At 42.2% G+C, this 72,089-nt stretch overlaps 3 protein-coding genes, 3 long non-coding RNA genes and 1 pseudogene across 6 annotated transcripts; 3 read left to right on the forward strand and 4 right to left on the reverse strand.

Moving 5' to 3' along the window:
- Positions 1 to 5,215: 5,215 nt before the first annotated feature.
- LOC139811531 (uncharacterized) lies at positions 5,216 to 6,040 on the reverse strand. Its single transcript, XM_071775794.1, has one exon. The coding sequence runs from the start codon at positions 6,038 to 6,040 to the stop codon at positions 5,216 to 5,218; it is 825 nt and encodes a 274-aa protein (XP_071631895.1).
- Positions 6,041 to 7,515: 1,475 nt separating this feature from the next.
- LOC139811532 (uncharacterized) lies at positions 7,516 to 8,376 on the reverse strand. The gene has a single exon (XM_071775795.1). It carries the CDS (start codon positions 8,374 to 8,376, stop codon positions 7,516 to 7,518), a length of 861 nt encoding a protein of 286 aa, XP_071631896.1.
- An 8,657-nt stretch (positions 8,377 to 17,033) lies between these two features.
- Positions 17,034 to 17,436, forward strand: LOC139812055 (histone H3-like; annotated as a pseudogene).
- Positions 17,437 to 19,433: 1,997 nt separating this feature from the next.
- Positions 19,434 to 22,626, forward strand: LOC139811681 (uncharacterized). Its single transcript, XM_071776024.1, has 6 exons — positions 19,434 to 19,710; positions 19,803 to 19,904; positions 20,169 to 20,421; positions 20,542 to 20,682; positions 21,371 to 21,638; positions 22,089 to 22,626. The coding sequence occupies exons 3-6, from the start codon at positions 20,213 to 20,215 to the stop codon at positions 22,620 to 22,622; spliced, it is 1,152 nt and encodes a 383-aa protein (XP_071632125.1). The 5' UTR covers positions 19,434 to 19,710; positions 19,803 to 19,904; positions 20,169 to 20,212; the 3' UTR covers positions 22,623 to 22,626.
- A 330-nt stretch (positions 22,627 to 22,956) lies between these two features.
- On the reverse strand, positions 22,957 to 24,223 carry LOC139811682 (uncharacterized). The gene is made up of 3 exons (XR_011731705.1): positions 23,952 to 24,223; positions 23,212 to 23,377; positions 22,957 to 23,094 (listed from the first exon to the last, which is right to left on the reverse strand). It is a non-coding gene; the product is annotated as an uncharacterized lncRNA (long non-coding RNA).
- A 7,020-nt stretch (positions 24,224 to 31,243) lies between these two features.
- Positions 31,244 to 32,296, reverse strand: LOC139811869 (uncharacterized). The gene is made up of 4 exons (XR_011731761.1): positions 32,124 to 32,296; positions 31,894 to 32,037; positions 31,444 to 31,816; positions 31,244 to 31,352 (listed from the first exon to the last, which is right to left on the reverse strand). It is a non-coding gene; the product is annotated as an uncharacterized lncRNA (long non-coding RNA).
- Positions 32,297 to 51,621: 19,325 nt separating this feature from the next.
- Positions 51,622 to 52,585, forward strand: LOC139811201 (uncharacterized). The gene is made up of 2 exons (XR_011731575.1): positions 51,622 to 51,912; positions 52,035 to 52,585. It is a non-coding gene; the product is annotated as an uncharacterized lncRNA (long non-coding RNA).
- Positions 52,586 to 72,089: the final 19,504 nt, after the last annotated feature.

A 72,089-nucleotide genomic window follows, 5' to 3' on the forward strand; every position in this document is an offset into this window, starting at 1 on the left:
ATGTACTTTGTAACCTATTTTTTCTACATCCTCAATTATTTCTAAAATTAATTTACACATGTCTTCTTCATCTGATGATTTTATTGTAAGATGCCACGCGATGTTTTGTTTCCAATTTTCATTTAATCCTTTCAGCATAAAAACAACAACACTTAAACTTAGTGTATATTTATCTTTACATGTTGTTTGACCGATGAAAGACCCTAAAGCCGTAAATAAAACACAAAGAGAAGAAACACTAAATATAGGTATAATTTATTATTACATACGTAAAAAACATCAAAATTTGTGAAAATTAGAAAAAATGCAAATTAAGTAGAAAAATTTAAACTAATAATTTAAAGTTGTAAAATAAAGTAAAGAATTTTTTGGATTTGGATTGGAAAAAATTGTTGGAGAGCATATATAAGTGTGAAGTGGGTGCTTGATTTATACAAAATGAAATAAATATACAATGTTAACAAGTTATTTCTTATTCACAATAATAGAATGCACTTACTTATTTCATTGTGTTACTTTAATTAAGATACCAATATCAAAAAACCATTTTGTAATTTTAATAAATATATACTATCTTACTACTAATACTACTTTCTACTTTTAATAAATACAAAAATATTAATTGCTCTATTTATTCTCTAAATAACAGTTGTTTCCAGGAATTGCATACTCGTCTATCATGTTGTGATGTTGTTCATTCTCCAAAAATTAAGTTGACTGTACAAAAACAGTCAAATCACCATGATCATGTTACAGATGGGGTGGGACCCGATTGCCCACGTCACTGATTTAATGTAAAATATCAGAATTAGCTGATCCAGTGGAAAAACTCCAAGCAACGGTCGCTGTAATCAATCGCAACGTGGTCAAACGGGGCGCTCCCTACGGACGACCAGTAGATTGATGGTGCTGTGAGTAGGTAAGCTAGGCCGGTTATAGGCCGAGGATCTGAGGGGGGGGTGAGGGGCGGGGGAAACCGCGGGCGGGGGGGATTGCGGGCGGGGGGTATACCGCGGGGGGGGGAACCACGTTTTCAGGCGTCGCGGGGGAGAGGAAGGGGGGAACCGCGTTTTCGGGCTTCGCGGGGGAGGAGGAGGGGGGAACCGCGTTTTCGGGCGCTGCAAGGGAGGAGGGAACCGCGTTTTCGGACGCCGCGGGGGAGGAGGAAACCGCGTTTTCGGGCGCCGCGGGGGAGGGGACCCGCGTTTTCGCCGTGCCGCGGAGTCCGCGTGACGTCACACGGCACGCTCCCGTTCGCGGTCTCTTTCCCTCGTTCGCGCGCGGTCCCTCTCGCTCCAACTCGGGTGATCTCGTTCATTCTCCATTATATTTAAACTTATTTAATGTATAAATAATATTATATTTTAAGCTTTTTTAAACTTATTTAAATTATAATGTTTTATTATAATATGAATCATATATAATCTTTTTTTACTATTTTTATAAAATTATTTGCCCTATTTAAGCATCACTATTACTAGCTTATTTAAAGGTAATGGAATCAGCGAAATAACGGAAAACAGATACAGATTTTAAAAATTATTTTATATTTTATATTTTAAATTTTTAAAGTTATACATTTTTTCAAATAATGTATTCGAAGCATTTTTAAAATAATTTTACCAAATTTCCGGCTCGTAGATACGTATTCCGAACAAAATTTGTAAGTCGAATATGTCTTCCTCGCCGCTCTGCTCCCATATTAGATCGTTGGCTTCACGATCAATGTCAATCGATCTGAAATAGCGAGTCCACCTTTGATGCTCCAAATTCAAGAAACTATCGATTCTCATCTCATCACGATATATCAGTCGCTGAAATCAGATTACATAAAATTAAAAAAATGTTAAAAATATAAAGATATGAAGTATACATACCCGGCCGCGAAGAATTCGAATTCCCACCACGCCCACGTCTGTAACGCGCACCTCAACGATGAATATGTTATCAACCCATACTATCTGTAAAAGTTATATACCAGTTAATATTTACAAATTTACACTTTAATCGCGAATTGTTATACACACCCCAGTCGCCGGATAAGATATTCGAATCACATCTTCAATATTAGCCATTATATAGCAGTTATGTAATAAAATGTATGTAATAAGCCGTATGTTTGCAAAGAGAGACTGTGCTCTGACTCGAGGCAGAGCTCAATTTATAGGGCATCTAAAAATGAAGAGAGAGGGTTGTACGTGATTTATCTGTGACATATTATATTATCAAAAACTAGCTATCATAAAACAATGATCTTCTACTTACCGTTGCATCTTGCAATCGCAAGTGGATACTCTGAACCGCTATCGAATAAAATGGGAAGCGAGGATGCGCGCGATTTATCTGCGGCGTATTATGTTACGCGAAAAAAATCTTCGCGAGAAAAAAAGACAGCTATTGAACCGCTATCAAACAGCTAAAAACAGCTATCAAATAGCTCTTGAACAGCTATCAAACAACTAAAACAGCTATCTGTATAACTGCGATCTGTATAACTGCTATTGAACCGCTATCAAACTTTTTTTAAACAACTAAAAACAGCTTTAAAACATTTTTTAAACAACTAAAACAGCTTTTGAACAGCTCTTGAACAACTAAAACATCTATATTATACTACAAACTATGTAGAAAAAGGAAAATAAAACATTTATATATACATATATAGTTTATTTAAAAAAACATCATAATTTTTTCTGGTGTTGCGACCACCAGCTAAATATTTTTAATACATTTTGTAATGCGCAATCCTTAACATGTTTTCCGCATCTTACAGTATTAGTAACGTCTAGATTATTTAAAGATTCGATATCTTCGTAATCTGCATCCAATGTCTTAATTTTTAAATTTTTTTCTCGCTTTATTCTCAAGCACATCCACCAGCCATTCTCGTTTCTGGCATCCCTTGACGTTCACAAGAGTCGATGTCTCGTCGCCCTCTCCAAATACAGCCGATGTAATTAGATGTTTCGCCATGCTGTAGGACACGTTTCCATCCTCCCATCGTAGTCCATGGTGATTCGCAATCAACCAGAAAGCGCATGACTTGTCGGATTTCATGAGAAGACTCCATGGCATGGGACATGTAAAAATGTAATGCGCCAAAACGGTCCCGTTTCTCAGAACCGCAACCTCTTTCACGACAAATTTCATCCCGACGGTAAATCCTTGCAGATCGACAAACGTCGGTACGATCATGACGAAACGATGGAGCAATCTGTATCTTATCGCAGTACATCAGTGTCTCTTATATTGTAATATCTGCTTATCTTGCAATATCTGCTGATATTGCAATTTGCATGAGTTTGCGCACTACATTAGACAGCGGGGAGTATTCGATTACGCGATCATGCAAGATGAGACAATAGGCGGTAGTATTTGCAGGTACATTTTCTTTACAATCAAATTCTATTTGCACATCCACGGTGGCGCTCTTGACAGATTCGTTTTGTCGCGAGCAATCAATGACAACAAAAGGTCCTTCCATCAGAAATGTATACAAGCTGCAAAGCGTATCGAAGGAATCGTATCCGTAATAAGTTTTACGAAAACGCGCATACATATCGAAAAGGACGGCGTATCGATTTTTGCCAAAATCCAGATTCATGTCATCGTACGGATAAAATTCGGAATTTTAGAAAAAATTTGACATTGGTCAAATTACAGGCATCGAATACGCTAACATTTTGAGACATGATATTCTTGCGGGCGGTCTGCAGCGCAAAGATAACGTACCGCGGCTTCTCTAGCTGAGTCGCCGTTTTGACGGCCCACGAATGCTTATAGCGTTTTTCACTGGGAGAACTAGTGCGCACTAAGTGCGCACTCGCCGCAGGCAACGTGTTTCACTGGGCGTTTCGATGCGCGCGAAAATGGTGCGCGCTGTTTCACTGGGAAGTCTAGTGCCGAGTTTTTGCACTATAGTGCGAGAATTCGGCACGAGCTCCGAGAGACGGTGTCAGTTCAGTGCAACATGGCTGCGTGGGATGGTGACAATGTTTCAAATTCACGAGATGCATGATTAGCATTTAGACTATTAAATTTGCTTTCTTCGTCATCATCCAGTAGTGATAAAGATGATTTATATTAAAAGAAAATCCGCGGAAAATTCCAAGATGGAAAACTTTGTTCAATAATGCATAATCTTATGGATAAGTATGTAAGTACATATATATATTGTTTCTGCGATTATTGTATTACGTGAAACAATACCCTTATAGAAATTTAATACTGTAAGTGATTATTTGGCTAGTAATTAATGACTATATTTGAGTATTAAAATCATTAAAAACAGTACTTTTAATACTCAAATAAGTAATCAATCACTAGCCAATAATCACTTACAGTATATTAAATTTCTGTAAAGGTAATATGTATTGTATAAATATATGTAGCATCAATGCTATATACAAATATTATATTTATTATTTTATGTTTATCTATTTCATAGGCTTTTCCGAAATAAAAATCAAATTCTAATATAAGCATGTAAGCCTGGCTGGACGTTGTCGTTATTATTTGAAGGTTTTCTTTTTTTTATAATTATAAATATTATTTATTATTCGCATATATTCGCATATATCAACAAACGTTTCGACTCTCCGTTTGGGACCTCTTCAGTATTCTTTCGATTTGTAAACAATAATGTCTTCAATCCTAGTATAAGGACTGATTAAAATAATAGGCAAGCGAGAAGAAAAGCAATAAAAATGTATTCATCTTAAAATATTTATTTATATTGTAAAAATATTAATTAAAATATGTTTACCTTAAAATTATTAATTATATGTATTGCATTAAACATATATAACGGATTGCGGATATTTTTTGTTTACAAAGGAACGTTAAAGAGGACCCGAACGAAAGGTCGAAACGTTTGTTGTAATGTATGCGAATAGTAAATAAATATTTTTAATTTAAAAAAAAAAAGATCCTTTTTTTATCTTTGTTATTCATTGATGACTATCAGAAATTAAAAGGAAAACAGCCATAGTTAACAGTTTCTAATATTACACCTATTACTATATTTGGTTTTTCTTTCTTCTTTGGCTAGTTTTCATTATTTTATTACTCTGTATTCGGTTTGGCGAACTTACGTATCAAGTTTAACTTTTCCCGATGTCGCTCTTTTGCGGCTTTCCTTTTTTCAAAGTCATCATACAAATCAAATACAGAGGCACAATGCGCCATAAAACCGCACTGAGAATAATGGACGTGTTTAGTTGGGAGTGCAAAAAACTTGCACTTTTGGTGCACTCCGGCAGTGTCGCCTGAACTCGACGAGTTTCCAGTGCGCACTCAGTTCTGCCCAGTGAAAAACGCTATTAGTTGTGCTCTGCAACATGGGGTACTCGTACAGATCCCACGAACGAAAACTGACACTAAGATATCGCCCGCTTTCCAAGGCCCGTAGCATGAATAGCTTATTAACCTCGTTTAACGTAACGTGAGGCATTCGCCACTGTATTTTAAACAATTCGATTTCCGGCTCCGTCGCCGGATCTCCTACAATGCAATTGTTATCGCTACGCGCTCGTATCAAAATTAATTCGTGATGAGCGTTAACAACCACGCGTTTGTAATTCTCGCAAAAGCCCAGCAACAACTTGAGCGGTACGCAAAAGTTGAAGTATCTTTCCGGTATGCTCGATGTAACGTCCCAGCCAGCATTCCGCATGAGTTGAGAATCATTATACGATAGCGATACGTAGTTTTTGATGGTACTGGTTATGCCAACGTTTCTGTTGCGATAAATCTCCACACCGTTGAGCTCGTATCGAATCTCATCGAACATGAACGCTGCACAATTATTTACAAGCGTTGCATGAGACTCATCATTCCTTCTCTTTATTACCAATCGTCCTTCAACGTAGAGAAAGCTTTCACACGGCAAGGTGTATAAATCCTGCTGTTGTATGGGTATTCTTATCTCATCGTTGTGTCCAAACGTCGTATTGGCGTACGGACTGTACGTGTGAGTTTCAATCTTGACGACGCTATCGTCAAAGATCGGTTCACCTCCAATGTTCAAGATATTAGCCATTTCGTACTACGAAACCCAATGATTTCAAAAATTCAACGTTCGACGCAGTGAGATTCTTCTTTGGCGATGGGATTGTCTCTCTAATTTTGTTTCTCGTCTGTCGCACCTTCTCCACTTCATTCAGTATGAGCATCTCACGGTTTACCACAGCACAGTCGTCGTCTTCGTACATGCAGTCTAACGGTGATCTCTTCTCCGCGAAAATCAATCAATCGGCCGTCCTGATCCACGACGCGAAGCGTCAAGTCCAAAATGCTCCGTACGATGATCGGAAGGTAAATGATCTGTGCCGGCGTTATATCTTATATCCTGGAGACACGCTCGGTGAAAACTCGTGTATCGTGTGCACATACTTGTTGTTGCTGTACGCACCCGCTGTCACGTTACACTCTATGCGAATGATGTTTACGTTGATGATATTTAGCGGAACATCCGATTCGTGCCATTGTCGCGGCTCCAGCACGCGATTCGCAGAAAATCCCAGCAGCGATCCAATGTTGTTCGGTTTGGTGAAATTTTTCCGATAAGCACATTTGATCTCGCTCTTCATCGTATTGTTGTTGGCTCGAATAATAATCAATGGGTGCGGTTCATCTTCGTTTGTCGAGACATTATTGGATTGGTCTCATAAAAGAGCGCGTTTCAGATACATGTCTATATCACGCAGTTCGTACGATCCTTCGGGAATGGTAATCTCCTTGTCGTCGTCGTCATAGTAGAATTTATTGTTCGACGAATTTACATTCGGTATTGTGTGATAGGTTTTGTTAGTGGACCGCTCGAGGTTTTCGCGCGCCGCGCCGAGGAGAGCACAGAAAATAGTCAGTATCTCGCTTAAAACAAGACAAGAGTCACTTTATTCAAAGCTGGTTACAATGTCAGACTATTCGTGTGGTAATATCGCACTCGCTATTTCGCACTTTCGTACTCGCTACGATTCGACTCCGTCTTCTCGATGTCGACAAACACAAGTGTCGCGTACGATTTGTGATGGCTCACTGAGCCTCCGGCTCCCGGCCGGAGCAATCGAAGCGATCGCGGCCGGAGCTCCGAACTTTTCCGCGAGGAATTTCGAGACGTGAGAAACGCTGATTGACTCCAAATCGTCGAGCGACCAGACTATTGGTCGCAGTACGTGCGATCACGCGATGTACACCTGTGGTCCGGGCGCGAGCGAAAACACCAAAAAAAACGGGGGGAAGGCAAATAAACGCGTTTTGGAGCAAATCGAGCGTTCTCGAATATTCCCAACGCTCGCTTTCACTTTTTGAGCGTTAGATTCTCAACATGCCGCCCGCCTCGTATTCAACGGAATGCGAAACAAACGGGGGAGAACGAGGTCGCATAAGTGCGCACGCAAATGAGCTGACGTCTTATGATACATTTATTTATATACACTATATACACTTGAGAGCTTAAACTATTTTGCACAATGTTCTTAAGTCTAATGAGGGACAAAATAGTCTGGTTTAACGTTATTCTACTGGTTCCGAGGGACAGATAGACGCAGGTAACCGACAGATCTGCGTTATTGGTCGCTTCAGCTCGAACTTGGCGGTGCGTAATGTAACGATGCAAACGCGACCGTCAAGTCCGGGATGGACCTGTTGAATCCTTGCAAGTTCCCACTTAGAAGAAGGGAGGCTATTTTTTAATAAAACTAACTCGTCAACCTTGATATTATCGTGAGATTCGGTCCATTTGACGCGTTGTTGCAATGAATGTAAGTAGTCCGACGACCAAGAACGCCAGATCTGTTCGACCATGAGTTGCACGTGTTGCCATCGCGACAATCGATTTGCATTGATTTCGAGTAATGATTCCTCCGGTACGCTGGTGAGCGGTCGACCGATGAGAAAATGACCAGGCGTCAACGCGGTAAAGTCGGACGGATCGTCGCTGAGAGGAGAAATCGGTCGAGAGTTGAGGCACGCCTCTATCTTACATAAAATAGTCACGAATTCCGAGCGAGATAAGGTACGAGCACCGATCACCCGCTTGAGATAGTGTTTAAAACTTTTAACGCCAGCCTCCCAAAGCCCGCCAAAATGTGGTGCAGCCGGGGGCACGAAATGCCACTTTACACCGTCATTCGCGAGGATTTCTTTGAGGGAAGGGTTGTTCATAAGCGAGCGAAAGCTGCATTGTAGCTCGCGGTCCGCACCCCGAAAGTTCGTGCCATTATCGCTGTACATGTCCGATGGCAGTCCGCGTCGACTGACAAACCGATGAAATGCGGCAAGGAATCCCTCGGAGGAGTAATCCTCGACACACTCGAGGTGGATCGCCTTAGTGGCGAGACAAACGAAGACCGCCACGTAATGTTTGCTCCCCATTTGACCACGGCCGACCACGGGGGTAATAATCATCGGTTCGACGTAATCTATGCCCGTGTGAGAGAAAAGAGGAGAGGGATTGACTCGGGGATTCGGGAGATCACCCATTAATTGCGTCGACGTTTTCGCGGAGTGTCGAAGGCATGTAACACATTTATGGATGTGAGATTTGATCATGCTTCGCGCCGAAATTATCCAATAAGTTTGACGGAGACATCTAAGCGTGTGTTGTGTCCCTCCATGGAGGGAGCGTCGGTGAGCTTGATCAAAAGTTCAGAAATATGATGTCGCGGGAGTATGACTGGGTGTCGCTTATTGTAACTCAGCGCTGAGTTTTCGAGCCGCCCGCCCAGCCGGATTAATAGATCCTTCCCGATAAATGGGTGGAGAGAGCGTAAGGGACTTGTTCGCGATACTGCGGCATCCGACCTCCGATCGACCTCCGATCGACCTCGCATTCGACCTCCGATCGACCTCCGACCTTGAGTGTGAGCTTTTAAGGCTTTCAAGTCATCAGGAAAACAGGTCGCTTGTACCGATCAAAGCCAAAAGACAGAAGCTTTGTGGATCTCTTCTGCGGTCAAAGGCAACTTGACGATCGCCGAAGAGGCGACTTTATTTTTTAAGTTTTGAACGAAACGGCGAATGTATGCGGTAATACGAAGAAGTCGGATCCAGCTCAAGCAAGAGTTGGGCAGATCCTCAGGAGTTGGATCGACGAGATGAACGGTAGCTTTGCGCGCTTCGAAAGATACCGTTTGTAAAATTTCCTTTTCGATAGGAGTAGGGAGGATCGGCCACGAGGCAGAGATGCCAATTTCGAGCTTCTGCCCGCTGCCAGCACGCGTGGAGGGGATAGCTCGGCCGGCTTCGGACGATTAGAAGAGCGCAGACATACATATCTGCCGTCTCTTTCTTCCCTGAGCGGCTCGAGCGCCGCTGTAGACCGTAGGCGCCGTAGCATTAGGTTACCGACTTATCTCGCGCGTTTATTGTGTCTCGCGTATCTCCACAGATGATAATAAAATACTGTAAGATATATATTAATGATGATAATACAGATGATAATAAAATATCCTTTCCCATTCTAGGCGCGGGATACTATCGTGTTTCTTAATTATTGTACAATTAAAGTTAATTAAAATAAAAAATTTATCAATTAAATAAATTAGTAAAATTATAATTTATTTTGTAGATAAAAGACCTAAATTAATTAAAGAATTAAAGAATAGAAAAAGTATAAATAATCGAAATGGTCTCTTGGCCAACACAGGTACGTTTTTTTCTTAAAAAAATGTTATTAATTTTGAAAAATGATATACATACCACACACACACACACACACACACACACACAATACATATTGTTGTAATAAAAAGATTAAATAATTAAATAATGACTTTAATTTTTTTATTATATTTAGTTTATTATAATAAATTAATAAAGAAAAATGGAAAGTTGTAAAATATTTATTTTTCTTAAAATTATTTGATATTTATTTATAAAATGTGTAACATTTCTGTTTTATGTCATCAAATCAATATGGTTATCATTTTTTGGTGACAATCAATATATAAAAGATGTTTTATGCTTATAATACTGCAATTTTTATTATCAAATTTATTAATATGTCATTAGCAATATTTATAATCTATAAATGTATATTTTGGCACAATATAAAAGATTTTCCCCGAGCAGTATTCATATTTTGTTTTTTATTTTAAAATTATTTTAAGTACAATCTTAAGGCATTAACATAGTCTTTTTATAATAATGTCTGAAAAAGAAATACTTTAGATTATCTTAAAAATAAAAACGGATTATAAATACCGGCCTAAATCACATTTATATAACTTAATTATATTTCATTATATGATGTATTAAATTGATCTCTTCAGTCGAATTATCATTTATTAAACCAAAAGTCACTATTTAAATGTGTAAAAGACTTTGTTTAAGTTTTTTTGTCGTTACTCATTTCGAATGGTATACATTAGAAAAAATACAAGTAATTGTAAAAATATAAACTAAAATTTGTAAAATTTAAAATTCATTTTTTTTATAAATATGAAAGTTACATTAATAAACACAAAAATATATTTTCAAAGACGGCGTTCGAAAGCTCACTCTTTGTCTCGTTCTAACTGTCCCCCTTAGAAAGAGATGAAGAGTGAGTTTCCGAAACGCATCCAATTTTGGGGACCAGGCATTAATGACACCGTTTGTACATCATAATAATTATTTTATAAACTAACATCGATATTATGCATCCTCACTATCAACACGGTTGCGTTACCGACAGAGGTACGGTCTGCGCGATCCGCGTTTTTTAACTGCAATCTATGCAATCTATGCGAAGTCGATTGGCATTTGTTTATAGCCACGTAGCATTGCAAAGGAACGCTTCGTTGTCTTGCTGATCGCCACGTTCTGTAGCTTTTTCCAGTCTCGCAAATCTTCTCACGGTATTTTTCAATATTTCCAATTCCTGTTTCTATTTTTTACTTCTTTTCTTAATTTTTCTTCTTTTTCGTTTATATTTCTGCACTTGTATTTTTCATTTTTCTCTGTTTTTCTTCCTTCTCACAATTCTTTTACTATTTTATTTCTATCTTTCCTATTCTACTTTTTCTATTATATTTCTTATTCAACATGGAAACATGTGATGAAGTGAAAAAAAGGCCGAAGCCAAAGTTTTCACAAGCTTGGCTTAGCGACGATCGCTATAAACTTGGGATACGCCAAGTGTCATCGGATAACACTCTTTTTTATTGCAATATATGCAATAAAAATTTTTCATGTTCATCACATGTTTCCAGGCATGCGGATTCTGCGTGTCATAAAAATAATATGAAAAAAAAATGTTTTGTGTACTAATAATGAAAATGTACAGGATAAAAAGACAGTACACAAGAACATTTAGACCACAATGGCTCGATATACCCGAGTTCAAATTATGGTTACGTGAAGCAAATGATCCCAAATCGTTCTTTTGCTTGATTTGTGATAGATCAATTTTTGACGGTCTATCACACATAAATCGACACACAGCATCCGAAATGCACAAAAAAAATAATGATATAGAAGCGAACAAATCGAACGAAGATTTAAATACACAAAATGATGAAGAGCATTTGACATACGACAAGAAAATAAAAGCAGCGGAGATCCGAGTATCCGCATACATTACCGAAAGTAATATTCCATTTCAAGCTGCAAAAGGACTTGTCGAGCTTTGTCAAATCATAGGAGATGATCCTATAGTTTTAAAAAACATGAATCTTGGTCGAACGAAATGCACAAATATTCTTTCGAATGTTTTGTGTCCGGTTGAGGAAAAACGTGTGACCAAAAATATTCAGAATACGAAATTTTCTATTTTTGTTGACGAAACATCTGATATAACTAATGACAAATGGATGACGTTTTTTGTACGATATGTTGATCCCGAAACGTTAGATATTCGGTCACAGTTAGTTAAGTTAATTAATATTGATGCCAAAGATTGTAGTGCAGAAAAGTTATTCAATGCATTTAAAAATGAAATGTATAAACTTGAGATACCATTTTTAAATATTATTGCACTAGCATGCGACAATGCGTTTGTTATGACAGGAAAACATTTATCTTTCAAAACCAAACTTGAATCAAAATGCAACAACTTATTAACATTTTCATGTCCTTGCCATTCCGCTGCACTGGCTGCACAAGCTGCATGCGCAAAAATGCCTGATTTCTGTGAAGAATTTCTCAGAAAAATTGCAAGTTATATCAACAGTCGTCCAAAGCGTTTTGCTATTTTTAATGAATTTTGCGAATGTTTTCAAGATACAAATCGCAAAATTTTGAAATTATGCGAAACTCGGTGGCTTTCGCGTTATTCGTGTATTGACAGAGTTCTTGAGTCATGGAATTCACTAAGAAATTTTCTTCATGAAATGGTCGTAATTGAGAAAGCAAAGTCTGGGAAATATTTATTATCTTTAATGGAAAATGTAGATACAAAAGCGTACTTTTTGTTTCTAAAATATGTTTTTTTCTTCAATTCATTTAATGCGTATTTTCAAGCTTATGAGACACGAATTCATTTATTGCAATCTAAATCCGTTAATTTTCTCATGCTTTGTCAAAACTTTTTAAAGCCGGATTTATTAAAACATTTGCTCACAAATATTTCATTTCGCGAAGCACAGAATCACAAATCTATTACTGATATAACTTTGGGATCAGAATGCAAAGAATATCTTTGCAATTTAGTGGAGGAAGGACATGCAGATGTTACAACTATTATTAGACAAAATTGTTTGCAGTTTTATATCACTGCTGCCGAGGAAATTAGAAAGAGATTACCTGTTAATAACGTATTTTTACATAAATTACAAGTTTTTCAACCGCACGTAGCTTTATTTGATATTAACAGAGAAATATCCTTTAACGATGTTATTTTTATTGCAAGAACGTTAAGTGGTTTCGATGAAAACGGTTTAAAAGAAGAATGGCTTACGCTGCACTCCGATTTTACTTTAGAAGAGAAAGAAAATCTTGCAAAACTCAATTTTGATAACATGTGGAAAGACATTTTAAAACGTCCATCCATTAATCACCCTAAGTATCCAAATTTAAAATCACTTTTAAATGCAGTAAGATCACTTCCGAATTCAAATGCAGATCCCGAAAGGGCATTTTCTATCTTAACCGGTCTTAAAACAAAGAAACGTAATAGGCTTTCGTCGACCGTAATAAATGCAAATTGTGTATTTAAATCAGCGTTGAAGACGAGGGGGGAAACAGCCTTAAATATGGTTATTAATGATGATCATCTGCAGCGTATGTCAACAAAAATTTTGTATGCTCTTGCAAAAAAGAAATTAAAAAGCAGTTTGACATTATACGCTGCAGATGATCCAAATATTGCAGGCCCCTTCTCGTCTAATGATACGCAATAATAATGTCCAAAAGATAATACACTGAGAAAAAAAGCTGTTGCTTCAATTAAAGTGCTATCACGGGGTGCCAAAAACATAAGTAGTTTATTAAATTGTATTATTATTAGACCCAATATCTGGATTATTAAACCAATGATTAAATTATTGGTTTAATAATCCAGATATTGGGTCTGATAATAATACAATTGAATAAACTATTTATGTTTTTGGCACCCCGTGATAGCACTTTAACTGAAGCAACAGCTTTTTTCTCTGTGTACATTATCTTTTGGACATTATTATACACATTATATTATATAAATAATAATGTTTAAAAAATAATTCTCTCTCTTTATTTTCTCTTTCTCTCTCTCTCTCTCTCTCTCTCTCTCTCTCTCTAAACATTATTATTCATATAATATAATATATAATGTATGGATATCGAAGTCCGAACACACAGACAGAGAAGGTTTGGAGTCGTAAAATACTGTGGGAGTGACGAACCACGGGGTCCTGATCTCTGCAGTGACACACACATACACACACACACAGACAGAGAAGGTTTGGAGTCGTAAAATACTGTGGGAGTGACGAACCACGGGGTCCTGATCTCTGCTGTGACACACACACACACACACACACACACACACCACACACACACACACACACACACACACACACACACACACACAGAATTATTGTTAAAGAATTATTTAATATTTTGGGAGTTGTGACATAAAATCGCAAATACATTTGAGTTCGGAAGTAATCTTACTGCATTTAAAAGTGATTTTAAATTTGGATACTTAGGATGATTAATGGATGGACGTTTTAAAATGTCTTTTTACATGTTATCAAAATTGAGTTTTGCAAGATTTTCTTTTTCTTCTGTAGTAAAATCGGAATGCAGCGTAAGCCATTTTTCTTTTAAACAATTTTCATCGAAGCCACTTAAAGTTTTTGCAATAAAAGTAACATCGTTAAAGGATATTTCTCTGTTAATATCAAATAAAGCTACGTGCGGTTGAAAAACTTGTAATGTATGTAAAAATACGTTATCTGCGGGTAATCTCTTTGTAATTTCCTCGGCAGCAGTGACGTAAAACTGCAAACAATTTTGTCTAATAGTAGTTGTGACATCTGCATGTCCTTCCTCCACTAAATTGCAAAGATATTCTTCGCATTCTCGATCCCAAAGTTATATCAGTAAGAGATTTGTTGATTCTGTTCTTCGCGAAATGAAATATTTGTGAGCAAATGTTTTAATAATTCCGGCTTTAAAAAGTTTTGACAAATTTGCATGAGAAAATTAACGGATTTAGATTGCAATAAATGAATTCGTGACTCATAAGCTTGAAAATACGCATTAAATGAATTGAAGAAATTTAAAACATATTTTAGAAATAAAAAGTACGCTTTTGTATCTACATTTTTCATTGAAGATAATAAATATTCCCCAGACTTTGCTTTCTCAATTACGACCATTTCATGAAAAAAATTTCTTAGTGAATTCCATGACTCAAAAACTCTGTCAATACATGAATAACGCGAAAGCCACCGAGTTTCGTATAATTTTAAAATTTTGTGATTTGTATCTTGAAAACATTCGCAAAATTCATTAAAAATAGCAAAACGCTTTGGACTACTGTTGATATAACTTGCAATTTTTCTGAGAAATTTTTCACAGAAATCAGACATTTCAGCGCATGCAGCGTGCGCAGTGGAAAGGCAAGGACATGGAAATGTTAATAAATGTTTGCATTTTTATATAAGTTTAGTTTTGAAAGATAAATGTTTTCCTGTCATGACAGACGCATTGTCGCATGACAGAACAATAATATTTAAAAATGGAATCTGAAGTTTACACATTTTAGTTTCAAATGCATTGAATAACTTTTCTGCACTACAATCTTTGGCATCTACAATATTAATTAACTGAACTAACTGTGATCGAATATCTAAAGTTTCGAGATCAACATATGTTACAAACAAGAAGCGTTATCCATTTTTCATTGGTTATATCAGATGTTTGTTTTGTCAATAAAAACTGAAAATTTCCTATATTTTGTATGTTATTAACTATACGATATTAAGTCTTAACTGGATCTAAACTTGATCTCTGTTATACACATATCCGCATTCACACATAATCACACACACATACACAGGTAAAGAAGGTTTGGAGTCGTTAAATACTGTGGGAGTGACGAACCACGGGGTCCTGATCTTTACCATTGACACTATCTGAACTTTGTATATCCATATTATTATTTTAAAAATATTAAATGTTCCATTTGTTCGCTCTTTCTCTCTAAATTTCTTGAGTCAAATTTTTACGAAATTTACTCAAAAAATAAAATAATATCTGAGTCACTCAAGGTAGAGTGACTTTTACTCTTATAGAGTGAAATTCTTTCGTTATTACAATATGTACTTATTTTAAGAGCGAATTTGTTCAGTCTAAATGATACATTCAACAATTTACTCAAAAAAGAGTGAGCAATTCATTCTAATTGACTGAAACATTGACTTGTATGGATTTAAAGTTTCCTCTATGGATGTAGTTAAATATTTGATTTTATATAAAAAATGAAATGTTATTCCGTTTGAATGGCAGTATTATCAGCAATAATGATATTATTGCTTTAAGTGAAGCTTACTAGTTTCAAGTGGAATTTCATTCCAAGAAATTTAGAGAGAATTCATGTTTTACTTAATATAATGCAAGTATTTAAAATAGAACAAGTAATTAAATTTTATTATTAAAACAAAATGGGGAATTATGTTTATATTTTGCCAAGATATATCTAATTTAAAATTATGTGATTTTGTGAATAAAGTAATGTAAAGCAATTTGAAAAAAGACGTTTTATATGAAAAGAAAAGTTGTAATTTAAAAGTTTTTCAATATTTCGAAAATAACGTTTTCAATTTATTATTTATTGTATGTACATACGTTGAATCCTCGTCAAATACTTCGTCCAAATTAGGAATTATTTTGCTCTTTATCAATAACTATTATTAAGATATTTTTTTTTGCCAAAAATATATTTAAAAAATGCATGTTTTGTAGTCTATTGAAATATAATTTTTATTGCAAATTTCATTGCAATTCTAAGAAAATAAAAAAAAACATTTTTTTATATTTTTCAAAGAATAATTTTACCAAATACGATTTTAAAGTTAACTTTACATTTTTCTGAAAACGAGTACCGCCGACCCTAATGTTGTCTGCAAAAAATTCACACAAAATACAACTTCATCAACATTTTAAGAAACAGAAAAATACCGAGGAAAGCAAGAATCAATCAATGAGTAAACATCATGCTTTACGAAGATGAAGAACAAGACGACATTTTATAAAGTGATTAAGTTCTACCGGAGTCTTAGTGCTGTAGGGAATAACACAGTCCCCTTACCCAAGGCTACGGGTGAAGTCCACAATGGTGATGAAGACGGAATAGATTTTATACGGAACGGCGGATTCGGCGAAAAAAGTATTCCACTTGCAAGACTTAAAGAATGGGAAGATTAGTCTCACCAGCCTAGCAAAACATGTAGCCCAGGATGTAAAACTCCAAAATAAAAGTTAAGTTAGCCAGTTTGCTTCAAGATGATAACTCCATTGACTGGTTCGACAGCTGTGGGCTATTGTGGACGTCGATCTAATTCAATCTGACAAGGAGCTTCGCTCGTATACTGCTGGACGCATATCGATAGTTGACCGTTACGATGACACATACTAAGCAGACTGCTCGTAAGTCAACCGGAGGAAAGGCGCCCCGGAAACAGTTGGCCACTAAAGCTGCGAGGAAGAGTGCCCCGACCGGTGATATGAAAAAACCTCACTGTTGCCCGACACCGTCGCCCTTCGAGAAATCCGTCATTATCAGAAAAGTACAGAATTATTGATCCGTAAATTGCCATTTCACGAACTCGTCTGTGAGATCGCTCAGGATTTCAAGACTGACCTCCGTTTCCTAAGTTTTGCTGGATGGCTCTCCAAGAAGCTAACGAGGCGTATCTTGTAGGTCTTTTCGAAGACACGAACTAGTGCACTATTCACGCTAAGCGAGTTACCACCATGCCAAAAGATATTCAACTGGCACATCGTATCCATGGCGAGCAAGCTTAGACGCAACAAATTTATAAAATAAATAATAGTGTCGAGAGCTGTGGATTATTTGCACGCTTTACTCTGCCTTACTCCGGAGTGACAGAACTGAAGAAGAAGAAGAAAAAGAAGAAAACGATTTGTGCTCTTCATCTATGGCCTTTTGTGGACTTCAAAAATTGTATTTTGAAGAGAATTTAGTTTTTATTCTCAATTTGAAAAAGTATGGAAACCAACGCTTAATCATTATTGGATGTTGCATAAGAATGGATTCAGTCAATTCAAGACTGAGTAACAGTGCTGCAGTGAATGCAAGATATCAATGCGCAAATGCAGATATACATATACAAAATCTGATCAAATGGTACTCCTTTCTTAAAAAAAATAAAAATAACAAAATATAAAGTTATCTTTAAAATTGCTTCAGTATGTGGATAACAAATGTAGAAACATTTATAAATGTGTATTTGCAGGAAAACAAATACATTATTTTATAATTGCAATGTGTTTTTGCAAAGAAAATGTAATGTATTACAACATAAATATGTATTACTGTTCGCGATCGAACAAAAACCAGCGTCGGCGAATCTACACCACGAACCTAAGAAAATCGCTATTTCGAAATAATTTCGGTTTTTCTGCCTTTCAGAGTAAAGTCGACCAAATTCGCAGAAATATCTGTATATTTCCTAGTATACACTTGAAAAGCAGAAAAACAGAGTTCCACTGTGGCCTATATTTACTCGCTCCTTTGTCTCGAGGACTCGGTGCGCGAGGCATACCCCGGGACAAAGCGAGCAAATAATATTTCAAAACAGCTGATCGGTGGCCGGCCTCGAGTTCAGCGTGACGTGCGTCAATACTAATTTCTCGAGACGCCGACAGCGGATTGGCTCAGCTGAATTTTCGGCTCGTTACCGGGGGTCCGGAGGATTCGAGAGAATTCGGAAGTCGTGGGAATAAAACTCCGGACCTTCGCGCGCGAGCCCGCAATCGACGAAAGTTTCTCGGAGCGAGCGTGTTAAAGTCAAGTCACTCGCATATCCGTTGCTTACGATCATCGAGTTCTTATTTTCACGCACGGGAATAGCCGTCGTTCGCGTGTATTAGATACTTGTATATAATGTACATTCTTGTATTATAGACATTTCACAACAGAAGACTTTCTACGAATCTTAATTCCTTCCTTCCCGCGACTCCTTCGACCATTCGCGCACAATTACAATATATTTTACATAATGTAATTAATAAAAAAAATGTAAAAGATAGTCATTGATAAGGAGAACAAACTATTATTTGACGAGATACTCAACGCACATTGAATGTATGGACGTATTGTACGTATTTCATATTAAATTTTCTAGGATATTAAAAAAGGCAAAAATGAAAGTTTTGTCCATTAAAAGATGGTTTTTTTAATTACTTTACATTATTTTGCCCATAAAATTATACTTTTAAAAAGAATTAACTAGACATTCTTTAAATAGAATATTTCCCTTGGCAAAGTCGAAAAACATTCCCTATTTTATGGCCACTGTATAAAAAAATGTGAAATAAATTATTTATATCTATTTTATTATAACATACTTCTTGTGTTAAATCCAAAAATTGGCTGCAGTTGTCATAATAATTCATATGTTTTCAGAAATAATTTTACTATAAATATATTATTTTTAATATTATATTAAGTAAAGCATGTTCCCTTTTTTCCGATTTCACACTAGAAATACCAATAGTTATTTTCGACCGTTCCTATTTTTAAATTTAATATTCTTTTTTTTATCGTAAAAATAGAATTCTTTATATTCTAATAAAAAAAATTTATTCTATTTATTGGGTCTTTAACATGATCAATGGAATATTAGTTTTAAAAATTGAAATAGTAAAAAATTATTGGTATTTCTAGTGTGTAAAGGCCACTTTAGATAATTTATAATTCACGACAGAAGAATTATATAATTCTATTTGTAATGTTATGTATTGTGCAATATAGGGTGCGTTCGGGGAGACGCTATTAGCGCTATATCGTACTACAAGCTGTTCGCGGAGCTGGATGGTAGCGCTACCAAATGCTATCATGACGTCACTAAGGATAGCGTGTGACGTCATCACTGCGCGCTACTAATGCTATTTCTTCCGAGGTAGTGCATGGGTAGCGTTAGCGTTTGCGGACGTTCAGGGAGACGCTATCAGCGCCTGTGGAACTGTTTGGGGACGTTCTGTGCTCACGTGAAGGTTATGTGTGCACGTTGTAAACCATGAACGTGTTCGGCCAGTATTTTCTTACAGTAAATCGTAAGTATATTTTGTGTATAAGAATATGTATAAATACTGCTGCAATACTGCTAATATCTTAATTTCCACTGTATAATCTTTTCTGTTTGCAGGAACATAAGTTCTTCTTCTTTCTGTTGGTTGGCTCGGAGACTGTCCTGTCCCATGCGGCCAAGGAACATAAGTTAATCGAACGGATTGAATGTTAGACAAGGGTAAAATAATACACGAGTTATGTTTCCGGACGCAGTCCTTAAAGCTAGGTATACATCAGTCGTTTTGCAACATCGCGAGCGTCGTAATCGTAAGGCTGTAACTAATCACAATTAAGAATTCTTATAAAACTTGATTGTGATTGATCACGACTTTACGATTACGACGCTCGCGATGTTGCGATACGACCAATGTAGATCTAGCTTAATACTGGTGCGATATTGCTAATATTTTTATTTACACTGTGTATTCTTTTCTGTTTGCAGGAACGTAAGTTAATCCTCAGGAAATTAACGGTCTCTCCCAATTTATGGAGGCGAATCGAGAACAATTTTTATTGTTATTAGCGTTACAAATACGCGAACAGATAGCAGATGTATCATCGAGTGATAGTGATAATGAAGAATTCGCAATGTTAGAAACTGTATTACGTACTAGAAGAAAAATACCCAGAGTACCGTATTATGTTGAAACAATAGTGCCGACAATGACAAATCAAGATTTCAAGTCTCACTTCAGGTATCAATACAAATGTCTTTTATTATTATTTCTGTTGAAATATCTGTGGTTTGAAAAATATTAGACGATTTACATAAAGAATATATTGTATTATAAATGAATAATTATTCCTTGATTTAGAATGCGTCCTGGAACTTTTGAATACTTGCTGTCCATCATTGGTCCTAAATTACAAAGAGAAACAGGAGGAACGCCAATGATTTCTTCACATAAACAATGTTTATTGGCATTGTGGAGACTGGCCACTCCAGATTCTTTGAGGTAAAGAATAAGCTTATTAAGCATAGAGTTCTGCATAATCAACGATATCAGTAGGTCTATTCTCATAACTCATAACGACAGTTCATTATTGTTACAATATCGTTGTGCAGTATTTTTACTATGTGAAAAAGTTGCGCAACAACATTATAACGATGACGAACTGTCAGTAAGAGTTACAGAATGGGCCTACAGTTGTCGCAAGTATCAATCTGTTTTTGTGTTTTGCTGAAATAGAATTTTATAATTATAAAGTTCTAAATTGAAAAAATTATGAAGCAAAGTTATGTAAGAAATAAAAAGTAAAAAAAATTTATAGCTATTACTTGAATAATAATTGTATAATTTAATGCTGTAACGATTTTTACAATAATCATAAAATTAATGTCTGAAATGTTTTCAGTAATAATTGCTAAAATGATTTGCACTAATTATACAATTATATAAAAATTTCTTTTAGGCATCACTTTTTTTAAGATTGCTATATATTACAATAATTAAATTTAAAATTAATGATTTTAAAAGTTAGATTTAGATTTATTACGCAATATATTAAACATTATATTTTAAAATTTAAATGATGCTAAGTGTTCTGCATACGTTCTTATTTGGGTAGTAACAGATGATGCTTATATTGATTTACATCATTAAACAGAGAATAATTTTTGTTTTTATTTTTTAATGTCCTCAGATCTATTTTCGACCGATTTGATGTCGGCAGAAGCACAGCATTATATGTTACACGACGTGTAATAAATGCAATTATTGATTTGGCGCCAAATGTTATAAAGTGGCCTACAAACGAACGAGTTAACGAAATATGGGCGGGATTTGAGAATGCTAGTGGATTTCCGAAGGTCATTGGTGCTATTGACGGTACACACATCACCATTCCAGCTCCAACAGATAATTCAGCAGCGTATGTCAATCGCAAGGGTCGTCATTCGATTCAACTTCAGGTAATATGCTTTTTTGCTTCAAGAATTCTCCTTAAACCAGTATTTATAGTCCAATCTTACATTTAAGATCATTTCAAATTCATCTTTAGATACTCCGTATTCAATGAAATGATTCGTATAGTATTTAAATGTAAACTTAAGACAATCTATTTAAGATCGGACTATGAATATCTAAAGCTAAGTTTATATTGATCAGTTATATTGATCATTAACTTAAGTTAGGTCTACATCTATCGAACGCTCTGAATTATAAGGAAATTGACCAATCACAGTCGAGTGTTTATAAGAAAACTCGACTGTGTTTGGTCAATTTGCTTACGATCCAGAGTGTTATGATGTAGACCTAGCTTTATGCTGAAACCGGTAATAAATTGATCAATCGTAGTCATTGTAGTGTGCTCTCCATATAACTTCATGTAATCTATATTGGTTTGTATATTTTTTTTGCAGGCTATCTGTGATCACACGTGTCAGTTCATTCATTGCTATGTCGGACATGTAGGATCAGTACATGACCAACGAGTTTTTCGTCTGTCGGAAGTGCAATCTTATCTTGGAGACGTATCAAAGTTTCCAGAAGAGTCTCATTTAATTGGTGATCTAGCATATAAGCTACATGAAAATTTGTTGATACCATATCGAGATAACGGTCATTTGACAGAACGCCAAAGAAATTATAATTTTGTGCATTCTTCAGCAAGAATGGCTATAGAAAGAGCATTCGGACTTTTGAAAGGACGTTTTAGAAGTTTGCTAACAACTCTTGCATTAGATAGAGTAGATTTAATACCATTACACATTCTAGCCTGTTGCGTATTGCATAATATATGTTTGATGAAAAATGATATTCTCGATATCGAAGTAAATGAGGACGTACACGCGATAGATTGTGTGAGGGATAATAATGAAAATATACAAAATGCTCGTGCAGGTATTATAAAACGTGATTTAATAGCAGAACGGTTGCGAATTAGACATGTTTAGAAACAGTATTAAACTAGTTTAAGAATAGTATAAGATATGTATTAATAATATAGTTTAGTAGGTACTTAATGTAGTATAGTATAATGTAAGTAAGGGGGGGTTCTACAATAAGTTGCAAATGCAAAAAGAACATAATTGATAAATCACATCGCCATATGGCGTTTACGACTAGCGACAAGGCATTTGTAACTCATTGTAGAAACCCCCTAATAGTATAATAAAAATAATTGTACGTATTTAGTATATCTAGTAATAGTAATTATAATAAAAAAAGTTTAGTACATATCAGTCTTTAAAAATTGCGTAACAATAAATTCTAGCTCGAACTACAACTTGTCTAAAATTTTGTCGAGTTTTTCCATAAACTTCTTTTGCATTTCCATTCTTTCCTTGTGTCTTCTATCTTTTCCCTCCTCAGTCATTCGGCGATTTTCTGTTATTTTTTCCATTACATCTGCAGCTTTACGTTTACCTAGAAATATAATTTAATATTTATATTAGTATTTATATTACCTATTATAATTTAATATATTTTTGTTTTTTATATCTCATAGTCTAATTCAATTAATAATCAATAATAGTTACTTACGAGAAACTTTACTATCAGATTGACAAGTAGAACTGCTACTACTGCAAGGACTTGGAGATTTAGATCTTTCAAAACTGGATTTTCCGGTTGATGAAATAAGTGTTAAAGGTGTTTTGAACTCGTGTTTGACGTGCAACATTTAAGAGGGTAGTTGCAAAAGACAAATCTGCATGTAAAAATAGCAATATAACATTAAAATAGAACATTTTCCTTTTACCATAACTTATAATATTTTACCACCGTTACTGTTTATTGCATAACTATTTTGATGCATTATCTGTGCAAAATTATTGGTAAAACGTGCATAAAAAGTGACAGAATAAACTTTTGAAATAGAAAATAAATACAGAAAGATAAAGCTGCCATTTTAAAATAAAGCCAAGCATTTATTGTGACAAAAGTAAAAACCATATTAAATTAATTGTATTAATATTTAAGAACAAATAAAAAATTATGACTCCCAGCGTGAAGAAATAATTAAAAAAACATCAAATCGATGGAACAGCCATCGATTTGATATTTGTCATATGCAAGCAAAAACATTTCGAAATTATTTATTATGGTATGTAACTATGTATAAAATCATATAGCAATATACACAGTTGTTATTTGTCTACACAAAATATCCAATTACGTATATCCATATATACAAAGAAATATTTTTGTACGAAATTTTTAAATTTATTATATGATTTTATAACTAACTACATAACTAATTTATTAGATGAAAGAAAACTTACCAGTTTGTGCTTTAATAGCACTTCTTGGTGACAATTGCAACTTATATTCCTGTTCAGTTTCTGCATCCAGAAAACTTATTTCAACGGAATCCATTGCCACGCCAGCCCTTATGAGGGTAATCTCTAATACGATATTTTTATATAATACGCTCGTTTTTCAATATCAATTGCAAACGCTTTAACGGCGGCTTCACACTCTTACAACACTTCGGGATTTAACTTAACCTCGAATTTACGTCGGTTATACGACGTAAATTCGAGATACGCCATTACGCTACTAGACGCTACTAAACTGTTCGCAGGGCTTGCTACCGCTATCGCGCTATTGGCTCCGCGAACAGACTTGGTAGCGTTTGCGTTGGTAGCGTTAGTAGCGTCTCCCCGAACGCACCCATAGAGAACATTTAACTATTTATAAATGTATGTATGCATATATATAAATGTGTGTATATTATATATATATATATATATATATATATATATATATATATACCGGGTGTCTCAGACCACCCGTATCACCCAATTTATTCGTAAACGCAACATTTTAGAAAAAAATGTTCCAGACCAAAGTTGTATGGTTTCAAGGGGTACGTAAGATGGTGTCATTAGTTTCACCTTGAATAGTTGCTTGAAGGTCACATAAAGGTCACCTTCAATTTTTTAAATAGAACCACCTACTTTTTATTGCATATTCTTGTAGCTTATCTTGAGGGCTTTCCAAAACACTATAAGAAAGTATTTTTTTATTAAGAACTTTTGGAATTATAAAGCTTGAAAGTTCTAGTATTTTGACATAAAATACAAAATATCTTGTAAAACATCAAGTTTTCGGTAATGTTACCTTAATACTTTTATGCACAGAATAATGAGACGAATCAATTGATATGAAAAAAAAGACATAGTTGCTTTTAAGAAAAAGTATGCAGATGCGTGTTGCAAATTACATATTTTTTCTTAAAGGAACTATGCTTTTTTTATACCAATATGAGGTAAATCCGTAAAATAATTAATCCAATGAGGTAAAAGATCGTCGGGAATAGGAGAGTCCCAATCAATTTTACGGAGCCAGAGCTCTTGCATCAACATCTTGGCCGCGATGACGATCGGTGACGCCCATCCGAGGGGGTCATATAACCTTGCAATAAATGATAAAACGGAGCGTTTAGTATAAACTGTTACGGCGTAAGGCGAGATTACAAAACTAAACGAGTCGTCAAGCGGGGACCAAGACAGGCCGAGGACCTTGAGTGTGTCATCGCGATTGATCGGATAGTCCGAGGATTCACGTTGGTCCTCCGGGATATCCGTCAAGAGTTCGGCGGAATTCGCGGCCCATTTTCGGAGGAAAAAACATCCGCGATTCATCATGCCGACAAGTTGCTTGCGTTTTTCGAGCAGCGACAGAAGGTCGTCTGCTCCGAAAAGAACGTCATCGACGTAGGTCAATTCTTCGATTATGGAAACCGCGTCGGGAAATTCTTTACATTCGTCACGAGCTAATTGAAGAAGGCAGCGCTGCGCGAGAAATGGCGATGGCTTTTGGCCGTAAGTCACGGTGAGCAAGCGGTAAGGTTGTGACCGGAACAACGGTTGATATGATGAAAATCAAAATATAGCCACTTACTACTTGGGCTAAATTATACGGTCGCCACTGTATTTTAAGGCTCAAATACAGAAACCTTTCGCTGTTGCTATGTCCCTTCCTTCCTTCCAGCTTAATGGCCGCCGTGTACTACGCCGCAGACGTGTTCAAGGTCGTCGACCACGCCCTTATGTAACGACGCTCAATCTTCGAACGTATGGATAGGAATTTCACTGGGATCGCGATTGAAATCACTTATTTTTGTAATAAAATAATTAACAATTTATTATTCTCCTCACTACAGCAATCTCCGTGTAGGAACGGACGCGTTCGCTCGATCGCGTGTATTCGTACGTCGAGTGTTCTCGAACCGCCGTCTCGCTCAATAGTATGCACAATCGTGTTTGAGGATTCAATATCCCGGATCGCGCAATCGCTTCTAACAATCTTTCTCAATTATAACTCACGCTAACAGCGCAAGCAATCAACGGGATAAGTCGGCCGGATTCGCATTTTACTGCGTGACTTCTACGCTACGTAATCGCGCAACGGACTATCCGCGATGAAATATCACACGCGCTTATCGTAGGCGGTAAACGGGATAAGCAAGCCGAAGTCGAATTTGTTATGCGCAACAATAATACGTGTTGACGCTTCGACATCTCACGGCGAACTGTCCACGAGGGACGGGTGTGGTTCTCCCACCTAAGCGCGACGCATGCGCCATGATGCGCAAACGGGCGCGAAGTTCTCCCATTGGCTAGTCGTGCCATCGGTGTAAATGGTACGACTCCTCAAACACTAAAAGTGTAACTCTTCGTGTGTTGAGTCGTTCGCGTTGACTCGGCATCTACACTTTTAGCGAGATGCCGCTCTCTAAGGTGCAAAGACGCGAATTGGCTATCGCCCGCGCGTGAACCAATCGCGCCGCTGCACCGCGAATCTTCGCGTAAGCGGACACAGAGTCACTAGGCTCGCACCGAGTGACTCTCCACGTATGAAAGTCATTTCAACGAATCCCTACGAAACCAGGTGAGTTGAGTATGCGTTAAACGCAATCGTAATTAATTTTTCTCTTTTTCTTTCAGGTGTCCCGGATCGTTCAAGGAATCGTCTCATTTGGTGTCACCGGCGGTGATCAACGGTAAGTATAAAATAAAATTAAAAATAGGTAAGTATAATAAAAGCGACTTAATTTATCACATGCATAATGGTTAACACATATGTTGTCTTAATAGTGACAGGGAAAGTTAAAAAGTTATCAAATTAAAGAATATATAATATCAAAATGGCTCAATTCCGTGCCAAAGTGTAAAAGTTACGTAAAAGTGTAGCAAAGTGTAAATCAAAATAAGCATAATTGCAATAAGGTGTAACAAAATGTAAACGTACGCCTGGAATGAATCCATTTAGCTTTAAGTGAAATATCGAAGTTATAAAAGTGTATTAAAGTGTTGTTCGGTGTAGAACCTTCGCTGGTTCGGTTTGCACGCTCGCTGGTAACGCGCTTGTGTGTGAAGTGTAGAAAAGTGTATAAAAGTGTAATAAAAGTAAAACGCCTATGTCGGCTCGTCTCGCACGTTCGCTGGTAACGCGCTGGTGTGTAAAGTGTAGTAAAGTGTAGGAAAAGTGTAACAAAAGTGTAACGCCTATGTTGGCTCATATCGCACGCTCGCTAGTAACGCGCTGGTGTGTAAAGAGTGTGTAGAAAAGTGTAGGAAAGTGTAGCGAAGTGTATCACCTCTATCGGTGTTGTTCTCATGCTAGTTTCTCAACGCTACAAGTGTAAAATGTGTAAAGGTGTATCGCAAAGGTGTAGGTGTGTCATTCCCCTGCGGGATCGTTTAAAATCATAATGTATGTCGTGAATAATGTGAAAAGAATGAAAACTAAATACGGATCTGGAAAATTAATAATTAACGGTACGAATATTATCGTAACGACCACTAGGTATTCCGAAAACTTCATGCTTGATTGTGTCTACGGTAAGTAATAGGATTGTGAACCGGCTTTATGCGAATACACTAACAGTAGGATGCAAATTATCGCTATCGCGAACAAAATTAATATGAAAGCTAATACTGTTATTCGGAACTTGTCCGAGTCCATCGTCTAATCTAACTCTTGCCTTCTGGCTTAATATCTCGTAAAACGACAGGTGAATGACTTGATTAGTGTGTAGGGATATATAACAAGGTTTATTTTTATGTGTGTTGACAATTGTAGTGTGCGTGTGTGTTCGAAGTGTAAGAAAGTGTAATAAATTGTAGCACTGCTACTTCATGCAATATTAATTAAAGATATATAAAAGTCAAAACGCAATATCAAATAATCTCACGAGGGCTGTGAACCCTGCTTAATCTTATAAGTGTGTTCTTGAAAATGAATATATAAAACGAAATGAAATGTACTGGTATAAAATTAAATAAAACAAAAGTAAAAAGGTTAGTCTCTAATAGAGCAAGAACCATTGTTTACAGTTCGGTGTAATCCATGACCTGCGACTCGGCTGAGTCCGGCTGCTGCCCCTTCTGCACTTCTGTACTCTCGGGTTATCCAGCGGGCTGAGAGCCCACCTCCAACAGCCTGCTCACCTCCTCGTCGGCTCGTTGGGTCAGGATCTCGGCAATGAGTTGGCTGTCGGCCTCGCAAAGGCCGCTGTCCAGTTCTCGGGTGTCCTGGCTGCACTGCACAGGCACGGGTGTAGCCGTCCTCGGCGCCTTCTGCTCCCTGGCGATGTTGTTCTTGGCCTGCGACATGTCCAACGTCTCCAGGCTCGGTTCGCGACTGATCTGGGGAACGGACGTTTTAACGTACGGTTCCAGGGTCGAATCAACAGACTTTCGGGAGGGCGCCAAAGAATTCGTTGGAAATCCGCGTCGTCCCGATGCATGCGTACCTGACGGAACATCTTCGCGATGTCCGTCATGTATACGTAACGGAATAGTCGCCAGCGTAAAATTATCGCCGCGATGTCTTGTTGTAGCTTCGGACCCGCCATTAGAAAATCATTGAGAGTGGTTTTATCGTCCGATTTGCTCGACGCGTTAAGCCCGTATCACACTAGCGGCTCGTGGCGCGACTGCGATTGCGTCTGCGATTGCGATTCTATTTCAGCCAATCAAAAAGGTAGCTATCAGCGATTACGATTGGCGTCAGCGATTGCGACTGGCGACTGCCGTTTGGTAAAGCCCATATGACCGCGACTACGATTGCGTCTGTGATTGCGATTCTATTTCAGCCAATCAAAAAGGTAGCTGTCAGCGATTGCGACTGGCGACTGCCTTTTGGCTTTGAATCCATTTTTCGAGTCGCAGTCACAGTCGCAGCCAATCACAGGATCCGATTTGGTCACGTGGTGCAATGTGGTGCTAGTGCGTGAAAACCACGTGTATACGACCGTGTTGAAAACAATAATATTGAACATCTGTGATATTGAAGCAGATAGAAAATCACACAATGCCACCGAAACATAATTTCTCGAAAGAGACAGATTACCGTTTGATCGACCTTGTGGAATTAAAACCACTTCTTTGGAACTGTACAAGCCACTTGTACAGACGAACAGATCTTAAGATTGCAGTATGGGACGAAATAGCCGAGCAGTTGGGTTCAGAATTCACAGGTATGTCTCACAATCAGAAGTGAATCGGTTCAATATTATCAGCTATTTATAATTTATTATAATTAATTTAATATTAACTAACATAACCTATAATTAATGAATAATTAATATATATATATTAATGTTTCTTATAGTTTATATTGGAGTGGATTAAATAATTACAATTTTTTGTAGGAAATATATTAATAAGTTAAAGTTATGCAGAATTAAAATAATAAAATTATGTAATAGGCTTTTTATTGATGCTATTTACAGGTGCTGTTGTATCAAGCCGTTTTAAAAACATGAAGGATACATTTGCAAGAAATTTAAAAGTTATGAAAGAATCAAAGCGCAGTAGAGCTGGCACAGACAATATATACAAGCCCAAGTGGCACATGTTTGAAAGATTAATGTTTCTCCAAAAGAGTTGTATCCAAGGAAACTCACAATCAAATATTTCCCCCATCCAGCTAGAGACAACTGCAGCATCAGATTCAGAATCTTCACAAATCAGTAATGAAGCGAATGATAGTACATCATGTACACAAAATACACCACTTATCTACCATGATGAAGCAATGCAGGTAAATTATTTTTTAAAGTAATCGCCATTATGTTATTTTCTTTTTATTTTTTTTTATTTTTTTTTGAAGTAAAAATGATATTTTTACAATCTCGGTAAATCACAGTACAGAAACTAATTCTATATGTATCTGTAATTATTTTTCAGGAATTTGCGATAATACCACCTGAAGTAAACGTAGGAAGTACACACTTGACATCTTCTGATCCAAATTCTTCTAGTGTATCTGCATGTAGCGATTTTGAACCAATTGCACCTTCACCAGAAAAGAGTCCGTCACCTCAATCTCTCCCAAGGCTGGCATCTAATTCTGCACTCAGCAGCATCACTCAATCTTCTCAACAACAAAAAAATCCTGTTACTGTATCCAACAAGCGATCATCAGAAAACCAAGAGCAATTATTTTATAAGAGAGGATTGAAGACGAAAAAACAATCATCAATAATGGAGGAAGCTGTAGGTGCCTTGAAACAGATGGCTCAACCTGACCCAGTTTTATCTCTTCCTCAACCTGAAATCAATGATTCAGCTCATACTTTGGCATTATTCTTAGAAATCAGGCTTCGTTCATTACCTCCGGAGAATCGAAAAAAGTGTGAAGACGAAATTTTGAAACTGTTAGCACAGTTTTGAAGAGATTAAAATTAAGTAATTGGTTATTAAATAAGTATTTTTTTTCGGCTGTGCCATTGTAATGCAAATGCCTAAGTTTTTATTGTTTTCTTATTCAAAGATAAAGTAGATATTATCTATTATAGTGAGACATTTAAACAAGTGTTAATTTATTTTATAGAGAACTTGTTACAATACATGAACATGTATTTTATTTTATAGAGAACACTTATTTGATACATAGAATGTTTCTATGGCTTATTTTCATATTGTACTTATGTAATATTGTACTTAAAAAAAATTAACAGAAAAGTATATATGTACCTTTGAGATCTCAAAACATATCTTTATTGTAGCGTTTAACTATCGTTAAATACATTATATCTGAGTACAAAATTCACAAGGGACTCATATTGCTGTTATCCAAATCAACATTGATTAAATTTCTAACCAAGCATCACTGCGCTTCGGTCTTGACAGTCTTCCTACCCATACTTAATTGCGAAAATGTACCTTTTATTAGCGGGAGGATTAAGCTTGGACGACAAATGCACGAATGCCTCAAATAGAGTAGGTCTATTCATGATATTCACCTCGTAATGCTTAACTTTCTCTCTGGTGCACCAGTTAGCCGCTTTGCTCACAGTGTTCTCCAAGTTATTCAACCCGGCATCGGTTTTCGTCGTTCAATTACCAATCACGATCACAGTTATCTCCTTCTTATCCTTATTCTTGTCAATGTCCTTCTTCAGCGGGAAGAGCACATCGAAAGATTCGGGTTTGCCAGTTTCCATATTATTTTCGAAGAATTCTGGTAGATCCTGATGTGTTAATAAAATAATATAATTTGTAGAAATAAATTCCTACTTATAATTCCTACTATATACACGTATACATATAAATGCTTACTTGAAAGTTAAGAGAGTAGAAAACTTTACATAAAATAACTAGGGAATTATATATAACCTTTAAGGCTTCCATATTATTAGCATGTACTTGCGTTAAATTCATTGTAACCTGCAAAATATCTTATTTAGAAATATCCATTTTTGAAAATACATGCATTTTTAATGCATGCGACGCAACTTGATAAAACATAGATACTTACTAAAAACAGATTTGTTAAATGCTTGGCAAAATTATCTGATACAAATTTTATTTCCGTCCATAGGCGGCGTAGCTTTTCGATACCTTTGCCGATGCCGCGGCTCTCGCTTTTAAATTCGTATCTATATCTCTTAAATAAGGAATGCGCCGTGTGTAGGACTCCATTGATCACATGAAAATCGCGTGTTGAACTTCTCTACCATCTGATCAATCAATTCTGGCCACTTGTTCGGAAAGTCATATTTTCCAATAATAGATACTGCATCAGACAACTGCTTTTGTATCGAATCTGGTGAATGTAACATCAGATTAACGATTAGTTTCTTGACGGCATCTCTGTCTTGGGCATGTATACGATCCATTGAATCCTCCTCCTAAAATAACATTCCGCAATAGTAAACTAACATACGATGTAAGAACATTAAAATAAATAAATAAATATAAACCCAACCACTTTCCAGTTGCGCTTAACATAATTCTTTTAAATTGCGCCGGCAATCCTAATCGTGATGTTAATCTCAGATTTGTCCACCAAATAAAGTAGTAGTAAAGGATAATTCTGATTGACTTCCACCGACTCCAGAAACTTTCTCGGCTAAAATATAAATTGGATATTAACATACGACACGCGTACAACGTTTAAAATATCACAAAAATAATAAGTTTGTAGGTTATACCAACCTGGACGTTTGACATTCACGTCTGGGCTGAGAGTGTGTGTTTCTGATATTCGCTCAACGTTACCAAATTGTCGTCGGTGAGCTCCATGTCGGCGATCAGGAAAACGATTCCTTTACTCAGTTAGCCTTTCTTTCAGGAGATACAACACGGCGGCATCGGCAAAGGTATCGAGAGAAAAGCTACGCCGCATATTATCGCGTGTAATGGCATGTAACAAAAGTAACAACCGGCTTTCCGTTGGTCTGTTCGGTCTGTTGCGACAGGTCACACGAATTCCAATCAACGAAAAGCGTAAACTGCGCCACCGCGGCAGCTGCAATATGATTGGACAGTAGCCAGTCGCAATCGCAATCGCAGTCGCAATCGCAGACGCAATCGCAGTCGCGCCGCGAGCCGCTAGTGTGATACGGGCTTTAAACACGACGCGTAACTTAGTAGTCGTACTCGATTTGCGTAAAACGCAATGATGCGGAATGTACACCGGGGGGTATCGAGAGGGCTCGTCGGCGTGTACCTTCTCCATGTGCCCCATGGATTCGTACTCCTTGAGGAAATCGTGATACTGAGCGGCGATCTCGGGTTTCTGCGAGAGTCGGCGCTCCATTTTGGAGTACAAGAAAGAAGTTTTTCGAAAAGTTTCGCTTATGTAAGGGGGGCCGTTCTTGAACAGCAAACGAACAATGTAACGTCCTTGAGAATCGCGAGAATGCGTACTAGCGAAATGATTTTCGCAACGTTCTTCCTCTTCGGTGAGAGGATTTTGGGAGGGGATACTTTCGTCCTCCCAAAAACTTTGAATCAAGGAATTCGTATCCTCGCAGGATACGCAATTCAAAACGGGAGCGGACTCTCCGGCTGGGTGTGCGGTGCCGGCAGGACCGGAGACGATCCACCCGAAAACAGTAAGCTGGCCCGTCGGGGTGCCGACCGGGCCTTGACGGAGGCCGTCGAGCAGCAACGACCCGTATAAATCCGCGCCGATTAGTACATGAATCGGGTGATTACAAGAGGGATCGGGATCTGCTAACGGTAAATCGCGTAGATGCGACCACATTGCGGCTGGCTTTATTTGAGAGGCTGTGTACGAAGTGATTCGTTGGTATACGTAGCCCGAAAATGGGAATATCGGTCCCTGTTTGTCGCAGGGCGCGAGCGTGAGATTAACCTGAAATCTCGCGACTCCATTAAATTTCTCTCCGAAGCAATGTATTTTTAACGCGGCACGATGACGCCTGGTTCGCATAGTCTAACAAAGCGATTCAGATATGAAACTATGTCGACCCCTGATCGAGTAGTGCACGTATTTTAAATGTGCGGCCCTCGACAGTACTTAAACTAACATACGCAGTGGCGAGAAGTACATGAGGCGGCTGCGTTACATCTCGAACAGCATGCACGGTTTGAACGGACGCGGAGGGCGCGGCCGGAAGCTCGGGAGCAGCGGCGACCGACACAGCTGACGGCGCGGAGGACGGCGAGTTAATCGCGGAAAGCTCACATTTGGTACCATTTGCTGTACCCTCGCTGTGAAGCAGCGAATGGTGGGCTTGACGGCATCGATTGCAACGTCCCTTAGGCTGCGTTTTCACTTGACGCTTGACGCTGGATGACGCTAGCGTCAAAACGGCTAAAGGAGCGTTAAACAGTGCACTGGAATTGCGCAGTAATAAGGTGCGTTCCGTTGAGTATATATATACCTAATTTACTTAAATAGAAATCTTTCTCTTGACCGATAAATCTGTTGACCTAATTTCAAAATACGCGCGCGATATCGAAACTGGCGATACCTGCGCCGCCAGTGTCGAAAAAGTGAAAGTGACATTTCTCTGTTCTCTGTTTGTTACATGTATGTTATAATGAGATAAGAGCGGTTGACGTAGAAAGTATCTTAAAATAAAATTTTCACATTTGGACTTTGCGTCGCAATATCTCCGCTCGTAGGGCACGTAGCGGAATATTATAAGAGAAACCCCCCCCCCTAATTGGACCCCAAGCTATCGATCAAGCCTACTTAGAACTTGATCCGTTCACTCGTTATCGAGATCTCAGCATCTCGGGTACTCGCAACCCGTCGCGTCGCGTAAAAGAGTCACAGTCGGTCTTGCTCCGCGTGTACTTGGCACGAGACACTACCGTCTCTTGATTTTTTATCAAGAGTACATTCTAAATTTAAGACAAATTTTCATTAACAAACCTATTTTATAATTTATTTATTTTTTTTTTACTTACTTTGCCGCTGGTGGGTTTTGAACTTGGGACCTCAGGATGATGAGTCTCGTACTGTATCTGCTACACCAATTTGACTTATTGATGTTGTTTCGAAAAGGCAGGGAATTTGAGAAAGGAAGTCGAAGGCTCAGTAAAGCATGAATCTTGTGCAATTTAATGTGAAAGTGAATATAGCTTTATTGCATCTTCAGGTGCATTGTCGCGTTAATTTTAGTTCTTGATTATGCCTGTGCACGCAGGCACAGGGCTTCTCAAAAAATGCTTAGAACAAGAGCTTCAATTTAGCTGCTTGTCTAGCGTTGAGTGGCCGACCAGGAAGGTCTTTGTCGAAGAAGACCTCCTGATTGTTATTGGGATCAGCCACTTTTCCCGGAGTTGTAGGGGCCCGATCGAGGGGTAACTCCGGGATAACTGGGGAGGGCAGGGCCGGCGAGGTCTTCTTGTCCTTGCTCCTCTTCTTCTTCTTCGGCTCGGTCTGCGTGCCGATCGTTTTCCACGCTCCTTGTGGCAACGGTCTCAGGGCCCGAGGGTCACCCGGAGCTAGGCTCAGCCCTGGTGGACGGGTGAGTCTTCGGTGTGACTCGGGGAGGCTCAGTGGAATGAGCTGCCACTTCGGCTCAAGTGGAGGCGCAGGTTGCCTTGCCACCCGTGGTCTTCTGGTGATGGAGGGCCTCCTGGCTCGTCTCCTTGTTCGTTGGCGTGGTCGTCCTTCCCTGAGGCGTCTTGTAGATGCGCCCTTAGGCTGGACCACCACGGGGCGCACTCGGCAAGCTCGACGGGTGGAAAGGGCGGAATCTACCGGGTGTAGAAGTTGACGGAGGTCAACTTTCCTCCTTCGCTCTGAAGAGCCGTCACGATGTCTTCTATGCTCCAGGATGGAGCTGGGTTACAAATTTGGTCTCGATCGCTTTTTCCTCGACACCCGGCTTGTGTAATGTCCGGGGAAGTACTCAATGCGAGAGAGAATATTTCCTTGTGGGCAGACTTGCCCTTATATTCCCTTGTGTTGATATTCTTGAACTCGCGAAAGTCAGCCGCCCCGCGGCGACATGTATTACCCGCGCTCGCGGCGCGGGATGTTGTTGTGCTTGGCGGGCGAGGTAGCGCACAACGGGTTGCCGCGCTCGCAGGCGCGCCGTTCGGACCGTAAATCCGAACAGATGTACATACATATTTTTATTAGCTACATATGTTATAACTGACGCAATTATATTATTTTTTTATAAATGCAATTAAATTTTACAAAGCATACTAAATAATTAGCATTAAAAATTTATTTACTTATTAATTTTATTGTTAAAATTTTTTTTCCATACCCCAATAATTTGATGGAAATTGCGATAGCCCTACTAATAATTTAAAGCGTTTAAATAATCAATTAGGAAAAATTAATCAACATTTCATAATTTGTAGCTTCAAATGAATTGCAATTTGAATAATATAACTTATTTATTATCTATCAAATTAAAATTGTGTAGTGATTAACTCGTTACTAGATAGGTATACCTATTAATCGAGTTAATCTAGTAACGAGCTAATCACTACACAATTTTTTAATTTAGCAAAGTACCGTCTGTTACTAAATTATATTTTTATTAATTTACTTTATTTCTGAATATAATGTATTAATAGATTACATACGCGACGTATACTACACAAGACAGGAAACATTAACACAGTATTGTGCGTTACATAAGACAAAGACTTAAGGCATAAAACACTGTCTTAAGGTTATAAGACAGCCATTCTGCTTAGGCCCATAGACTTATAGATTTATTTAACACCAGACACGTTGAAACATGTACATCTTAGTAAAATTGAAGTATAGCAGTATAATACAGCCGTCCAATCACGTCTTCAATATATAGCACCTATATAGCTACTGTCTGAAGTTTATGGTCAATAGCCTAGTTTATATGATCTATGGACTTTCTAGTATCGTCACAGTCGCCGTTTGTCTTTTGTTTATCGCGCGTTTAGACAGTTTAGAGGTTATTGGTACCGTTATGCGCAAGCTCTTATCGTGGACAACCAGCCATCTAAGTGCCTGCCACCTCGAGCAAACGCGAGGGTAGAAACAGAGTGATTGCGCTCGAGGCGGACGCCACGGTGGTGGTGACGATTCTCGACACAAACGATCTCAATCCGCTGTTCTATTCGATCGACGAGACCACCGTGACAGAGGACACGCCTTTGCATCGCAACATACTCAGGGTAATCACCGAGAACGCCGATCTCGGCAGAAACGGCGAGATTTAATATAGCTTTGCCGAGGAGACCGATCAATTTGCCGTTCATCCGGTCAGCGGCGTAATAACGCTCACAAGACCGCTCAGGTACGCGGAACGTGCCATACACGAGCTGGTAGTCCTAGCGAAAAATCGCGGCGCTCTGTTCCGCAACGCGGGTACTTGTATCGCGCCCGAGATCTACGTGCACCAGCTTCCCGACATCGTCGAGAATTCGAACGCCGACATCTACGCGATCGTGCGAGTGATAAGAGTGATTGGCCGTGTAAACCATACACGGCAGTTGGGTTTATCTATCTAGAACTGAAGGTACATAATTTTATAATCTATAAATATTAACATATTCTTTAGTTTTCTCTTTATTCGTCGCTATAAGTTTTAAAGTTTTAGTACTATATTTATTGGTTCAAAAGGAATTAGTTTATTACACAGAAATATGTAACCTTACATTTATTTACATAATATTTGTTTTCAAAGATAGTTTTCTTGGGCAGTATACACTTTTGCCAACGTTCGTAAAGCTGTTAGAAGCATTTCTGAAATTTTTTGATACCTCTTTCAGTACTCTCGTCGCGTTTGCAATTCGACTTCCTCGACGCTCGCAAATCATTGTTCTTTCATATACGTCGAAATCCTCTGTTTGCCTCAGAAATGTAGTGAGAAGAAAACAAAAAAATTGGGTATGAAATAGAAAATTTCGACGCATGAAAGGACAATGATTCGCGAGCGTTGAAGAAGTCATTGTAAACACGATGAGAACACCCAAAGAGATATTGAAAAATGATACCATTATATCCAGGAATGCTTCCAACAACTTTATAAACATTGGCAAAAGTGTAACTGCCCAAGGAAACTACTACTTGGAAGAAAATGTTATGTAAATAAAATTACTTATTTTTGTGTAATAAACCGATAACTTTTTAAAGCTAATAGTATGTGCAATAATTTCTCGATTTTTTTCTCTAGATGTCATCAGTACTGAAGAAAAAAAGGCTTTTTTCTATCATTCATTTTGTTGAATCCGACATAAGCAATAAAAAAAAAATGCATTGACTGTGTACCATCTAAGTGGATATATTCAGATACAAAAATGCGTCAATTAATGACGAAATTTATTTTTCCACCTTATACAGCAAAAAGATGTGCTACATTGCATACACAAGTAAAAAATAATGAAGATGCAAAAAGCAAATGGCCTAATTATTCTGTTAAAATACTTGGAAGTGCTGATACTATATTTTTATTAAAATATTTATGTAAAAATAATTTATATATTAATTATTGAAACATTTTTAAGCCATAAAGTATATCACATATCTTATCTTGCTCTTAACTCTTTTATAAAAACTAATATACTCGAATTTTTTAAATACTTATGTCGAAGCTGTATCAAAAATAGAAAAATTGAAACATGAAAACTACGTATGTACCACGGATTATAATACAGATATAGAAGAGAATGAACACATTAATTAATAAAAAAAAGTCAAGAAAAAGCAAAAAATAATAATACAGTAATATATGACTTAAGCGGAAAATTATCAAAACAAAAGATGAATTCTTCATCCAGTAGTAATTTATGTTATTTTATTTTATTATTTTTTTGTTATTTATATAAATACAATTTTTAATAATTGAAAAATTATTTTTGTATGCGCAATGAGACAGAAATTAATTTATATTGTTACATTAATATTTATATTATTTCTTTTTAGAAGAAGAAACATTAATAGATGAATATGAAGCAGATCAATCCTTAATTCGTGAATCAATGCCGAAACGTAAAAGACAACATTCATCTGACATTCAGAATAAAGAAAATAGTTGCAAAAATTATAAAGATAATTGTTCTCATTATATTAATTATTACTATTTTATTTTTTTTTTTAAAACTGAAGGAAAATATTAACATAAATATATTTTCCTTTTTTAGCCAAACTTTCAATAAACTCTTCATTTTCAACATCTGATAAAGTTGTTGAAAATATACAAAATTCAGTACCTTATGATATATCTTCAAATGTTATGAAATGTAAGAAACTATATTTCAATTTATATTATTTCTATATTATCTAACAATATGTGATTATTTTCTAAAAACTTTTATTTTATTTTATTTTTATATTATTCTTAGATTTGAAACAAATATTAGAAGATATACAAGGATTTAAATGTGACCACGAATTGATTCAGAATGACTTAAATATATTGTAAAATCAATTTGAGCAGTACATAGTACAGAAAAATATAACAAAATATAACAAATAGAAATCAGCATATTTGTACACACTGGACTGAGGAAAATAATATTAAATGGCCTTTAAAGACAAAAAAAAGATTTTGATAAGTTGAACGAATTACTACTTGATAAAGAGATTCGTAAAGATTTTGTATGTTATTTACAATTAAAATTGAGTAATTTTTTACATGGTGCTGTTATACTTGTGCTGTTCTACTTATCAAGAGACACGGTAGTGTCTCGCGCCAAGTACACACGAAGCGAGACCGCACCGTGACTCTTACGCGACGCGACGGGTTGCGAGTATACGAGATGTTGAGATCTCGATAACGAGTGAACGGATCAAGTTCTAAGTAGGCTTGATCGATAGCTTGGGGTCCTATAAGGGGGGGCGGGGTTTCTCTTATAATATTCCGCTACGTGCCCTACGAGCGGAGATATTGCGACGCAAAGTCCAAATGTGAAAATTTTATAATTAAGATACTCCTAACGCTGACGTCTTTATAACATACATGTAACAAACAAAGAACAGAGAAATGTCACTTTCACTTTTTCGACACTGGCGGCTAGCGGCGTTAGTATCGCAGTGCAGTGCAGTGCAGACAGTGCGTTCGTTTAGCGCGCAGTCAGTCAGTTCATCAGTTATAACCTATTCTCGAGAGACACGGTAGTACGCGCGGAGCGAGACCGACCGTGACTCTTTACGCGACGCAACGATTAATTCAAGGTAATTGTTTTATGTAATTATCCTATAATTATCTTATTCTTTCTATACATTACTGTTATACTTATTTTATTTACTGTTTACTACGTTTACGTGATTGATGGCAGGGAGCTGATACTGAGATCAAGAAGCCTGTTCACACGAGGCGTTTCTGCCGCGCGATTGCGGCCGCGCGTTAACGTTTGCACGAGCCGCACGCTGTCGCGAGGTATAAGGTGCGACAACGCGCGCATACGCGCGTACGCGAAACGGCAGTAACACCGTAATCGTGCCGGCAATATACTGAATTGAATTCCTTCGTGCTTATCTGGAGATTTCTGCTAAGACTCCATAGACGCGGAAACGCCATGCGGCAGAGTGCGTTGACCAATCACAAATTTTGATTTTGCCGCAGGCGACTTGCAGCAGCCTTCTGATTGGTCAACGCACTCTACCGCACGGCGTTTCCGCGTCTATGGAGTCTTAGCATTCGTATCCCTACATCGTGTTACCACCGCTGCCGGAAAAGAAGGTTCTCTACGCTTGGCAGAAAGTGATGACTGACACATTCGATACCGACTTCGTTGATCGCAGAAGAGCTGGACTCGAGGTACGTTTCCGATTTGCAATTATAACAGTATCGTGTGATGAATGTTGTACCCAATTATAACCTCAAATGAAGTTGTGCACGTTGCTAGTATTCTGATTATACAATACATTTTTACTTTGTAGAGGTGTTATATATTGACAGCAGAGAGCTGATACCGAGGAGATCAAGGAGCCTGTTCACAGGTATATATTGACGGCAGGGAGCTGATGCCGAGGAGATCAATCCCGTTTACGCGCGAAGGAATTATCGTAAGTTATTATTATCGGTTCAACTTATTTTTTATTTTTTTCCAGTTTTAAGAGTTAGAAAAAGATAAAAATGCTCTCTTTTCATTTCATATATACATTTTTTTACATGTCCTCCTTCTCTTTTTTATTCACTGTTATCTGTTGTACTTCGAAATCACTTATCTCTCTTATCTTTCTTCTTTTTACATCTCCCTTTTCTTTGATGTAACTTTTTGTAACTTTTTTATTTTTACTGTTAGTAGAATATGCTTCTCAAATTTGACAATTTATTTCTGAAACATTCCGTATTATATTATGCACTATATAAATTGTGACGTGACAAATGTCACGTCCCTCACCCCAGATGGGAGCTCGGCCGAGGGAGGCGTCAGGGATGGTGCCTCCGACCGGGGCGGGCGAAAAGCGAACATTTAGGTTAGGATTAAGATCTGTTGCGAGCGTTACAGGTCGAGGGAGTGCGGAGCAGATGGCCAGGGTCACGGCGTTGTAACGGCATATGCCGCATCAAGGGACTTACGGCTGGACAGCAGGAAGCTTCCGAGGGCGGACGGTCGACGGGCGGGTCACGCTGGAGCCCACAGCCGGAAAATCAGCTGGCCTGTCAAGGCGTCACCAGCGGCACGAGAGCACTGCAGCCCGAATACGGAGGACCCGAAGAGGGGGACGCCCCGACAAAGGTTCCCGTCAAAGAACGGGGCCACCACCGGTTAACCGCCACCGGTCGACGAGCCAGGGCCCGGCCGGCCTGGCCGTCGAGAAACCGGACGATGAGTCGTGGCCTGGACAGCCGGTCTCACGTAGGCGGGTTTTAAATCTACCGCCGGCGGATGGGAGTAGTGACAAGGGGCGCCCTAGTAAGGCGCGACGGTCACCTAGGAGGATCGGTAGCGTGCCAGGGCGCAGCACCTGATAGGGCTAGGGACACCGGCGCGCGCGCGCGCGGGGGCTCAGCGTGGTCCCGCCGGGCCAAAGGAACGCCACTGTCGTGCGAGCCGCCATCCCGGCAACATCTAGCCCTGCGAGCCGAGCAACGAGCTGCCGGGACGAGGAGAATTTGTAAGGCCACTGTTCAGCTTCCCCAAAGTAAGATCGCGGTAGTACCAAGGCCCTCCCGGGAGTCGCGTTGTGCCGCGGGAATACATGAAATCAGCCGTAATTGAATAATACCGAGTGCCATACCGCGGGAGGGCCCGTGCGACAAAGTGATCGCGAGTGCCCGTCTCGGGGATACGAACGTACGGCCGCCGACAGTCAGCGTGATTGTAATTTCGTTTGTGTGATTTCGTTTCGGGTAATTTCGTTGCATGTAATTTCGTTGTGGGTACTTTCGTTGCGTGTAATTTCGTTGCGTGCAATTTTGTCGCGTGTAATTTCGTAATCGTCGTTGGCTTAACCGTGCCGTAGTTTTGGGAGGTGGCTCTCGCGCGTGCGAGAGTCTCGTAGTTATCGTTGCCGGTTAAGTTCGTGCCATTTGTAATTGGATATCCGTGCGTTTCATCGGGATTAATGGCCCACGGTTGTGTCGCGTTTACGGGTGAGGCCATTCGTGCGTCTCGGGGGGAGTGAAGATCCCCAGCGTTGTCGCGGTAGATCGTAAGGAAATTGCGCTAATTGTTAGAAGTAGACGTTCGAGTATTTCGCGTTTGACCGTCCGGGTAGAATCGGCTGCAATTTATGTCGGGGAATAGTCTTGTACGAATTCGACCGGGGTTGCCGTGCAGTTCAGCGACGGAATGAGTATCGCGCTCGTGGGGTGACACGTGGCGCGTACTCGAATTCTGCTTGTTCGCCGTGGAACACGCTTACCTTTCACTTGTTATCTGCATTAAACTGAAATATAATTTTATGTTTTTTGTTACTCGAGTGTGATGATTGCGCTACGCTCCCTCTCCTATTCCAACCGCGGTTAATCAAAGAAGCCCACGCCTGAGAATACTGCGATCTCGCGTATCGTGGTGCGAGGAATCGCACCTGGCGCCCAACATTACATCATAAAAATACTCAGTCGAGCTATCATCTGGGTTTCGGAGAGGAATATCGCGAATTATAAGGAGATCTCTAGTGAAGGAAGCGACGGCGCGCTCCTCCACGGCCGGCGAGACCGTGAGGACATCGTCGTCGTCGTCACAAAATTAAATTATGTATAATATATATAAACTAATTATGTGTATGTTTGTGAATTATAGCAATTAGATAAGGAACTAAAGTTTCGTCATATCTGAAAAATGGCACCACCAAAGGTCCTACTCGGACAAAATCGACAAAACAGCACTGCAACTTTAAGGAAAGGAATAACGACCAGAAGTCAAAATTCTTTACAGAGCAATGTATTACGACAACCCAATGTTAGTAGAGAAATTCGCGCCAAGCGAAAAGTGGAAGTTTCGCCGTTTAAAGAAAAAACGCATAAAAGATGCGCTTTTGCAAACATCACTAATGTATGTGTACTTTACACAATTATTATATCAAAATTTAAATATATATTTTGATTCAGTGGTAATATTTAAATGCAATTTTCAGCTTGATTTTTATGTCGACGTCCACTTTTTCCTCATGAAAATCAAACCACTATTTTAATTTATCCCAAACACAGCATTGTAATATTTACATTAATGTTCATTATACATATATCTGTATTTTCAAAAAGGTAAAAAAAGGCGCCAAGTACACGCATGGTTACCTCGGAAAAACTAAGTGCTAGTATCATTAATTTTAAATTATTCAAGCTAGAGATTGCGATTATGTCTTGTATCGCAAAATATATACGGCTTATATATATAGAGCTTTACGATCTGTACATACTGTTTGTAAGATAAAGATATACTGTTTTTAAGATGCGTAACACTACAAAATGCATGATATCAGTACAAAATTACCTTTTTCAAGAAGGTAAAAAAAAGGCGCCATGTACACGCGTAGTTGTTACCTCGAAAAATAAACCAAATGGTAGTATCATTAATTTTAAATTAAAAAATATTAATAAAACCCAAATGGTACATAATATCTTTGTACCTCGAAAAAACCCAAAAGTGGGTGGGTAGTATCTTTATTAAAAAAAAAAATTAAAACCCAAGTAGTTCATATATTACCTAACTTAACTCAAGTGACATGTATTTCAAAAAAAGATGTGAAATCTTTAAATTAAATTGCGCCAATTGTAAAGAGAATTTGTATATTGCTTTGAAAAATAAATAATTGTTATGCAACTACTTTAAAGAAATAAAACTCAAGTGGTATCTTCGTATTCCTATTCAAAAGTCTTCCTATTATAACCCAAGTGATAATAGCTTTTTAATTTTCTTTAACAAATTTTTAATATTACAAAGAATCATTTTAATTACAAAGAATTAAAGAAGTAACAGTACAAAATAAAAATATTTAATTAAAACAAAATAAATAAATTTTTTTTGTAAAAAAACGGCGCTGCTAGTCTTTGAAATTTAAACATTAAAATTTAAACATTAGTACTAAGATTTTTGATTGAATAAAAAACAATAAACATAATTTAGGGAAAAATGCGACAGGAGTAAAAAAGCAGCGCCAAGTTTTTTTACAAAAAAAATTTATTTATTTTGTTGTGGGAACACACACACACATATATATATATATATATATATATATATATATATATATATATATATATATATATATTGCGACGCTTTTTCCCCCGGTCTCGCAATCCGGTGGAGGGCTATCGTGGATTGGCAGCACGCGCAACTGATTCCGACACCAAAAGATTGGGCGCCAGGTGCGACGGATCGCACCACCGTACACTATTATATCTAACGCGATATTCCCGGCAATACCTCAGGGCGTAGGGCTCTTTCAGGGAATTCGGAGAGAGGCGTCACGCAATCAATCACACAAAAGAGAATAAATAATAATAACATGTGACGATACGCGTATTCGTCACTAGCGCTACGGCCCTGACGGCCACCTAGCGCCTATTCAACGCGCACTCCTGCGCCCGAGTGGTGGGATAGCCCGAGCGGTGGGGCAGACCGAGCGGTGGGGCAGCCCCCACCGCCCTCACTCGGGGTATAAATAGGGGACTCGAGCCGACTCGAGTCACCAGTCCTGTCCGACTCCTGCTTCCGACACGACCGCTCTCCGAGACCGCTTCTCTAGGTTGGGTGCCCCCAACCTCGTCCTCCGTACAGGGAACGGGTGCCCCCGTTCTCGCCTGGGTGCCCCCAGGGTACGGGCCTCCCCAGCTGGGTGCCCCCGGTTGGCATTACCTGCCCTTCCTGCCTCTGGGTCGGGCGCCCCCGACCCTTTCCGCCGTACGGAAGACGGGTGCCCCCGTCTTCGAGCCGGGTGCCCCCGGTGTACGGGCCGCTCAGTCGGGCGCCCCCAACTGAGCTCCTGACCGTCCTACCTGATAGATATAAGCCGCGCCTCCGTTCGCGAATCCGTAAGGCCACCGGGCCTCCGTGTTTGTCCGCGAATCCGTCTCGGCTAGTTGTGAACTCGTCTACTCGTCCGCGGGTCTGACCCCGCATCGACCTTTACACGTACACAGCGGCTCAGCGGAGCAACACACACACACACACACCTACACGTACGCCCTCCATCATTTCTGTATCACATAGCTAGTAAGAATAAAGACTATATTTAGTAAAACCAACCAGTGTCTCCACGTTTTCTTACCCTGACCTGGCGAGCGAATTCCGAGCGAGAAAACGCGAACGTTACAAACATATGATATATTTAGTCAGGTAATATCAATAGGTGTAGGTATAATCGGTCTGAGCCTCTCGTATTACCGCAAAAATGTCGGATAGGCTGACGCACGAATGCCGCATAAATAACGCAATAAGTGCACGCGGTAATGTCGAATATTAAACACTGTAGATTAACGCACGCGAAGTTAGATTCCAGCAACAGATAAACGCAGACGAACACACGAAAGCTTAACATAAGAAACAATTACGATTCAGGTATCGCGGTACCTTGCTTCGAACTCACAACGAACTTACGCCACGAGGCCGACGAACCGACTCGCCGCACCTTCGATTGCTCTTTCAACGCGCACCCGGGCCACCTCGATTCCGCACGACGCAAAAATTATGGGCGATCTCGCCGTGTCGACCACGTTGGCCGGCGGTTGCCCCCGAACACGAAATAAAGACTCGTATCGCGGACGATCCCGCGGCTTGCCACGCGAATCCCGAATTCTCTCGCAAGCACGGAGATTCCGCGGCCCCGCGCCGATCCCGTCGATCCCTTCGTCTTGCCAAACACACTATTTGCCGTCCTCGAGGGCCCGGATACGTTACTCAAATACGAGGGCGAGTGCCCTTCAAATTACATGACCACTCGCGGCTCGCCGTTACCCGCGCAACTCGCTCCCGTTATCGCCACGCAAGGCATCACTCTCAATAATATGGCCAAGACGCGACACGATTACGAACATAAACTCTAACACAATGAAACGCGACACGATTACGAATATGAACACCATGAAACGCGACACGATTACTTACATTAACGCAACGAGACGCTACACAATTCGACCCGATTAATCCGACTCACATATCCCAACGCCACGCGACTGTCGGCCGTGGCGGTGCTCGCGGGGAGGGCACGATTGGTCTCTACGCGCTGGAGAGCTCGCTCTCGGCAAGGCCCGGGCACGATTTCCACCCGACTCTACTTTAAATGCGAGCGCAAGGTAACGCACGCTCTGATCTCGCTGTCCACAGGTAACCCTGCGGCGCTCAGGTAACCGATGTGTGCCATGGGCCAATGCCTCGAGCGAACCCTCCTCTCTTAACGCGGGGACGCCAGAGTGGTGACCTTGCGACCGCGCGCTTCAGGGGCGAGTTCGGAAACGATCCGACGAGCATGCTCGATGGACAAGATACCGACTGAGGGAACGAAGGCGACGATCGGTAACGTGAGACACCCAAACCGTAGTGACCTACAGAGGCAATGGGCCAGAAGACCACCCCGCGTGCCTGGCGCACGAGTGTGCGATGTCAAATTTACCGACAGAGTAAGGTTCCCGAAAAGGGCACCGACTTCGGGAACAAGAACGCCCGACGAATTGGGTGAAACCTGGGACACAGCCCCAGGGGGTTCGCGCCATGACCCGGTGAAATCCCCGGGAAACGCACCTTCTCCAGGGAAAGAGGGGTCCGACGGACTCGCAAGGACCGGAGGAACCTCTTCAGGGGGTCGGCGCCAATGTCCGACGAAATTCCGGCGAAACGCACTTTCGCCAGAAACTTATTCATGCGATCGTTTCACCAGGACCTGGGACACCCTCCCAGGGGGGTCGGTGTCAAGGTCAGACGAGTTCCCCGGGAAACGCATCTTCCCCGGGAACAAACGACGGAATCCGTCACGAGAGGTCCTGGGACACTCACCTGGGGGGTCGACGTCGAGCTCCGACGAGATCCCCAGGAAACGCATTATCTCCGGAAACAGTGACCTGGAAAGGCGATACCAGCTCCCGAGAAACCCAGCCAGAGGGTCGGCGTCAACGGCCGACGACATCGACGTCACCCGGACGTCGTCTACAGAAAGAACACCCGAATTTACCATCAGGAGCATCTCCGAGGAGGTGCGCAAGGGTCGACGTCGTTCGCGTCGAAAAGTTTCCGCGAGTGAAAACCTGGTGCAGCGGTGCCAAGGAAGGAAGGTTCTCGCACTGCGTTGCGCGTGGAAATTTCCACGGAAACTTTCTAGAACGGGCGTAAACGGGAGATGCGCAAAAGGGCACGCGAGAGGGTAGTGAAAATCATCGTGTTTTCGCATGATCGCGCCAGATGTGCCGGCCGCGAACAATAGACGATCGAGAAAGTTCCAAGGAGTGGGAACGATCCGGCATAAGTGGGGAGCCCAAGCGAAAGCGACCGCTCGAGGCAGTCTCTCGGGTATAGCCGTGGCGAACACACGTATCACACTCTGTACGATCGGCATACGCGTTATACTTTACAACCGAGAACTCCCGCGTACTATCGCGTAAAAACTACTCGTCTTAACTAACAGCGAGGGGCAATTAATTGCCAAATACAATCGAGTGTTAGCAACAATACGCGAGTTGAAATTCAGATACATTGTTAATTAACGGAAGTGCAATTATCGAGCATATAACAACCACGGGCATTGGGTCACGCGGATACGGAATATTGTGCGGACATTATTAATTATTGTATTTAACCACCGAATACTCGTTCGTTACATCTGCGCACGAACATTGTATGATAGAGTGATGATCACGGCCGAGTGCGTGATCATAGTTTAACAATCACGGGGCACAAAGTCCTCCGATCGGAATAATTATCTGGAATAAAAGCATCGTATCGACTAAACGAATAAGCCGAGACACGCAATTTGAATAATTGTGCAACTTTATTAAAATAAAGCGACATTCACACCGAGGCGAGAAACTCGCGTTGTGAGACACCTTTATGATATTGTGAAACGGCCTGTAATGTTGAAATGATGATCTGAAATTAAAGATTAATTAATTCTGAAACAAATTCTCCTGATTAATTATAAAAAAATTATCGATACTTACCTTCTACTTACCTTGTCCTTCGGCGATGATCCAACGTTGGCCAGCGGCAATCCGGTATGCGATGTAAAGCGAGGATCCGGGGAAGCAGAGCAGCAACAGAGCAGCGATCCATCCGAGGCGAAAACCTGAAAGAAAAGAAGCGAATTAGTACGTAATTAAAACATAATTATCGGGACTTACCCTTATCTGGTATGCGAGGTAAAGCGAGGATCTAGAGACGGGTAACGGCAACGGCGATCTATTCCGGGCGTCGATCTGCAACAAAACATAGAATAATTATCACATAATTATTTTATAATTACTTACCTCTATCTGGTATGCGATGTAAAGCGAGGATCCAGGGATGAGAAGCAGCAACGGTGATCCAACAGGGACATCAGTCTGAAATAAAATTCAAATAATTAGGATATAATTAATTTATCCTTACTTACCTCTATCTGGTATGCGATGTAAAGCGAGGATCCAGGGACGAGAAGCAGCAACGGTGATCCATCAGGGACATCCTTCTGAAACAAATAAATCCTATTAGCGTCTTGCGAATAATCGGGGCGTTAATGCGAACACTTACCTTCTCGGTAGTCTAAGGTAAAACCGAGCGGCGACCGTTCGATAGGAATATTATCCGCCGGAATCGGGCTCAACACGTGCCGTCCGGTCACAACCTTACAATGCGTCGTAGTCCCTTCGGTAGTCCGGGCAGCTCGGGATCCGGGAGATGCTTCCTGTTCTTTAGCCGGTACGACGTGTCGGAAACGATAGCCTGCCGGGATCGCGCCGGTTCCCCGCGCCTGCGCTGTAGCGTTTCGCTCGACCGGATTGCCGATCCTAGCGCTTCCTGCGCCTAGGCCGCACGTGCGCCGCTCCTTCCGGGGGCGCCACTCCAATTCTAAGGCGCTCTCATCGGCGCCTCAGCTCCTCGCGCGCCTCCCCTTCCGGCGGCGCCGCTCCAACTACCTCCGATTCGGCGCGGGCTTTTCGAATCAACCGGCTGTCCGGGCCGCGATGATCGAGTCGGCGTTCGGGGTCAGGCTGGTCAGGCCTCGGCCCCGTCCGCCGGCATCCCCACGGGGCGACGGCCCCAGGGCTGTGCCTTTCCCTGGGCCGCTCCTCGGCCCCCTGGTCTGACTGGCGTTTCGCTCGGGGGTGTCCCGGGGTCTTCCAGATCGTTATCCTGCCGCTGTCACGACCGAGTGCGGAGTGAACTCCGGCCGGCGACGCTCATGCACTTGCGGGGAGGTCCGGGCGATCCGACTTTCAGCCATGTCCCCTGGCTGTCTCCTTAATCCTCTGCCCTTCCTCGTTGCGGCTCCCGGCCGTTACAGTTGATTCCGGCCACCACGGGCAATCCCTTAAAACTTAACAGCTAATTAGACCAATTAATTACGCGACCGCCCTCCTCTCGCTCTAACGAGGAGGCACCCCCGAATTCCCCTCGGCCGAGCCCGTCCGGGAAGGAGACGCGACTTGTCACGTCACAATATATATATATTGTGACGTGACAAATGTCACGTTCATTACCCCAGATGGGAGCTCGGCCGAGGGAGGCGTCAGGGATGGTGCCTCCGCCCGGGACGGGCGGAGAGCGAACATTTAGGTTAGGATTAAGATCTTTTGCGAGCGTTACAGGTCGAGGGAGTGCGGAGCAGATGGCCAGGGTCACGACGTTGTAACGGCCTATGCCGCATCGAGGGACTTACGGCTGGACAACCAGGAGCTTCCGAGGGCGGACGGTCGACGGGCGGGTCACGCTGGGGCCCACAGCCGGAAAATCAGCTGGCCTGTCAAAAGTCACCAGCGGCACGAGAGCACTGCAGCCCGAGTACGGAGGACCCGAAGAGGAGGACGCCCCGACGAAGGTTCCCGTCAAGGAACGGGGCCACCTCCGGTGTACCGCCCCCGGTCGACGAGCCATGGCCCGGCCAGCCTGGCCGTCGAGGAACCGGACAATGAGTCGCGGCCTGGACAGCCGGTCTCACGTAGGCGGACATTAAACCTACCGCCGGCGGATGGGAGCAGTGACAAGGGGCGCTCTAGTGCGGCGCGGCGATCGCCTAGAGGGATCGCTGGCAGGCCAGGGCGCAGCACCGACCAGGCTAGGGAAACCGGCGCGCGCGGGCGCGCGCGGGCCCCGCGTGGTCCCGCCGGACCAAGGGAACGCCACTGTCGTGCGAGCCGCCATCCCGGCAACATCCAGCCCTGCGAGCCGAGCGACGAGCTGCCGGAACAGGAAGAATTTGTAAGGCCACTGCTCAGCCCTCTTCGAAGTAAGATCGCGGTAATACCTAGGCCCTCCCGGGAGTCGCGTTGTGCCGCGGTAATGTATGAAATCCGCCGTAATTGAAGAATATCGAGTGCCATACCGCGGGAGGGCCCGTGCGACAAAGTGATCGCGAGTGCCCGTCTCGGGGATGAGAACGTACGGCCGCCGACAGTCAGCGTGCTTGTGGTTTCGTTTCGTGTGATTTCGTTTCGTGTAATTTCGTTGCGGGTGATTTCGTTTCGCGTACTTTCGTTGCGTGTACTTTCGTTGCGGGCAATTTCGTCGCGTGGGATTTCATGATCGCCGTGGGCTTAACCGTGCCGTAGTTTTGAGAAGTGGCTCTCGTGCGTGAGAGAGTCTCGTAGTTATCGTTGCCGGTTAAGTTTGCGCCATTTGTAATTAGCTATCCGTGCGTTTCATCGGGATTAATGGCCCACGGTTGTGTCGAGTTTACGGGTGAGGCCATTCGTGTGTCTCGAGGGGCGAGAAGATCCCCAGCGTTGTCGCGGTAGACCGTAAGGAAATTGCGTTAATTGTTTAATTGTTAGACGTAGACGTTTCGAGTATTTCGCGTTTGACCGTCCGGGTAGAATTCGCTGCAACTTATGTCGGGAAATACTCTTGTACGAATTCGATCGGGATTGCCGTGCAGTTCAGCGACGGAATGAGTATCGCGTTCGTGGGGTGACACGTGGCGCGTACTCGAATTCTGCTTGTTCGCCGTGGAACACGCTTTCCTCCACATGTTATCTGCCTTAACTGAAATATAATTTTATGTTCTTTGTTATTTGAGTGTGATGATTGCGCTACGCTCCCTCTCCTATTCCAACCGCGGTTGATCAAAGAAGCCCACGCCTGAGAATACTGCGATCTCGTGTATCGTGGTACGTGGAATCGCACCTGGCGCCTAACATTACATCTTAAAAATACTCAGTCGAGCTACCATCGGGGTTTCGGAGAGAAATATCGCGAATCATAAAAAGATCTTTAGTGAAGAAAGCGACGGCGCGCTCCTCCACGGCCGGCGAGACCGTGAGGACATCGTCGTTGTCGTCACAATATATATATATATATATATATATATTCCCACATATATATATATACAGGTATGTATATGTATGTATGTATATATATATATATATATATATATATATATATATATATATATATATATATATATATATATATATATATATATATATATATATATATATATATATATATATATATATAGAAATTACATATCATATAATAACTCAATTATAACTTGCCTTTTAAATTATACTTTTTTAATTAGCGCGGACCACATACACACACACACACACACACACACTGTTATGCCATAACTTTTCTTTTTCTTTTCTTTATTGTATTTCATGGAATATTATATTGTTTAATAAAGGACACGAATATCTTCGTGGTTGATTACATAAATCTGTTTTTTTCATTTTTACAGATATATTTTTTAGTTTTTAACATCTCAGTTATGTAATTTCACTTTTTTAAAAGTCTATTATACTATTGCATGAAAAAATGTTTTATACTAATTATTGCATTATTTCTTATTAATAGAAAACTCTTACAATAAACACGAAAACATGCATGTACGGAACATTGATGTGACGAAGTTACCAAAATTGGTTTTACGTAAAATTAATCGACAGCTGAAGACAAATGGACGGCAAGCATTACAAAAGCTGAAGACTTGAAACTCAAATACGAGGTAATCTTATCACCATTTAGTAGTACACAGTACTGCTGTAAATTGTAAAATTAAAGTTATTTCTTTTCGCACAGAAACATATAAGCAATATTAAAAATTTTATTTTCGTTTTCTCTTCACAGATGAAGCGATATATGAGGTGCCAGGTGACGATTATAGATATTGGTATTCGGATGACAGTAATGCCTGTGAAAAACTTCCATTCCACATTGTAAATTGGGATCTTCAAAACAGTCAGAATGTATCAACAGAGAAGTCTACCGAAGATATCTGCACGCTGTGTACTACAAATGCGCGAACACATATTTTTGTACCCTGTGATCATCTCGCCTGTTGCATTGAATGTATCGAACGTTTGGAACATAAATGATGTCCGATATGCAATACTACTTATGAAACTTGTCTTATAGTTAGAAAACCGTAAGAAGCTGTCTGCTTCTGAAATGTCTTAGCATACACAAATTTCAGATATTTTAAATCTAGTGAAATTACGTAGCACGCATTATTAAGTTTTTCTTAAATCACTTTCTTCATTATTACTAGTACATAGTTCTTGTAAAGAGAAAGTCGAATATCCGAAAACGTCAAGTATTTTTCAATCTCACAAATTCAGTCTGTATTTATAATTAAATTTAGTCTTTGTACATATAAATAAAAACTAATTTCCTAAATATTAGTGGTATTACTTTTTGAAAAAAACCAAAGTTTTTATATTCTTGATTCAATATATATTAAAGTGTAGAATCAGTTTGTAACGATGCACCCCGTGCGCTAAGCATCGTTCCCGGCAAACGACCGCCGGATGCCGCCCGACCGACGACCAGTCGGGCGAAGACCAGGGCGCGGTGCGCCCACATTTTAAACGCCTTTCAAAACGCACCGTGTGCGCGGGCCAAGCGCGGCACCGGTGCCTCCCGACGAGCGACGACGGGAGCCGAGCCGCCCCGAAGACGAGCGCGGCGCCGCGCCTCCCCACCACAGCGCGACGATCGGCGCTCCTAGCAAACCCGCCGCGCCGGGCGGGTATATAAACCGCCGTTCCGAGAAAAAGAGACACTTCGTCTAGAAATCCGCTTCCAAGACGAAACCTATTCCCGACTCCTAGGGAACACGCCAAACGAGGTCCGGTGCTCCGAGCCTCGACTGAGAGCTCTCAGGTGTTCTCGCCCTCCTTCAACTTAAACCCCGAAGGCACGGTTACGCGGGGTCGAGCGCGCTCGGCCTCGCAACGAGGGCTCTCGCTGCCGCCGCCCCCGGGGCTCCGGAAATCTTACGTCCCACGTGACGCGTCCCCGCACGCATATTACCGCGGCATCCGCGAGCGTACAGAGACGATGTAATATACCTCGTTATTAAATACCGCGTCGTTATCGAGTGCACATGCACTACCTGTAATATACCGCGTCCGCCCATGTACTGTAATACGTCTACGTAATATACCTCGCTATTAAATACCGCGTCGTTATCGAGTGCACATGCACTACCTGTAATATACCGCGTCCGCCTATGGACTGTAATACGTCTACGTAATCTACCGCGTTCGTTATTAAATACCGCGTCGTTGCCGAGTGCACATGCACTACCTGTAATATACCGCGTCCGCCTATGTACTGTAATACGTCAATGTAATATACCGAGCCCGTCGAGTAACGATACCGCGTTCGTTAGCAAGTGCACCCGCAGCTACTTCTTCGTTGTAAATACCGCGTTCTGTCCGTCCCTGCGCTATAGCAAGTACTACCAAGTCCGTCGCATCGCGTGCGACCGCGTTCGTTATCGAGTGCACCCGCACTGCCCCTGCGTTGTATATATCGCGTTCCACCCGTCCCTGCGCTATATAAAATACCACGTCGTGTATATATTAAACTGTGAATAAACTACTGCATGTCTCACTGAATTGATTATTGTCTCTGGGCCTGTCATCGGACTCCTGATCCCGCACGCCAGTCCGCGTTCGATAAAGTCAGGCCGTTACAAGTTTATACAATAGAAGATATAAGTTTCCAAATTTTTTATACGTATCTTCAATTTTTTGAGACATGCAGATAGGAAACTTGTAAAATACATGGCCCTACTTCTTCTGCAATAACTTGAAAAAAATTATACTCTTAAATAGTGCGAAGCAGGTCAAACACAAAAGCTTACTTATGCCATAACTTTTCTTTTTCTTCTCTTTAATATATTTTATAGAATATTAAAATTGTTTAATAAAGAACACACGCAAATACCTTTGTATGGTCGACTACATAATTTTATTTTTTTATTTTTATAGATATTTCTATTTTTTAATTTTTTTACAACTTAATTTTCAAATTCCATTTTTCTTTTAAATTTATTATGCTATTGCATTAGACAAAATTTTGTATACTAATTTTTGCATTATTTCTTACTTATAGAAAACTCTTACAATGAACACGGAAACATACCTGAGCGGAGTATTGATATGACGAAGTTTCCAAAATTGGTTTTACCTAGAATTGATCAACAGCTGCAGACAAATGGACGGCAAGCATTACAAAAGCTGGATAATTCAAATTGTCAAGTTTAATAAAAACCCTCTTGTATTTTTGTACTCCGTGGTCATTTTGCTGTTGCGTTTAATGCATCGAACGTTTGGAACGTTATCGATGTCCGGTATGCGATATTATATTTGTGAAAAGTATTTTAGAGTTAGAAAACCCGTAAGAAGCTGTCTGCTTCTGAAATGACTTAGCATAAGAAAGCATTTTTTATATTGGTATTGTTTTTATTGTGACATTCATATTTTTGCAATTATACTTATATATTTCAGTTTCGTCTTTATTATAAGCACAGTTATGTACTATGGCGGTGTCCACATGAGTTTAAACTAGTTTTTTTATATGTAATTGTCCTTATCAAATAGTCTACAAAGAGACGAGAACTAACGACGTTATAAATGTAAATTCGTTGTCAGTGCGACAGAAATGCAGATCTTTTGTTTAAAATTATTTTTATTTTCCTGTAAGTTAGTTCAGAGCGGAAGACATTTTTTTCATCTTTTTTTATTTTATTTTTATAACGATTAAGTACCTTTCAAAATGTAAATGAAGGTTCTAGTTCCTAAAGTTGTTTATGCGTAATATATGCAGCTCATTGTAATTAAATACATAGATTTTACCTTTTGTGCAAGAGATACATGACCAAAGATAATTTGATAGTCTTCCTATGTATAGATACAGAAGTATATGTATAAATGTATAATGCGCTGCCATGTGATATTATTTTTCTAACGTTTCGCCGTATACATTATACAACACGATAAGTACATTTTATAAAAATGTTCAATAAAGATATAAATTGTAAAGAAACAAAAAAAACATGTTTTAATAAGAAACCATTACCATGATTTTACAATTATCATAGACTACGTTTATACAGCGATTTACAATCCAGTTTAGTATCTATCATATATCATCCGATCGATAAAATTTTTTGATTACAATGATTATTTGAATAACAGTCCATTTTGATATTCTAAACATTTGAATCAATCTCTTTTAATGTATATACACTAGAAATTGTAGTTTAACTATCAAGAAACAGAGGTTCATATATAAATGATCATTATGATTAAAAGAATACAATTTTGTGTAAATAAACTTTTAATTTATTTACGTCATTTATTGTATATTTAATACATAATGTTGCTCTTTGTAGATTCTTGTTTTGACTGCTTGTGATGGACAATAAATGGCATTGTACAAACACGCTTTGAGAGTAAAGGATCAATTTCCCAAAAAGTCAGTAAGATAAAAGATGATCGTTGATGTTTTCATAACATTTCACAGGATTCTAATAGCGGAGAAAATTATAATCAACTCTCGCTTAAAAGAATCTCGTGTTTTGTTAATGAATTCTTTTTTAGTGCTCGATAACAGGCCTGCTGTGCAAATTGCTATAGATGCGTAGGATATGCGGCTCTCAGTTCTCATATCTGAAATAGGCGTTTAAAAATGTTAATAAATAGTATTATATATTATAAATTCGTATACAGAAAAACTCTTTAGTAGAAATGTCAAATCTCATAAGTATACATATTACAGTATATACGTACGAATAGTTTATTAATTAGCAACTTACCTGAAGGACACGGAAACAGCAATTTGCATTGTAAATAAACTTCTTCCATCTCAGCACTGATGAAGATGCTGCACAAAACACCGTGATATGCTATCTATAACATAAATATAGAATCTGATTCATCACTGAAAATAAGGGTAATTATGCAGTATAGGAGAGGCACCTCCGATGACCTTGACCTTGACATATGTTGTCAAGGTCACCCTCCTGAGTGACCTTCAGAAGGTTTTAGCCGTCGCTCGCTATTCGTTAAAAAGTTATTAACAAAAAAAGTTTGGAAAATATAGCAGCTATTTTGAGTATTGGAAGGCATAAATAACTAATATATACGTGTGTGTGCCCCGTTTTAAAGAAAATCACAACTTCTATAAAGCAGGACATACACACATGTGTGTGTGCCCTGCTTTAAAGAAAATCAGAACTTCTATAACTTTATATGCTTTACCAAAACACAACATTTAAACCAGTAAATTGTTGATAAATTGAAGTCTTTTTGTTAAAGCAGAGAATACTTTATTTTGCGAAAAAGTCGCTGCTTTACCAAAACACAACATTTAAAGCAGTAAATTGTTGATAAATTGAAGTCTTTTTGTTAAAGCAGAGAATACTTTATTTTGCGAAAAAGTCGCTGCTTTACCAAAACACAACATTTAAAGCAGTAAATCGTTGATCACTAACCTACATAGGTTAGTTGACGCGCTTTAAAAGTATTTAAGTGTTTAAAGCTCGTCAACTAACCTATATATGCACTTATATATACTATATTTTCCAAACTTTTTTTGTTAATAACTTTTTAACGAATAGCGAGCGATGGCTAAAACCTTCTAAAGGTCACTCGGGGTCATGACCTTGACAACATATATCAAGGTCATTAAAATCGGTGAGGTCGCCAAACTTTTTTTTGTTAATAACTTTTTAATAAAAAACGAGCGACGGTTAAAACCTTCTGAAGGTCACTCAGGAGGATGACCTTGACAACATATGTCAAGGTCAAGGTCATCGGAGGTGCCTCCCCTATACTGCATAATTATCAAAATAAGGAATCTAATACTTCTTCGAATATTGCTAGAAATGTTATTGAACTGCATTCTTGTATTTTTACGAAATATAAAAATACACAATACTTACTGACATTGCATTCGAAATAAAGCTCAAAAAAGCATGTTTCTGAAATAAAAATAAATTATTACGCTGACACATTACGAGAGGTTAGTAAATCTGTCAAAACGGTGGTATGCAAGGCAAACTTATACGGAACGATATAATGTAATTATTAATAATTACATTATATTATTATCCAGTTTTGCCTTACACTTCATTGCCGTTTCTCAGATGTATCCAGTCATAACGTATGAATATTTAAGATACGCTTGATCTAACTGTGCGCGATTAAACGGTGCGCGATTGTACGTTGCGCGATTGTACGGTGCGCTATTGTACGGTGCGCGATTGTACTGTGCGCGATTAAACGGTGCGCGATTGTACGGTGCGCGATTGTACGGTGCGCGACTGTACGGTGCGCAATTGTACATACGGTGCGCGATTGAACGATGCGCGATTGTACGGTGCGCAATTGTACATACGGTGCGCGATTGAACGGTGCGCGATTGTACGGTGCGCGATTGTACGGTGCGCGATTGTACGGTGCGCAATTGTACGGTGCGCGATTGTACGGTGCGCGATTGTACGGTGCGCAAAAATCGTGTCCAATGCAACATACGTTTATTTATTTAAATAAGTTAATAATATGTGTTGTGTCTAAAAGCAACGGTGTCCAATTGAATTGTGCGCCATTAAAATGTGTCCAAACGAACTGTGCGCAATTGAAACGTGTCTAATCGAACGGTGCGCGACGTTATGTGTCCAATAGCACTGTGTGCAATTGCAACGTGCGCAATTGTACTGTGCGCCAGTGAAGGCTTCTCTTAGTCAAATGTCGGAAGAAATAATTATAAGCGTATCGTAAGGCAATCGGAAGCCTGTAATCGGTGATCGTAAGAGATGGCATTTGGCCAATCGCTTATGTGATTGCCGATTACAGACTTCCGATCGCTTTATGACACGTTTATGTCAGTCGACGACTTTTTCCGATTCTTTTCCGACATCTGACTAACGACTAACAACTCATTGTAGACTGGCCTTTACGGAGCTGCGGAATAAGTTACCGTACGGCATAGCCTCGGCACTGGGATTCTTTCAAAGACAAATGGAGCAGATCTTTGCAGGAATGCCGGGCATAAATGTATTCCTCGACGACATAATTATTACCGGCAAAACGCTGGAAGAAACCGTACAGAGAACGAGCCAAGTCCTTGATAATTGAGCGAATGCGGGTTGAAATTAAAAAAAAAATGTAAATTATTAGTCCGTAAAATTCAATATTTGGGCGTGGAAATAGACGAACACGGGGTACACGCACCGGAAGAACGAGTAGACGCAATAGATAAAGCACCAACAACAAAAAGGAAATTGCAAGCTTTTCTGGGAATGTTAAATTACTACGCAAAATTTATCAAGGATCGGGCCACGAAACTGTATCCATTGTACGATAATTTAAAAAAGGATAAATTTCACTGGACGGACACATGTCAAAAAGCCTTTGATACAGCCAAACGGGAACTAAAATCAACCGAGGTACTTATAAATTACAACCCGAATAAAAAAATAAGTTTAACGTGCGACGCATCAGACTACGGCGTTTCGGCGATACTTGCACATGTGACTCCAGAAGGTGAACGGCCGATAGCATATGCATCGAAAACATTATCGATGAACGAGCGCAACTACGCACCAATCGACAAGGAGGCTCGCGCGATTGTGTTCGGCGTAACAAAATTTTACGACTATTTGTACGGGCAAAAGTTTAAAAACGGACCACCAATTACTGATACGAATCTTCAGCCCAAAAAAATCTTCGGCCCTGTGCCAGACTAGAGTCAAGCTCAACAGGGTCTTTTTTCCCCGCTAATTTTTCCAAGCCCGTTCCCTTGGCAGTGGTTTCGCTAGGATAGTAGATAGGGACAGAATATGTCTTTTGTTTAACGTGCGGCACCTGCTCGTAGAGCCTCATCCACACGGCCCCCATGGGCGCGGTATTGGGATACGCCCAATCAGCGCGTACCGACCGAGGTCGATACTACCAGTGCGCCACAGGATTGCAGGATCCCGCGGCAACCTACTGGTCGGGGCGAGCTACTATTCACGCTCTACCAGCTAAGCAGGCCGGCACCCGAGCTGTTGGGACACAAGCTCACCCGTCGGACACCCAAATTCGTGAACTCGGGTATCCTAGCCACTATTTGGCTTAACCACTGCCACCACGATGGTCCTACCCGCGACCGGCGGGAGCAAGCTCCCTAGGCGACCGGTCTCCGTGGTACCAGTCTAGATCACTGGTCGGATCTTCGCAGCCGAAGCCACTCCCAGTTGGGTCTCCTGCAGACCCGGCCCTGGTAAGCCGTATTCACACGTCTCACGCATTTCCACTCATTCTTCGCTGAAACACACATGCCGCAAACCTGCTCAGACTCTCGTATCTTTCCTTTCGCTCCAGTACCTCGCTCACATCCACTCTACCATCCTCACTCACCCTGACTCCCCATTCGTCCAAGCTCCTGATGTCCTCATACATTTCACACTCAATCATCACATGCTTCCAATCCTCGCACTCAGCACCACACGCACAACTTTCAGTCTCAGACAATCCCCTTTTATGCAAGAACTCATTCAAACTGCCGTGACCCGTCAAGATATAGCCGAGCCATAGGCTCGGCTCAAATCCCAGACAAACCTCGGCAAACCTCACGTCCCGTATGAAGCCATGTGTCACTCGTCCCTTCGCACTGTTATCCCATTCATTCTGCCATCTTTCATACAACCTAGCATTCAACAGTTCCAAGCTCTCATCCACGTCTCTCGTTCTTACATCCTCTTCACTCATAATACCTTTTTCACCCAATCTCCAGCCATTCTTAATTCTTACAGTCATATCTCTTTTCACGCACTTCAGGTCCCACGGAAGACCACCCATCAATACCTGCATGGCCTCCGTGGAGACCGTTCTACAGACATTCAAACAGGCGCTCATCGCCACTTTTTGGCATCTGTTGATTGCCACTCGCGCATATCCGTACCCCATGGCTTCATACCACACGCTCGCACCATACATAACACACGCAGCAAACAAACCCTTATAAATCACACGCCATGCTCTTTTTCGCAATCCCCATTTGCTCCTCATCACTCGTCTCAACTTTCCCACTACGCTCACACACTTCTGTCTCATACGCTCCATGTGCGGCTTAAAGCTCATTCGCTCGCTCACCCACACACCCAGATATCTCACACACTTCACATACCTCACATGCTTCCCATTCACACTAACGCTCGGGTGTCTCGTTTCCGACATATTCCCTTTCAGGAGCATCATGACCGTCTTGCTCTCTGAAACTTTCACACCGACACTCGCACCCCATTCGCTCACTATCCTCATCCACTCGTTCCCCATTCTCTCCAGATCCGCCCGGCTCTGTCCTTCGACAGGCACGAACAGATCATCGGCATACGCCGTCGCCATACATCCACGTCTGCGGAGTTCCCACAGGACCTTATCCATCTGTAGGTCCCAAATGGATGGGCCACCGATGGACCCTTGCGGTGCGCCCCGCAGCACCTTCTTCCACACTTCCTCATTCGTTCCCATCATACATGCCCATCTCTCATCAAAATAACTTTCCCACAACCCAATCTCGTCACATTCTTCCTCACGCAATTTTTCAAGCACACATGGCCATTCCAGGTTGTCGAAGGCACCCTATAAGTCCACAAAGATTCCCAACACATACTTGTACTCGGACCCACTCACGCACTCACGCACGCTATTCCACGCACTCTCGGTCGAACGTCCCTTCACAAACCCGTGTTGTGCCTCACACATTCTACCACTCATCAATCGCTCAAGCCTATTCACCATCATTCGCTCCAACACTTTCCCAAGCACAGACAACAGGCTGATCGGTCTGTACGACCCGGGGTCCGACCGCACTTTCTCTGGGGACTTCAGCAGTACAACCACTCTCGCTTTCTTCCACACCTTTGGAAAGCAATTGGTACTCAGACACACATCATACACTCTCTTCAACCATCCCGGAATTGCGCGCCAAACGGCACGCAACATTTCCGCCGTAACTCCATCCAACCCGGGTGCCTTACCCACTTTCATCGCCCTCACAGCCACATCCACTTCATACCACTCGAACGTTCTTTCAATCATCTCTCTCTCTCTGCCAGTCGTGCATCAACCATTCCCGTGTCCGGGAAAAAGCGATCTAGCAGCACATTCGCACTCTTCCCACGTACTCGTTGTCCTGTCACCCACTTTCATAGCACTCAGTCTGTCTCGTCCGTACTTACCCATACACACTTTGTACACACTCCATGGATCCCGATTTCCCTTGTCACTCACGAACTGTCTCCAGTTCTCCTCTTTCACTCTCCATATCGCTCTCTTGTACTCTCTAAGAGCACGTTTGTACACATTCAGACATCCTTCCACTCGACTTCGATCTCTCCCTCTCATTCGCTGGTAGACACGCCTACACTTCCTTACGTCCTTCTTCATGCGCTCAAGCTCATCCGTCCACCACACAAGCTTCCTCGCAACCCCGCACACTCGCCTTTTTATTCTATTGTCATTCGCCCTCAGGATCCATGATGTGACGCGCTCCGCCAAGCTCTCCGCGTCCCAGTCATCCATCACATTCACAGCATCCTCCGACGCATACTCCACTAGATCGCTCATGTAACCCTCCCAGCCCACGTCTTTACACACCCATCTACGCATACCTTCCATCCGCTCAGCATTCTCACCATAGTTCATACGTATCAGCAACACATTATGGTCGCTGATACCCCAATCGCTCTTGACTCCCCATTCAAACTGCCTCCCCCCCCAAGCGCATCGCTTACGAGAGTCACATCGATGTCGCTTTCCGCATTGGGTCCGCTAAACGTGTAACTCGCTCGGCTCATTCAAGACAATCATACCGTTCGTAACAATCCACTCCTCAAGCATTCTGCCACGCATTTCACTTTCTCTACTGCCGCCCCTACCCTTACTGTACCATAAAGGAGAGACGGCATTCGCATCCATACCCACCAGCACGCGCTTTCCTCTGGTTGCCATTTGCACCCTGTCCATGTACGCCAGGTACGGCTCGATGTCCTCACCGAACCGGCAATACACGGACACCACATACATTTCGCCGAAGTCTCCCTTCAGCCATACACACACGCCATACTCATCCGAGCACTCCCTTACACATAACACATCGAGACTGGGATCATTCACCACCACTGCTGCTTTGACATACTCGCTCGCACTCACAATCACATCCATCCGTAGCGGGAGTCCAACTACTCTTCCATCCTTCACACACGGTTCCTGCAGCAGTGCCACACTCACTCGACGTTCACACAACATTTCACCTAGGTCACACATAACCGCATACGCTCTTTGACAGTTACACTGCACCACATTCATACTCGAGACACCCTGCGAGTCCTGCCTAGCCATTGATGGTGTCAGCGCGCCTCTCCCTTGCTACTGCGTACGAGGGACACCCCTTATCATCCACAGCGTGGTCAGCCGGTCGCCCCCGCCTCTTACAGACGGCACACACCCTCGGCCCAGCTGTATTTGGGCATTTATCTCTCTTATGACCTCCCTGACCGCAGTGGGAGCATACGTCCTCCGTTGCCCTACAGTACCTCGCAACGTGACCTAGGTCGAGGCATCTAAAGCACCTAGTTGGTGCTGAAAAATCGGCTACTCTGCAACTTCGCCAACCCACATACACCCTTGACGCTTTCATGAAGCTCCCCCGCATGTCGGGTGTCACCTCTAGTACCCAGTTCACGGTTTCCTCATTCCCCTTACCCAGCTTAAACAGGAATACGCACTCCTCATCATAAACTTTTGTATCTAACCCATGTAAGAGCTCAGGGTTCTGCCTAGCTATGGCGCGTCTGACACCATCGACTTCCATATCACTAGGCACATCGTACAGAATTATACGAGGCCTCCTAGCAGCTGGACGGGCCACCGTGAGACCCTTTTCCCTGATTGCCTGGTTAGCAACTATTTTGTCCGCATCCGCCTTCGAGTGCGCCTGGATTATTACCCTTCCATCCCCAGCCTTTCTTACGTTCCTGACTTTAATGTTTGACGCTACCGGGTCTATTACCTTCAGTAGCGTCTTTTTTATTTCGTCGACAGACCTCTTATCGGCACCGCTCGCCACAACAACCGAACAGTCCCTATCTCGCGGTACGTTCCTACTCTTGGTTGCCGGTGCCGCAACAACTCCCGGACCGGTTTTATGACCGGGTTCCCGCTTACCAACCGCCTTCGCAAACGTTGCAGGCGGCGGCAGTGTCACCGGCGTTGGGCGATTCGCCTCCACCCTTTCCGCCAGACGACCCCTCACAAAAGTGTTGTCGCAACCCAGCTGCATGACCAATTTACTGGTCTCGCTAAACAGCGCCGCTATTTTCTGCCCCGTTGACTTTGTAAATTTCGCGTTAGGGTCAGAAAGAATTTTGTCCAGCTTCAACCTAACGCTGTGCATCGTTGCAGCGGCCAACTCTTCTCGAGTTGCCGGACCGCCACCCACAAAAACGTCATTCTCCTCGGACTCGCTGCCCGTACCGGTCTCGTTTCCCTTTTCCAACCCGGGCAGGGCCGAGTTCGCCCGCTGCTGATCGGCCCCATGGGCCATACCTCCTTCTACTCCACTCGACTCACTTCGAGCGCCTCTTGCGAGTGTCAGAGAGCTAGGTGGGCTCCTTACCAACTTCCCGCTACGCGGGAACGTGCGCTTTTCCGGATCACCTACAAAGCTCTCCTCGTCCGTCAGTACCGTCGTTGTCTCGTCCAGCGCCTGTTTCGTCGCCCACTTTTTCAACACGTCCTGAGAAGACTTTCTCCGAGCCTTTCAGATTCACTTTGGACAGTGCCACCGTCACCGCCTTAGTGATCGTCTTTTGCCCGTCCACTTTATCACCACTTGACCCGGTTTTAACCGAAGTCTTGTCCGTATCCGAGTTAGCCGTTTCCGTTTTCGTCGCCTTTTTGTCATTTTGTTTTTGTCCGTCCGGGTTTTGGGGGTTTTTAGCTGTCTTCATAATGCATTATTTTCAATTTTTACGACGGTTCGGCCATCATAGCAGCCCATACGCATATGGGCATCTATCCCCGCCGTTTTAAAGCCCTAAACTGCATGAAAGCTGAGAAGCAGCTTGTCGGGTGATCAGCCCTATTCATGCAGACGTGACTCTATAAAAAGGTTATGTAATTTGATGCTAAAGCTTTAGCGTCATCCCTACTGATTGAGCACGTATGCTCCGAAACACCGCCCACTCAAGGTTCGGGCTAGACGTTGCCAGTGTATCTTCCCACTAGCAGGATATGAGGAAATAGTGATCAGCTAATCCTCCACACATGCGCCCGGGAGGGCCGACTTCAACTCCCGAATAGGCTCCGCCCGGACACGGACAGCGGTTCTCCCACATTAAACATGCGGTTTCACATAGACTTTACTGGCGCTAGGCCAGAACTTACCATTTATTACGCCGCAGAGGTCAGGTACTAACATGACCGCATCCTACGGTCGTGGGGCTACTACTCCCCACTTGGTTAGTCTTCGAGAAATATTCATCGGCACCCGGCCGCATCTCTGGCACCCGACGGTTACAACTACAAACACGCAACAAACATAGACACTCACACACCCCCCAGAACCCCTGCACCCCCTCCGGAAAGAACCGGTAGCAGCCCGAGGGCCCGCGGGCCGGGGGAAGCCCGCGTATCGCCTTAACTTCGTTAGCCTACGAAGGCCAAGGCCAGGACTAAGGCCAGGCCCGAGCCAAATCGTAGTTTACGGTGGGAACCACGATGGAGGTGGAGTTCGGCTTGACTGTGATAGGCTAAGTGCTGCGACACAGCATGTATTGCGCTTCAACAGTCCTGTAGACCATGACTTTGTACGACCCGAGAAAGATCGCCGGCTTCAAAAGATCGGCGCCGCGTGTTGCTTTAGATCGTGTTCAGCAACCAAACTTAAAGTTTTCCGCGGCGTGTTGCTTCCGGCGGCGAGTAGCTCAGCCGCGTGTTGCTTTGCGGGCAGTCACGTGACGTGTTGCTTCCGCCGACGGCAGACGCCGCCGACAGCAACACCCACGAGAAAACCAAGTTCGCCCGCGGCGCGTCACTCCGAGTCCGACGACTCACGATGCCAAGTTTCTCGCGGCGTGTTGCTTTACAAAAGCAACTAAACTGAGTCCGACGACTCACAATGCCAAGTTTCTCGCGGCGTGTTGCTTTACGAACGCAACTAAACTGAGTCCGACGACTCATAACACTAGAGTTTTCCGCGGCGTGTTGCTTTCAAAAAATGCGTCGGGGGTTGTGACCCACCGTTTTATTACACCATAAAGGTGTTATGACGCCCTACTTTCCCGCCGTGCGTGGCACAACACAGCAGAAGAGCAGAACACCCTTGGACCGCCTCTCACTCGCAACACTGTCGGGACGGGCCAGCTAGCTCTCCGGGTGTGCCACATCTCAAAAGAGACACCCAGGAACTCCACTGAGCCCTTTCACCCCATTTCGGGATCACCAGACAGATATGCGAGCGCGCCTAGAGGACGGCCCGTGAATCACGAGCTGACCGGCATGATCGGGTCACAGGCGAGTGACTCCGACCATAAATCGTCGCCCGAGAGTTATCCCTGTACTTAGCAGCAACACGCCGCATTTCTCTACTCCGCTCAGCACGTGGGCGCCGAAGCGTTTTGCCACTGTGAGCACTGCTCCCTGTAAGTGCTATTCCCGTAAGTCATGTCTACTCCCACCAGTAGATAGGGACAGTGGGAATCTCGTTAATCCATTCATGCGCGTCACTAATTAGATGAAGAGGCATTTGGCTACTGTTAAGAGAGTCATAGTTACGACCGCACCGGGAGGTCTGGGGGGGCGGTTAGCCTTCCCAGAGTCCACCCCGTGGTCGGAGTGCGACTGAACGCTATCAGTACTTCCCTGCACAGCAGTAACGGAACCCGCCACCGTGGATTTGCCCATTACAGAGATACATACCCTTCGGATTACATACTCCCAGTATAGGCGACACCTCTAGCCACTGGCAGACACGGTTTCCCGTAACGCACATATGACTCACATTGTACCTGAGCTGTTCCCCAGGTAGCAGGGTTAAATCCTGCAGCGACCTACTCGGATTAGATCAGCTCAACTGACAGGACCGGGGTGCCAAGGCACCCCACTAACAAGTAATGCGCAACATGAGTTTCATAGCGCTGACCTACACTAGGCCCTCTATGCCGCTCACTCGGCTATGCGAAACCTCTGCCCCTACGAGTCCGACACCATCTGGTAGGGCACCGGTAGCCTCCCGGCGGGGCTCCCTACCCCCGTAGTACTCGTGTCGAACGATCTTAGCTCACGTTTGACGAGTCGCCGTCGCTAGTGCCATGCCACCAGCTACCACGTAATCGCACGAGTCACCCCGTACTGTTAACGCGTCGCTCATCGGTTGCCCGGGGATCCGGGATTCGGCAGCAGTCGATGCGCCTTAGGAATATACGGCACGTGGTGCGCCATATACCCCGCTCGTATTGGGCACCTCCCACGCACGAGCACGCCGCGCTCGCCTCGCGAAACGCTACCCTGTTCAGTACTACCGGCTGCATCCGTTACCCAGCTGATAGGACCTGGGATTGGGCAGCAGCCCAGCAGTTTTATGGGTAAAGGACACAGGGTGCCCGTTTACCCGCGCTTGCTTGAATTTCTTCACGTTGACATTCAGAGCACTGGGCAGAAATCACATTGCGTCAAAACCCGCGAGGGCCATCGCAATGCTTTGTTTTAATTAGACAGTCGGATCCCCCTAGTCCGTGCCAGTTCTGAGCTGAGCGTTGAATGGCGGCCGAAGAGGACGACCACGACGGCTCGCGCCGCCACGGAAGCCTCGCAGCAAGGAAGATCCGCGGGAGGCCAAGGCACGGGACCGAGCTCGGATCCCCGGGACCGGCGCGAGAACGCCGATCGGTTCATCTCGCCCAGGCCCGGCACGTCAGCCAAACCCGCTTCCCGACCAAGCCCGACACGCCCCGCTCCTCAGAACCAATCCTTATTCCGAAGTTACGGATCCAATTTGCCGACTTCCCTTACTTACATTAGTCTATCGACTAAAGGCTCTTTACCTTGGAGACCTGCTGCGGATATGGGTACGAACCGGCGCAACACCTCCACGTGGCCCTCTCCTGGATTACCGGTTATGGCAGCACGTAGACTGCAGAGATACGCAAGTTTTTTAAGCGCGTTTGATTACGACATCGTATACGTACGTTCGGAGAGCAACAGCGCAAATGGGGTTTCAAGACTTCCAACCCCAGCGACAAAGAAAAGATTAGATTCGAAAAAGGAATTTACGCACTTAAACCTGGTACAGCAGGGACCATTTGCCTGTTTTAACAATAGGGTCGTCGCGAGACAGACGAGGAAAGACACATTATTAGCCCAAGTTACGAGGTATTGTTACGCTCGTCAAGCGTCAGCCGCACGTTTACACTCACTCACTCACTCGCGGCGCGTTTCTCAGGACTCTCACAAGAAAAGAGGACACGTTGTTAGAAAAGGAAACTCTTTTATTAATCTCCCGTTATTAAAAAAGAGCTCGGGCTGACACGTCCGAACGAGACGAGACCCAGAGCAAATCTGAACATCGGGTATAAACAGAACATCTGGTATAACTGAACATCTGGTAGGAAAATCAATAATAAATTGAGCATCAGAGAAAATCAATATTCACATAAACAAGCGTCACTAAGGACGATTCGTGGCGCGACATTTACTACCGGGCGACTCGCATGAAGCGCGCGGCACGGGCGCAACACTACCCCCCTCTTCCAAGATTGTCGTCCCGACAATCCGGGAGGGTAGTCTCTTGCAGTCTAACTTCTGTTCCGTGGACCCCAGGGCACCCAATGGTTAACTTGTCCTACTTGAGCTGCTGCTCCAAGTTTCTGGACCCCATCTTTCCTGGTCCCCAGAAACCACACAACAGGTCCCCGAACCGTTCCTCTTCCGGAGGGAGCTGGCCAGACTCCCCCCTCCGCCGGTTTCAGATGACCCAGAAGAAGCTCTGCTCTCTTGATGTGCTCCCCCGCTGCCGACCTCCACGACGCCCCACTAACTCTTCAGACAAGGAGGGGGAAACTTGTGTGGACCCAGCGTCTTTTCAGACTCCCCAAGTCCCTGCCTCAGCATTTGCTCTACGTCCCACGGGAAAACCACAGCTCAAAAACCGTGGGCGAGGCAGTCTTCTTAGAAAAACTTCCTTAGAGGAGTCTTCGGCCGATGTTCTGCCGCAGTAATCTCTCTGTGTACCGCTGACTTTCTCTAGGAAAACAAGCATTACGCACAGTAACAAATAACAAAACATTAAACAGCAAAATTAAAACAAAACTCATTCTTTATTTAAAGTTGAGCCCACCCCACCAAGCTCAACTAAACCGCGCCTCCCTCATTGGGACATTCCGATAGAAAATGCCCAGTTTTACCGCATGTCCAACACTCCCCCCGGGCGCCACCGGCATTTTTATTAAAATTTTTTTTATTTCTTTTAGAATCATCCCCCTGAAGAGTTTTCAGCGCCTTGACCCTCTTAACGGCCACATTCAGGGAAGTTATTCCCTCCATCTGAAGCGCTCGCCGAATAAAATTATCGGAAACGGCCGTAACGAATTGCGCGCAAGCGATTTTGTCACGAAGCTCATATGGGCACTCAGGGTACGCCAGGCGCGAAAGTTTATCGATTTCGGAGCCGAAAGCAGCCAAATCTTCCCCAAATTTCTGCTTACGATTCGTAAACGCGGCGTAGCTATTCTGCAATTGCCGCCCCTCCCCGAAACGCAATTCAAGTTTTGCTTTCAATTCCGCGAAGTCCAAACGCTCGACATCTTGTACCGTTTCCAACACCGAACGCGCTTTTCCCCTCAAGCTTGACGCCAGCGCGATCGTTTTCGTCGCGTCGTCCCAATGATTTGCTCGCGCGATCAAATTTAATTGCGAAAAATATTCATGTAGGGAAACCGTCCCATCGTACGTGTCGGGTTTTAACTTATACCCGAGCTCTGCACTCGCGACCGTGACACTTTCGTTCGCGCGCACAGACCGCACTTGTGCGCCGCACGCGTCTGCGATTCTCTCTCTCGCGTTCTGTGTTTCCGCGCCGCTCACGATCGCGGTTCTCTCCCCCGCGTGCGCGTCTCGCGTTTCCGCGCCGCTCATGATCGCAGTTCTCTCGCCCGCGTGTGCGTCTCGCGTCTCCGCGCCGAGGCCGCCCGCAACTCGCGTCGCCGCGCCATCCGCGACCGCGCTCCCCTCGCGAGCGTTCCGCGCTCTTGCGAAATTCGCGTCACGCGCCCCCGAGTCCCCGGCCGCTTCATTATTGGAAAGACTTAGCTGTGTCTGCGCGCCGGAGTTCATCCCACGGAGACGGCGAAGCTCTTCCTCCTGCCGACGGAACGTCTCGGCGTACTCTCTTTCCCTCCGCGACTGTTCTTCGCGCAGGAGTCGGACCTCCTGAATGACGGTCCGAAGAGTTTCGGCAACCGTTGACATCGCCGTCGCTTCCGCAGAATCCCGCTCGCACGAATGTTGAGGTGTATCCATTCGGAGTCTTTTCCTGGTACTCCTTGTATCCATCTCTGCGCTCGTCGCTCGTCCTATCATATCCCGGACGAGCCCCCAAAATGTTACGCTCGTCAAGCGTCAGTCGCACGTTTACACTCACTCACTCACTCGCGGCGCGTTTCTCAGGACTCTCGCAAGAAAAGAGGACACGTTGTTAGAAAAGGAAACTCTTTTATTAATCTCCCGTTATTAAAGAAAAGCTCGGGCTGACACGTCCGAACGAGACGAGACCCAGAGCAAATCTGAACATCGGGTATAAACAGAACATGTGGTATAACTGAACATCTGGTAGGAAAATCAATAATAAATTGAGCATCAGAAAAAATCAATATTCACATAAACAAACGTCACTAAGGACGATTCGCGGCGCGACATTTACTACCGGGCGACTCGCATGAAGCGCGCGGCACGGGCGCAACAGTATATACTGGAGGGGTGGTCAAAGCGAAAAACAATTCCAGAAATATTACCACTGTTTGAAACACGAAAAGATGAATCAACCATAGAACAAGATTGTATTATGTGGGGGTATCGGGTAGTTATTCCGGAAAAATTAAAAGACCGAATAATCAAAGAATTGCACGCAACACATTTGAACGTAGTAAAGATGAAAGCGGTTGCACGTTCATTTTTCAGGTGGCCAAAGATTGATAACGATATTTAGAACGTGGCGCGAACAAGTAAGTGCTATAGGCCGATTCCAACTCGGAGCTCCGAGGGGGGGTAAGGGAGGAGGGTATCGGCTTACGCGGGGGGTGAGGGGAGGGGAGGGGGCGGGGTATCGGGTTACACAGGGGTATCGGATTTCGCGGGGAGGGGAGGGGGCGGAGTATCGGGTTACACAAGGGTATCAGATTACAAGGAAATAACGCGGGGTGAGGGGAGGGGGAGGGGTATCGGGTTACATAAGGTTATCGAGTTACGTAAGGAAGGGGGGAGGAGGGGGTTGATAACGTGTTTTACGTCAACCTTGGCATACCACAGGTATGACTCACCGGGATGACTCACCGGGATGAGTCACGCGGGATAACTCACCCGCGCCGCGGGTTCGCGGGAGCGGAAGTCCGCGTTCGCGGTCGCGCTGCGGGGTCTGCGGGGGAGGGCCGCGTGGGGGTTCCGCGTTCGCGTTCGCGGTCGCGCCGCGGGGGCCTCGTTAGCAACGACGCCGCTAGGCGGCGCACAATTGGTAAGACTAACTCAATAGCGCACTGCGTAGGAGCGTGTTTAATAACGCTAACGCATCGAACCTGTCGGAACATGTTTGTCGTAAACAACATTTTTCTAGGAAAAGAGGGGGTGTTATCGTGTAAACTAAACAATCTATCTACGCAGTACGTGAGACAAAGGAAGAAATGACGTCATCGGGACGATGATCGACCCGATAACGCATTGAACCTGTCGGGACATGTTCGTCGTAAACAACATTTTTCCAGGAAAAGGGGGTGTTATCGCGTAGACTAAACAATCTATCTACGCAGTACGCGAGACAAAGGAAGAAATGACGTCATCGGGACGATGATTGAACCGATAACGCATCGAACCTGTCGAAACATGTTCGTTGTAAACAACATTTTTCTAGGAAAAGGGGAAGGCGGTTATCGCGTAGACTAAACAATCTACGCAGCACGCGAGACAAAGGAAAAAATGACGCATCGAACCTGTTGGAACATGTTCATCGTAAACAACATTTGATAAAATATAGGTAGGGATGGACATGCACGCAAAGAAATAACATCGTTCATTTAGGTGTAAAAAAAGCTTGTTTATTTAACTCTTCTTTTACATAATATATTTTACGTGCTAAAAAACTAAAGCTGCGATCTCACAATCCATAAGCTGATTCGTATTGAACGCATCGCTAGCGTATATTGCATTCGACGCTTCCCTGGGATCCGTCACGGTGGACGCGATATCGGAGAACTGCTCTATCTACGCAGTACGTAAAAAAAACAAAGGAAGAAATGACGTCATCGGGACGATGATCGACTCGATAACGCATCGAACCTGTCGGGACACGTTCGTCGTAAGCAAATATTTTCTAGGAAAAGGGGGTGTTATCGTTATTTTTTACGACGCATAACGTAAAACAAAGCAAAAAATGATCTTTTAAGATTCAATTGGAACGAGAGAGAGGGCAAAGGGTATATAACGAGGGATGAAGCGCATCGAGCCGCAGTAGTAAGATTTGAGAGCGATACATCGGTTAAAAAGTATCGAGATTTATTGTGTGGTTAAACACGTTATCACGTGCAAGTGCTGTGAAGTGATATAATAAAAGAACTGGTGCGAAAGTGATCAAACATTT

The sequence above is a fragment of the Temnothorax longispinosus genome, chromosome 4 (assembly GCF_030848805.1).
Source record: "Temnothorax longispinosus isolate EJ_2023e chromosome 4, Tlon_JGU_v1, whole genome shotgun sequence".
Taxonomy (NCBI): Eukaryota; Metazoa; Arthropoda; class Insecta; order Hymenoptera; family Formicidae; genus Temnothorax; species Temnothorax longispinosus.

What these genes read in the sequence shown, in the direction of transcription:
- LOC139811531 (XM_071775794.1), bottom strand. Translation starts at nt 6,040, where the DNA reads ATGGCTAATATCTTGAACATTGGAGGTGAACCGATCTTTGACGATAGC.
- LOC139811532 (XM_071775795.1), bottom strand. Translation starts at nt 8,376, where the DNA reads ATGGGGAGCAAACATTACGTGGCGGTCTTCGTTTGTCTCGCCACTAAG.
- LOC139811681 (XM_071776024.1), top strand. Translation starts at nt 20,213, where the DNA reads ATGGAGGCGAATCGAGAACAATTTTTATTGTTATTAGCGTTACAAATA. An exon ending in GATTTCAAGTCTCACTTCAG is followed by an intron (nt 20,422 to 20,541) that starts GTATCAATACAA and finishes TCCTTGATTTAG; the next exon opens with AATGCGTCCTGGAACTTTTG. An exon ending in GTCATTCGATTCAACTTCAG is followed by an intron (nt 21,639 to 22,088) that starts GTAATATGCTTT and finishes TTTTTTTTGCAG; the next exon opens with GCTATCTGTGATCACACGTG.